We start from the raw sequence: 72,089 nt of genomic DNA on the forward strand, positions 1-72,089 counted from the left end.
ACCTTGACCTTAATGAGTTTTTCTTGATTAATTTTCCAAGTGTTTTGTACTCAATAGTTTTCTAATGATTTGCAGATAGCTGCGCTTGCTGACCAGCCCAACCTCGGCGCGCTAAAGAAGTTGCTCGATGAATGCGAGAGGGCTGGTGGCGATGATGGTGGCGCGGGGGATGTTGCCCCTGCCGGCGGCTTTGGCGCGGCGAAAGAATCTGCCCCTGACACCGTCGTGATAGAAGACCCTATTGAGGAGGAAGAACTTGACTATGGTCAGTTTGGAGATGAGGAGCGGGCCGCGCCAGATGCTGCGGGAGATGATGAGGATGATGAAGCGGCTGACGTCGACGTGGAGACTTGAGAAGCCCTTCATCTTTCTAATTTCTTTTTGTTTGTTTTTTGTTATACTTGTAATTTGTAACTCATCACACTTGTAAATTTCTTGCGCATTTCCATTCATCTCTTCATGTTTGCTTGTATAGATATAAGATATGCTTGCACGTTAAAATAAGAACAAGGTTGTGAGGAAATTATTCACTTACCATAGTCTTATTTTGTAAGTGGTTTCGCAGTATCTTGTTTATGCTGACACGCGCGATGACTTTTCACTATTCCTTTTTTTTTTTTTGCGCGTCGTTGTCGCGCATTTTTTTTTATATGGAATTATGAGTTTTAGCCATTACATGTCAGCATGTGTTACTCAGATATCCACTATGATTCCGCGCGCGACCTCGACCTGAGACCTCAACAACTATGATTTGGCATGGATTTTTATGATCAGGCTGCGCGGGATGTAAGATGGATGTTTTGTGAGTGTTTTGAGCTAAGGCTCTTTGTTTTGGGCTAAGGCCCTGACGTTTTTAGAGTTAAGACTCGTTAACGTGTTTGAGCTAAGGCTCGTAGGTTTGGGCTAAGGCCCTGACGTTTTAGAGTTAAGACTCGTTAACGTGTTTGAGCTAAGGCTCGCGCATGTATGTTTTACTTCGTTTTATTTTGTTTTGAAGTCAATATAGTGTTGTCATATTGCTCCAAATTAATAAAGGAAGTGTGAAACATGTATGCAAAAGGTAATAGAACAAATATCGAAAGATAGCGCGAATCATCATTCATGATGGCTTAAAAGCCCTGATTACATATTTGAATTTTTACATGAAGCATTTTCTAAGCTGTGCTGCATTCCATGCGCGCGGTATCTTTTTTCCATTCAAATCTTTTAAAGCATACGCGCCTTTCCCCAATTCTTCTGAGATTTGATAAGGCCCCTCCCAATTGGGGGACATTTTTCCTGGGGGTATCGCGCGGCTAGCTTCATTGTTTCGAAGGACAAAATCATTTTTCTTGAAGTAGCATTCTTTAACGCGCTGGTTGTAATATTTTTCCAGCTTTTTCTTGTACTTGGCTTCACTGATGATAGCCACTTCTCTGCGCCCTTCAAGCAAGTTGAGATCTAACCTTCTTTCGCGCTCGTTATCAGTCTTGCTCATCATGAGCACCCTATGGGATGGGCATCCAATTTCTGCTGGGATCACAGCCTCTGTCCCATAGGTTAGGCTGAACGGAGATTTGCCATTGCTAGTTTTGCTTAGTGTTCTGTGCGCCCACAGGACATTAGGTAACTCTTCGACCCAAGAATGGGATTCTCCCTCCAACCTTTTCTTCAGCCCGTTTAACAAACTTTGATTTGCGTGCTCCACCTGGCCATTCCCCTGAGGGTGGTAGACCGAAGTGAAAATTTGGTTGATGTGCAATTCTTTGAGCTAGCTAGATATCTTCCTGTCGGTGAATTGTTTGCCATTGTCGCTTACAACCTCCATAGGAAGGCCAAAACGGCAAATGATGTGGCTCCAGATAAATTGCTTCATCGCCTCAGCTGTGATTTTTGCTAGTGGCTTGGCTTCAACCCATTTTGTGAAATAGTCTACTGCCACTACCAAAAATTTCACTCGCCCTCGCGCTTGCGGCAGGGGCCCCACAATATCAATGGCCCATTTGTGGAAAGGCCATGCGGAGGTCACTGGAATCAAGTTGTTCTTTGGCCGCATGGTGTTTGGCGCGTAGCTCTGACATGCCTTGCATTTTTGGATTTCTTTTATCGCATCCAAGTACATGCCTGGCCAATAGTAGCCTGCGCCCATTGCCTTGGCAACCACCATGCGCGGGCCAGCGTGTATTCCGCAGATTCCTTCGTGAATCTCCCTAATCACATAGTTTGCTTCTTCAGCATCCAGGCATTTCATGAGCGGTCCAAGATAAGAGCGTCGATATAATGTACCATCAAGTAGTTCATAGTTCTGCGCCTTGTGTCTTATCTTCCTCGCCTGTGCGCGATCGTCCGGTAACTTCCCCTCCTTCAGGAATTCCATTATTGGAGTTATCCAGGATGAAGGGGTTGTATGAATTACAAGGACAGATTGCATTTGCACTGACGGGTTGCTCATCACTTCCACCCTGGCATCTTTGCCAAAGTGATCAAAATTAGTTGATGCCATCTTACTCAACGCGTCAGCGGACTTATTTTCGCTGCGCGAGATGTGTATGATTCTGAAGAAGTCAAACTGCTCAACGAGCTTTTTTGCCTGCTCTAGATATAGAGGCATTGTGTTCTCCTTGGCGTCATAAAGGCCGTTGACCTGTGCAGCTACCAAGTAAGAATCAACATGGGCCTCTAGCCTTTTAACTCCAAACTTGCGCGCAATGCGCAGACCAGCCAGCAGGGCTTCATACTCAGCCTCATTGTTGGTACTCTTGAAGTCCAACCTAATAGCATAAGTATATTCATGATTATCAGGGTCCACCAGTTTGAGGCCTGCGCCGGACCCTTCGCTGTTGGAGGCTCCATCAGTGAATAGCCTCAAAACATCTTCTTCATCATTTGCTCGCGGAGGGTCTACCTCGCGCTGAGCTTCTTCAATCTTTCCCTCAGGGATTTCCGCGATGAAATCCGCTAAAACTTGACCCTTTATTGCTGGACGGGGCTTATAGGTGATCGTGTGTTCACCTAATTCCAGCGCCCACTTTGTCAGCCTTCCGGAGAGCGCGGGGCGTCGCAAGACTTGCTGGATGTTGTAACCAGTCAGAACTTCAATAGGATGACCATTGAAGTATCTATGAAGCTTGCGCGACGCGTGTGTTAGTGACAAAACTAACTTTTCCATGATGGAATAGCGCGTCTCAGGGTCTGTCAGCACCCGACTCACATAGTATATTGGCGTTTGGATCCCCTTGCGATCCACCAATAATACTGCGCCGATGGCGCGGTCTCCAGCTGACAAGTACAATGTAAGGGTTTCGCCAGGAAGTGGAGCTGTGAGTGCGGGCAGCTTTATGAGACATTCTTTTATCTCACTGAAAGCTTGCTCAGCCTCAGGCGTCCACTTGAATTGGCTCTTCTTCAAGCAGTTCCTCAAAGTGTTAACGAATGGAGTAGATTTGCTGGCGTGGTTCGCTAGGAACCTGTTGATTGACACCAATCTACCATTCAGCTTCTGAACCTCTTTCATGGTGGATGGTGAAGGCATGTCAAGGATGGCTTCCACCTTTTCAGGGTTCACCTTGAAACCACCTTAGTGACCATTACACCAAGAAATTTCCCCTCTTCCGCGCCGAAAGTACATTTGCTCGGGTTGAGCTTCATGTTGACTTCTGTTAGGCGCTGAAGAGTTTCCTCGATGTCTTTGAGCATTTGTCTCTCCTCCCTGCTCTTGATCACCAAATCATCAACGTAGACTTCTAGATTTCTTCCGATTTGTTCACTGAAAACCGAATCCATAAGTCTCTGATAGGTGGCGCCCGCATTCATTAAACCAAAGGGCATTTTTGTGTAACAAAAAACACCCTTGTCGGTTCTGAAGGCAGTCTTGTCTTCGTCTTGTGGTGCCATTTGAATCTGGTGATAGCCTTTGTAGGCATCCAGGAAACATTTGAGCTTCAATGGCGCCACGGAGTCCACCTTTGCGTCGATGTTTGGGAGGGGGTAACAGTCTTTCGGACATGCTTTGTTGAGGTCCTTGAAGTCAATACACATCCTCCATGACCCGTTGCTTTTCTTTACCATCACAGGATTGGCTACCCATGTCTGGTATCGGATCGGGCGGATGATGTTTGCGCGCAACAGGTCCTCAACTTGCTCATTCATGGCCTTCGCCTTTTCATCCCCCATGATTCTCTTTTTCTGAGCAATTGGCTCCACCGACTTGAACGTGTTAAGAGAATGATGCGCCAAGTCTCGCGGGACCCCAGTCATATCGGAGTGTTGCCACGCGAAGACCGATGTGTATTTTGTGAGCAACCTTTTCATTCTCAATCTCGTTTCGTCTGAAATGGTAGCGCCAATTGTGACCGTTTGCTCTGGGAATTTTGGGTTTAAAATCCACTTCTCTGGCGCATTGTCCTCCATTGTAAGTTTCATACTCCCTTCCCGCGGCGTACTTGTCACTGCGCACAAATGATCACGGTAAACAAATGTTACGCCTGTTGGTGTAGGGAACCCCAATGCGCCGTGCGCTGGCGACGGTATAGCATTAAATTGGGCAATCGTTCCCCTACCCAGGATCATATTGTGGCATGACGTGGTGGGCAAAACCAAGAAGTTGACAACTTCGGCTCGGTTGTGGTCATCATCCCCCATAGTTAGTACAAACTGAATTTGACCTAGGGGATGGATGATTTCATTTGAAACACCACAGATTGGTGCGTTCACAATTTCGAGCCGCGCTTGGTCTGCCGGGTCTAACTTTCTGAAACATTGCTCATACATAATGTCAGATTCGCTTCCAGTGTCCACCAGGACTTTTGACACTTCGTAATGAGCAATGTGTGTGGTGATGACGAGAGGACTGCTGATTGAAGGGCCTCCCCTGATTCTTGGGAAGATGACTTGGTGCTCGCGCCAATCTCCGTGGATTTGCGCGGTTCTCTTTTTTGACGTCTGCCCTTGTCGTCCCCCCTCAGCCACACAGATTCTTTTGTATTTCTTGCTGGCAGAGGCTCCTTCCGGTTGCTCATCTTCTATTCTTGGGTTTTTCACCAAGTGAGCCAGCCTGCCTGATTTTACATCCTTCTCGATCGCATCCTTTAAATGATGGCATGCGTCGGTGTTGTGGCCCGGGGACCTGTGAAATTCACAATATTTGCCACTGTTTTGCGGTCCCTTGTAGTGTAGTTGCTTGGGAGGCTTGAATTGGACATTCTCACTACTTAACACCTGTGAAGGTGTTTTAGTGAGGGGAGTCCATATTCTTGGCAGAGGTCTGCTAGGATCTCTGCCGCCCTCCCTCTTGTCACCCTCCCCGCGATTACGAACATCTTTTTGGGGCTGGGGTGAGCTTGGTTGCGCTTGTTTTTCTGCGGAAAAAAAACTGGTTGGTTGCAACCTGGACCATACCGAGTTCTGCTTGACCCTCTTTTCTTTGCTGCGCGGCGACTCAGCTTGATGCGATCTTTCTCTTGCCCTATCCTGGGCAATTTGTTTCTCATTTCTCGCGATGCCTCCATTAACTTGGCCCACGTGGTGGGCATGCCATCTTTGCTTACGAGAGCTCGGCGGAGTTGATCACTGCGCGCGCCTTGTATAAAGGCCACGCGCAGGAGTTGCTCAGTTATACCTCCGATTGCCAAAGACTCCTGATTGAAACGAGTGATGTAATCTTCAATCGTTTCATCATTCCTGCGTACGCAGTGCATGATGTCATCAGGATCGCGCGTGTGTCTGCGCTGCTGTACGAAGTGGGCTTGGAACTTTTCTAATAGTTCCTCGAACCCATCAATTTGCCCAGTCGGCAAGCTCTCGAACCATACCCGGGCCGCGCCCGTGAGGCAACGAGCAAACATATGACACCATGTTGGCATCGTCCAGCTCTCTAGGTTTCCCGTGTTGTAGAAACCTTGCAAAAAGTCATTTGGATCTGTTGTGCCATCATATTTGCCCAGACCACTTGGCATCTTGGTCTTGTGCTGGATGGGGGCCTTAGCGATGCGCTCAGTAAATTTTGAGTGCTTCACTAAGATGGCCGGCCTGTACGGCGTGGTTACGTCCACTTGCCCCCTCACTGGCGGGCTGTACGGCATGTGCAGATCCAGATCTGCTCTGGCTCCAGGCGCCATGTTGACAGGCGCGCGGAGTTGTGAGCCTCCTGCATGAGTATCTCGCGTCTTCCTCATGCTATGCACTTCTTCATCACTGAACTCAGTGTGTGCAGTGTGAACAGAATGTCCTTCTTCCGGCGCGCGCGGCCTTTTTGTAGTCTGCTTATCAAACGCTTGCCTTTGTGTTTGGCCGGCTAGCTTTTTCTGTTTGACCATTTCATTGTACTTTTCCATTAGACGCCGCTGCTCGTTTATGAGCCATTCATTCGGATCATTTTCTTCTTCTGGACCCATTGGTCCTTTCTGTTTCGCGCCGGCAAGATTTTGTAACGTGAGATCGTCTGGAGGAGTTTCAGTCTGGCCGTGAGGGGTTGTGACGAAGGGACGGTTACTGGTGGTGCGCGTAGAATCACGCGGCACCCTCAGAAACTGCTGTCCGTCGTTAACACCCTCACGTTCAATATCCTCCAGAGCTTGATCAACGTTACGAACGCCAGAAACCATGGTGAAAGATTTTTTTTTTTTTTAACAGATCTGATGAGGTCTAGTTGCCGTTTGTAACAGTGGATGGCGTCAATGAAGAAACGTGGATCTACTCACTGGTAGCAGGTCTACTTTCCTCGGGTGTGATTATACTCTTTCACCGATGGTTCTTCTGGATCAGTGTTCTTCCACCTACAAAATGAACAACGCCGTTATCTTACCCCTCAGAAAGGGACAGAGGGGTCCTCTTTGGGGTAACCCTCCGGCGTGAGAATAAGTATATGTAGGAGAAGATAACAATGTGAGAGTAAGGGAATTTGGAGAGTATTGCTTAATAGCTGAATACTGAATGTTACTCTGTTCGATTATGTGATTGTGTTTCTGTGTGTCTTTCCTTGTGGAGATGATGCTGTATTTATAGTGCTAGGGTTTCCACTGATTGAGCTGAGACCAAATTAGGGTTTTGTTGGCCTCCTCCAATCGATTTGCGCCACGTGTCCTTGGAGACACCTGGTGCTTTTTCATTGGTTGTAATCACGTGGTAACCCATGAGTCATGCTGAGCTGTCCACCTTTCATTTATCAGCTGTCAACATCAGCATATGATTATTCCTTAAAAAGATGCCTTCTGGAAGGTTGTCTGACGTGCACAATCAAGGTTGCCCTAATCCTGATTTGGATAAGGACGAGGTTGATTATGTGCATGCGTGATATGCGCCCATCCTGAGGATGCGCGAGGTCTTCTCTTTATTCTCACGCGCAGATATTTCATGCGCAGATATGATACGCACAAGCATGTAATACGCGTCACGCGCGGATGCCCCACGCGCAGCTTCGCCATGCGCAACTGTGATATGAGTGGGCATGTATGATGCGCGAGCATGTGATATGCGTCGCGCGCGGATGCGCCACGCACGATGTGATATGCATAAGCATATATGATGCGTGAGCATGTGATACGCGCGAGCATATGTGATGCATGAGCATATATGTGATGCTTGAGCATATGTGATATGTGCAAGCATGTGATGCTTGAGCATATGCGATATGCGCTGTGCGTATAAGTTTTGGCTTTGTGCCTTGATAATATCTTTGATTTCTAATGTCTTGTATATATCTTGTGGGTTGACTCGCCCCGCTCGATATTGAGGCGGGTACATACCTCTTCAGTTCCAGTTAGAACGGGTTAATGCCAAAACAGGTTTGGGTCAAAGTGAAAACAAGCAGATTTATCATCAAACTACAAAAATCAAAACCATTACTACTTGACTACTAATGTCAAGCACATTGCAGATCAACAAACTTAAATGTGGTTATTCCATCCATTTAGAGGTGTTCAAGGTTCCGTCCTGCCATAAAACGAATCTGTCGGGTTTCCGGGGTTGGTCGCATGGCCAAACGGACTTGACTAGAGCACTTTGATTTTGGCGGTTTGTTCAGTTTTTATTAGCATGTAATCGTACCATTAGATATTCAAAAGCTCTGTAAAACGGTATAAAAAAATGGAAGCACAAAATCGGTTCAAATGAATAACTTATGTGTAGAGTCGAAAATACTTATGCGCAACCTATATTATAAGTTTTATAATGGATCATATTTTTTACATTGAAATTTAATTTTATTAAAGCTATGTAGATTGAATAAATATATATTTTAAATATTTTTGCCAGCCTGGTTTGACGACCAATTTCGGACATTATAAGCCGAACCGGTTCATTCTTGATTCAACTGAACCGGTTCGATGATTTAACTAAAGACAATGATGATAAAAATTATACAATAACTAATGTTTGACACAATCACCACCTGATCTCCTCCCCTCACAAGTCCAATCCTCCCCCACCGGAGACTACATTAACACTTGACCCAACGTCTAGCAAATTATCAGGATCACACCTCTCTGCTTCATTTTCTTCCACCGCAACGACTTCCTCCTACATGTCTTTCTCTATCGAATTTTTAGAAACCCCTCAAAGGTTCAAATTCTTAACACCTTTTTTTTAACTTCTAACACTAAATCTTTTATATGTCAAGTGAATCATATCAAATACTTTGAAAGTTGGAAAAACATCCAAGCCAAAATTGACATAACATGAACTCTTTTTCGTTGCTTGCCCACTCTCAAATCTCAAATCGTTATGAATACCTAACGATTCTTACGCTATAACAATATGAACTAGAGCGATTATTATTATTTTAGTTCAAAACTATCGTAATAATAGTTGCTCTACTTCTTCTTACACTTTTCATACTAAGTTGTGTGTACCATATCCGGTCTATATTAGAAGTGATTCTTAGTGCAAGAGTTGTGATAAGAGATAAAACCAAACATACTATTTATTTTTGTAAATACAAGGGTATATTGGTCAAATGTGATGGGTATTTTTGGTAACTAATAATGATTAATGGCTTTAAAAAATGGTGGTTACTAATTAAAGGTAAGTTACAAATTACTATTATTATTATTATTATTATTATTATTATTATCTCAAATGTTAATCATTTAAATTTATTTATTCTAAAATCATTTTAAATCTAAAACATATTAATAATTAATTTTTTCTATTTGATCTCACATGATTTTAGTCTAAAACATGACTAATAATTAATATTTTTTATTTGATCCCAAATGTGAGGTGTTTTTTACTTTTATTTAATTTGCATCAACTAATGTAGTGTACGCATATCTAACATAGTGTTGATATGGCTATGTAATGTAATGTAGACATATTTTCAAATGCAATCATAATCAATATAGTGTATGCGTATCTAATGTGATGAAGATACATAATGTAGTGTAATATGGTTACGTAATGTAAGCAAAATTAATGTTGTGTAGGCATTAGTTTGCTTATATAGCGTAGTGCTATAAAAAAATGTAGACCTATCTTAATATATCTAACTATCTATATAATTGTCAACCATGAAATCCTATGTGTCGCTCTCATGTTGTTCCCTCCATTCTCTAGAGCCACCAGATTGCTTGATTTCTAAATGGAGGATTCTCATGCATTTGACCCGAATTCATGGGTATGGGTCTTAGCAAACCCGGATAGTTTTTAAATGAGTTATAACATCTCATTTATTTGTGAAACTGTTTCATAATCAAACAATAATTTTCACGGGTCATGGGTCTCACTAAACCCAAATAACACATAAACGGGTTATAACATCTTATTTATTAGTGAAATAACCCCTTAATAATCAAAGAATAATTTCCACGAGTTATGGGTCTTACCGAACCCTAGCTAATAGCCCTCAAATGGGTTATAAGATCTCATTTATTGGTAAACACTTTCATCATCAAACCCTAATTTAATTTCTCTCCTTTACATGTTCTCCGATGTTGGTCTATTATCTCCATCGCCGGTTAACTTCCAATACTACCACCACCGTCTACTATATCAACGTCCCCTTTTTCATTAGACAAATATTTGTGTTCATGTTTGTTTATTTAAAAAAATTAACATGCTCGTGTTCGTTTATGTTTGTTCGTTAAAAATCTAAAAAATACACATCTTAATTGAAAAAACCCAAACGTTATAAAATATAATAACAAACTAATATATATGTGTTAAATTAAAACTAAATTACGTTAAAAATAAAATAAATCATCATAAAATAGCAAAAAGATTAAAAACAAAAACTTAGATAAACTCCCGTAACACGGGAGGATCAAACTAGTTATTAATATATTTATGTATCACAAAACATTTCCACGTATCAAACTACTTTAATACTTGAGATCGTTTAAGTTCACTACATCCATATGTACATCCCAACTTGAAAACAACCAGTTTAAAGTTGACCCGTGACGACCCGCCCGTTTACACCACCTCTATAGTAAGCTAATGATTATTTAGTAAAACTGTTATAATCACCTAACTAGTCAATAACACTACTTTTTTCCGTTACAATTTAATTAGGGCTAAAAAGGTTAAAAAATTAACTCACAGTGAAACCTTGCCAAGGTAGTTTTCCTTTTAGGAGAAATATTAATGTATAAGCCAACGACTCAAGGTCATCTCTTCTGCTTCCCGTTCTTCCTGAATGAGCATGCACGCTTGCGTATCGTACCGTCCCCCTATGAAAAAAATGCAACATTTATTATAAAGAATCCAACTAAAAATTGTATAAATACACCATAGATGAAGCAAAGAACAAAATAAAAATAATAATGCTAAAAAAATGCAAGCATTTAGTCATGCCAAGCCGCTCGTGAACTACTCAAGATCGGCTAGTCCAGCTGGTTAAAAGCAAGAATTGAATAGAGCTTTAACGAGCTTGAGCCTAAGCCTAAGCTTGTTTCATAAACGAGCCCAAGCCAAAGCTTCACTTATCAAGCTTGAGCTGGATCGCAAGCTTAAACGAGACTACTATTCATACAACAATTATTCGATGTAATAAATATATATTTTTATAACAAATATTATTATAAAACTATGATAAAAATAACTAAATCAATATATAGTGATATATATAAAAAGTTTAGTAAAATATACACAAAAATAAATTTAAATGTAAATAAATTATTTATTTATTATTTAATAAACACAAAACAAAGAGAGCTTGGGGTCGGCTCTTTTACAGTTTACAACCCTAGCCAAACTGAAAAAGAAATCTTGTCCAATTGGCATACCGATAAATAACAAGTTTTAAGTTTTCGCAATTAAATATTTTAAATGCTAGATAATTAGACAGAAAATAGTCATTTCCGAAAATGACTCGTCATCATTGATGCGATACTATTACATTTATTACTAATAATACTACGATCAGATACGTATGAAGATTACCTGAAAACATCAGGCTTTTGCTCATAATCAACATGATTACCCGAAGACGTATCCCTCCATTTTGAGGCTGAAATGTGCAATTAAATGGATCTTTATGACATGAATCTAATATACATCTAAAACACAAACCTTGAATGATATAACAGAAATATATATATATATATATATATATATATATATATACCTAATCCAAGATCAACCAAATACAACTTTTTCTCGTTGACCGTCCCTGGTTGACCAAGTAAGAAATTTTCTGGCTTTATATCTCCATGAACGAAACTGAAAAAAAAATAGAAGATTAAAAATATAAAACACAACCCGAATCGATCGCTTATGTAAACAGTGGGAAAATATTGTTTAGGCATACCCTCTTAAGTGAAACTGCTCTAATATTGATAAAGACTCCACTGCTATGCAAGCAACCATTTCTTCTGAAAGACTGCAAAAAAAAGTTAAAAGTACATTTTACGTAACAATAATAAACGCAGAATAAATTTTAACGAAACTAATTTAAAAATGTAAACTTTCTCATACACTTGGTTGCTAGAGTTCCAAACATCCCACAAACTCGGGCCCAGCTTGTCCATAACCTATAACAAATAACAAAAAAATTTAGAGGCGTTTAGATAATTTAGGATAAATAAAAAAATTTAAAAAAAGTAGCGAACTCACGAGGATATAATAGTCTCCGTGGCGGCCTTTGTAATGGACCATTGGAAGTCCATAACAACCATTGAGAGCACTTTATGAGGATAAAAACATCAAATAGAAATTAGGGTTTGTGGTAGTAAATAACATTCAAGAATCATAAATTAATACTAGATGAGGTATTTTTGGCCCATTTGCTTATTGCTTATCACTAACGGATCAAACATGTAAATTAAGAATATCAGACTTAAGAAAAGGTATTACATTAACATTATTGCTGAAATTATACATTTTTTTTGTATAAATCTGACACTAATTATTTCTTAAACATATAAGATGTTTTTCAGGTTAAAAATCGTCCAAAGTGCAAGCATTTAAAACATTATATTATTACTAAAATAATTTATTTTGTGCGCATATTTGACACATTAATTACTCATAAAATTTAAGACGCGTTTTCGGGCTAACCTAATACAAAATACTCGTTTTGACCTATTAGGTTAAACGTCGTCCAAAGTATATTTTTTTTATAAACAAAAAATGATCTTTTACTAAAATAACCTTTTTTTACATATTTAACACGAAAATTATTCATCAAAAACTTGAGACGTGTTTTTCAAACCATTTTGACCCATTGCTCAACCACCCGAGCCTGTTCATTTTGCCCCCTATAATAAAAACATCACTTATGGCTTAGGGACCATAAGGTCCTGGGTTCGAATCCCATAAAAGGGGGTTTTCCCAACTTTTGTTGGCTTTCCTCCTGAATTGGTGGTTAGGCATTATTGCCTAGTGGAGATGGATATGATCGCGTGGTTCTGCTGGTACTATACTCCAGTGGTCCGTGAGTGATCCTAAATTTGCCGTTCAAAAAAAAAAAAATAAGGAGGATTATAATTGCATCCCTTGCCATTCCGATGCTCCAACTTCAAAGCAACCTACATTCATGCTCCACACAAAAATATGTAAACATAATACAAAACAAAACACCAAGATAATAATAAAATAAAAAAACATAAATAACATGTACCTCAATGGCATCGGGGCCCGTAATTCCCGAGCCACCTGTCACCCTTCTACCAACATAAACTTGACCAAAACCTCCTTTACCTAACTTTCTTTCTAACTTGTATGCAGGAGAATTGCCAACTTGCACCTTAAAAAATAAAAAAATATCTATATAAATATATCATAATATTCCTACTAAATATGTTTCAACATTCATATAGAGATGAGAAAACAAGCAAGCAAGTTAGTTAATGGGACAACACAGTTAAATCTTTATCTGCGCAGGTATGAGCGACGAATACTTTTTTATATTTTGTATATAACTATTACTCATGATTACAAAACCTATATTGTTTATTAATAAGATAACATCTTTTTATTTACTTTCGGTAAACGTATGGATTTAATACACCTGGTTTCATTAATTTCTCAGATTCTTAACAGCATAAGGCCAAAAATAGCAAGCAGATGCTCTAACATTTAAAAGACTCACTTTAAACGGTAAACAACAGAAGGCCAAAAATAGCATGTCATTAAAACAAGATACGACATGAACTGTGACATCAAGAAATAGCTTTTGTAAAGTTTCATTTCAAAATACACATGTAGAAAATTTACTAAAAACGGGACCAAAATGTATTTTTATGCACACATCCCATAAAAAAATCGTCATAATCAGACAATTAGATTATGATTGTAATAATAAAGCTTTTGTTATCATATTTAACACATAATAATTAATTAATTAATTATTAAAATTTTTTGCGAGTTGACTTAATCCACCCCGTACTAACGAATTACCATTTTCTACCAAAATCAAATTTGACGAGTTACACGTTCTGGCCATTTCGCCAACTCCATTTAATGAGAGCAAATATAAATAGGGTAATTGGAACCCAAATGGTATTTATAAGTGAAAATGTGTTTATTTAAATAATTTATAATATTTGAGGTTAATATAAATATAAAATAGAAAAAGACAGCAATACCCTTTCAGGAACCGGGCTCGTGCTTCCTTCCTCCTCATCATTAGCAACCAAATTTTCACCTCTACCGACAACCAATTGATCACGCAATGCCACATCCAAATTCAGTTGGGGTGCACGTCCTCCAAAAAACCCAACGTTATTAATATTGTTGTTGTTGTTGTTATTATTAATGTTGTTATTATCTTGATTAACGATAGCTCTGCCCCGACCTCTGCCAGCTGGCCTCGGCATTGGTGCTTTTGGTGCCTGAGCTTTACCCCTGCGCCCCCCACGACGAGGAGCGGGAGCTACAACAACATTATCATCATTATTATTATTAACATTGACGGTTCTTTTAGACTGGCGAACTCCTCGTCTCAAATCAGGCATCTTTTCCCATGCACAAAGAGATACTCTCCAGCCTCAAAATTTATTTAGACAGCAAATCTACAAAACATCAAAGCATTTACTGAAATCAATGCTAAATTACCATACTGCCCCTAGATATCTAAATACACAAAATCTAAAATAGAATGAAGGTTTAGACAACAAATATAAAAAAATAGAAAAGAAAATAAGTAACTTTTTAAGCAACTTAACAACTGATTATTGAGGTTATTGTGAAATTACCAAATTATTCCAAGATATAAGCAAAAATGGTTGATAAACCTTGAAAAGCTTTATACAATATATCTACAAAACAAACAAAAAAGTGAAACAACTTAAAAGCTTTGGATAATAGTATAAAGAGTCGTATTAAAGAAAAATGATTGTTGATATAAATTGGAAATTATCAGATTATTCGTATATAAACGCAGCTGATAACCTAATTATCTCAACCTAATTTAATTACGGTAATCATGCACGTATGGTCACACCTCGGTAACACGAGGTTTAGGGCATGTTGCGTGTTTGAATTCATTTGCAAATTAAATACAATCAAAATCTTTGAAAGGAAAACGCTGTCAGGACATTTGAATTCATTTGCAAATTGCAGATAAAAGCTTACTCGTCAAGATCCGGTATTACGTGTACACCTTTTGTATTAATGTAACATTTATTAAATTTCAAAATCCATAACGTCGGTTTCAAATTTTCATTACTAGTTGGAAAATCCGACTCTACGGAATGGTAGCAAATGCCTTGTTATTTTATAATGTAAATCATAATGTATTTCTATGCTATAGCATATGATACTTACGCACGCATTTTATAAAACCCTAACATGTCGAAGGTAAAAACTGCATACATACAAACAAGAACACAGAGACACTTTTGATTCAAATAAGATTTGAAACAAGATACAAAAAACCGAAAAAAAAACAATGATGCTAAACACTTAATAACAGGATCATAACTGATGATTTTAACTTACAATCCACGATACCATATTCATAAAAAAAATACGTGGACTTCAAGAACAAAATTCAACCACAAAAACCAAATCTTCAATCTGCAAAAAGACCTCTATTTTCATAAAATCAAAACCCAACTCTAAATTCAATCAAATAAAACAAAAAGACTCAATCTTGCTTCACATAATAATATTCAAACACACCCAAAAATCATCCAACAACTTCCAAATTCAAAATCACTAACAAAACCATCTAAAAACTGTATAAAACCATCATCAGATCAAATCCCACAACAATCAACAACGATCGGACCATAAAGCCACAAACTTTGATAACAAAACATCAAAAACACCCAAATGTCAGTATTCACATAAACAGTATTTAAAAATCAAGAACACAGTATTCAAGATTACACCTTTGATCAACAAATTAATTATTGATTTGATGTGGGTATGATGAAAACAGGCTATTAAAACTTAAAAAGATTGAATTTTTATTAAAAAAATTATTTGAGTAAAATTAGCAGTAAAAGAATCAAGAACACAAAATGGGTATTTAAGATTACACCTTTGATCAACAAATTGATGATTGATTTGATGTGGGTATTGTGAAATGAGGCGATTAAACATAAAAAGACTGAATTTTTATTTAAAAAAAAGGTTTTACATAAACAAATAAACTGTAAAAAAATCAACAAACACAAAATGGGTATTCAAGATTATGGCTTTGATCAACCAAATGATGATTGATTTGATGTGGGTATTGTGAAAACAAGCGATTAAACTTTAAAAGATTGAATTTTGATGAAAAATAAAGGTTTTATGAGTGCAAATAAACTGTAAAAATAAATCAAGAACACAAACCTGGGTATTCAAGATTATACCTCTGATCAACAAATAGATGATTGATTTGATGTGTGTATTGTGAAAACAGGCTATTGAAGTTAAAAAGATTGAATTTTTATTTACAAAAAAAATAATAAAAAAAATATACAAAATGAGTATTCAAGAATCAAGATTATACCTTTGATCAAAGAATTGGATGTTGATTTGATGAAAAGATTGGATTTTGATGATGAAAGAAAGGGTTATTGTTGTTGTTGTTGGTAAATAAGATTATTATAATTTGTGAATGGATGAGTAAATAAGAGACGGTGTGTGCGGTCGAAGAGGAGGAGACATGGCGCATGGAAAGGTGTGTAATTAGGAAGGCGTATGATAGAAAATCATTGGTTATGAGTTTTGAGTGACTTTGAGTTCTAGTACCGTGTACCACGTTTTGGGGAGCTGTTGGGGCTTGTAGAATTTGAATTTTAATAGTGTGTAAGTAGTGGGCTTTGGTTTAAGCCCAAATAGTTTTGGGCCAACTCGGGGGCCTTTATGTTAAATGAAGAATGAAGTGCGGTTTTTGTCCATGTAATTTGTCAGATGAAAATTCAGTGCTTGATAAATTCTTGTTGTAATCATGTCTAGTCCACTAAGGGGGTGTTTGTTTTTTCTCAAAAGAGCTTCTTGTCCTCTTTTGACTGTGCCGCGCAGACCATGCGCAGACACTGAGGCTTGCAGACTCTTTGTTTTCTGGAAGACAATTCACTAAAAAAGGTCTGGACGCCCTCTTCTTGGCGCAGACATGGACCAGTCACTTCTCACATCTTCTAAACTCTTTCACCTTCACAATAACATCATACATTAAACCCTATCTCCCATATCCCACCCTCTTCACGTCACCCCCTCTCCCCACCTCCGGCGCCACCCTCCAGCCCTACCTCCGGCCTTCGTACTGTAACACCCAGACCGATGGCGGATTATACATCGGGGCGCCACGTATTGTTTCATTACTCGCGACACTATTGGGTGTCAATATTTAATAAATATGTTTAGTCGCGCACGCGCAACACACAACTTAAAGTAACATAAATCAATATATAACTCAAAATATTCAAATAATATAAACTTGTCTTGTTACATTTTAAACTAGGTCCAAAATAAAAGAAAGCATCCTACGTGTCCTCAAGCTTCCAAAAAGCAGCTACAGCAAACCTGAACATGTGTTAAAATAAACGTCAAACACTTGCGTGTTGGTGAGAAATCAAGTTTAATAGATAATAATAGATAATAACACTGCGCGCAACATGTGTAAATCTGGTGTTTAACAAGGGTGTAATCAGATTGTGACCAAGCCTAAGATTCATAGCTCATAGTTCAATCCGTGCTCCCAATTGAGCACAAAAACAAGAAATCATCTGTGCAAGTGTAAACAAAAGAAAACCGTAAACGATAGGTCTCCCGTGTTCATCTAATGGATCCATGAAAACTTCGGAATAGTCCGAACAAAGCGGTTAATGATTCACACATACAAATAAACAGCCAAGTAAACGTCCATATCACATGGGGTTTTGCGCAACAAAAGTTCATAAACAGGTTTAAGACTCAAGTTGTACGAACACATGAACATCCCAAAACATTAAAAATAAAAGGGGATTAAGTACGAGATTACTCACTTGATAAAGGTGCGTTGAAAGATAATGCAAGAACCAAACTTTTAAACAAGCACAAGTTAACCTATAAATAAAAGATTATTGGTTTAACGATTGGTTTTAATGTCTTGAATATATATAACCATATGAAATATGTATCGATTTACTTAAATAAATTATTATATATTTTATATTTACCGGAAAGCTGGGCAGAAAGGAAGAGAAACGGAGGCAAAGAGAGGAGGCGGCTGAAGAACTTCGGCAGGAAGCAAAGGAAGAGAGATCAGGGGAGAGTTTAAGTGTTTGTGTGTGTAGTGTTAAACTATTAAGAAAACCAGTTATTTATAGGAAAACCCTAGGGAACACAATCCCTTAAAAAGAGGAAAAGATCTTAACAAATCAAGCAAAAGATATCAAAAAGCAAAAGATCAGAAAGGTAAAAGATATGAAAAGATACGGTGGCTGCAGGGGAAACAGAGAAAGCTAACAGGTAACAGTAAAAAGCATGGAAGGTGTCAGATAAAGGTACTGGTCAAGGCATGGAAAAGCAGATTTCGAAAGATTATGACAGTCACTTTTTCTGTCAACCAATGGGGTTGGTACGTATGCTGCGCCGAAAGTGACTTTTCAGACAGGTCAGGACTGACCTACCGCACAGAAGATAAGATACCACAAAAGTAAACGGGCTGGCTAAAACAGAAGAAAAGATACAAGTCTAGCGCGAGAAAGCTGCGCGCGCGAGAAGGCTAGAGCGCGCGCGAGGGCGAAGGCAGACAGAACAATTCCTAGCGCGCCACGGGAAAAACTACAATCCTCAGCGCGCCGCGGGAATAATTACAATTCTTAGCGCGCCGCGGGGAGAACTTTAGTCCTTAGCGTGCTGCGGGAACAGTTCGCCTCGCATAGCGCGGAAACAGCAGGTCTTCACGCAGGCTTCCCTTGTAAGGAGTCTAGCGCGTGGAGCTGCGCAGACATCCTTAGGCGGGAAGAACCAAAGAACAAGAAAAGAGTTAAGAGAAAAATGGGTTTCAAGGCTTAAGGGTTAAGCAGAAGGGCGGGACGGCGACAAGAGAGAAAAGAAGAGCGGAACGGCGGAAAAAAAGAGAGAGGGACGGGACGGCGGAAAGGAAGGGAAATTATTATTAGTAAGTAAAATATATATTAAGATTATAATTAAACTTTAAACCATAAAAAAAGAATCGGATTCGAAAACGGGTACCTGGGTCGGGTCGGATTCGGGCAGTTGTCACAGTCTCCCCTACTTTAAGAAATTTTGTCCCGAAATTTATCTCGAAGTAGGTTGCGCAGAGAAAAGGTGCGGGTACTTGATCTTCATTTGATCTTCCCTTTCCCAAGTGAACTCGGCTCCGCGCTTGGACTCCCAGCGAACTTTAACAATAGGGATACGACTGCGCTTGGTTTGCTTTACCTCGCGATCCATAATCTCAACAGGCTTCTCAACGAAATGCATAGATTCATCAACTTGAACTTCATCAAGTGGTATGTGAAGGTTCTCGTCAGCTAAACATTTCTTGAGATTGGATACATGGAACGTTGGATGCACATTGCTGAGCGCGGGCGGCTGGTCCAGTTTGTAGGCAACTTTTCCCACCCTCGCAAGAATCTTGAACGGACCAACATAACGAGGAGCAAGCTTACCTTTCTTCCCAAAGCGGACAACACCCTTCCAGGGCGACACTTTGAGGAGAACAAGATCACCAACTTGAAATTCGAGAGGCTTCCGCCTGCGATCTGCGTAACTCTTCTGTCGGCTTCTGGCAGTCAGCAGATGATCACGGATCTTGGCGATTTTATCGGTTGTCTCTTGAACTAGTTCGGGTCCTGTGATTTGTACTTCACCCACTTCGTTCCAACAAATCGAAGAACGGCACTTTCGACCGTAAAGTGCTTCAAATGGGGCCATACCGATGCTGGAATGATAGCTGTTATTATAAGAGAACTCGATCAGGGGTAGGTGTGAATCCCAATTACCTCCAAAATCAAGAACACAAGATCGAAGCATATTCTCAAGGGTTTGGATGGTTCGCTCAGACTGTCCGTCAGTCTGAGGATGATATGCGGTACTCATGTCCAAACGAGTTCCTAACGCAGTTTGGAGAGATTTCCAAAAGCGGGATATAAAACGGCCATCGCGATCAGATATGATGCTCAAAGGAGTACCATGACGGCAGACAATCTCCTTGACATAAAGCTGCCCAAGTTGTTCAACACGGTAGGTCTCACGAATGGGCAGAAAGTGAGCGGACTTTGTCAATCGATCCACTATTACCCAAATGCTATCATGTTTGCTCGCTGTCAAAGGTAACTTGGTGATAAAGTCCATTGCTATACCTTCCCATTTCCACGTAGGAATTTCTGGTTGTTCGAGCAAACCGGATGGGCGTTGATGTTCAGCTTTTACCTTAGAACAAGTCAGGCATTTAGCTACGAACACAGCAATATCCTTTTTCATACCGGGCCACCAATAAGTTATGCGCAAATCCTTGTACATTTTATCAGCGCCAGGATGAATGGAATACCGAGTTTTGTGCGCTTCACTCAGTATGACAGTGCGAAGATTCTCATCATTAGGGATCCAGATGCGATTGAGATAACAGAGGATTCCATTCAGGTTAGGGACAAGATAAGCTTCCGCGCCACACGCTAACTCGGTGCGAAGGTTGCCATTGCTGATGGATGCGCGCTGCACGTCGCGAATGCGCGATTCAAGATTGCTTTGAATTGGCGCAAAGTGAAGCTGCGTGCGCGACAAAATACAGTTAAGCTGACAGGGTTTGCGGCTGAGCGCATCAGCTACCACATTAGCCTTTCCAGGGTGATATCGGATCTCACAATCGTAATCGCCGATGAGTTCGTTCCATCGGCGTTGTCTCATGTTAAGTTCCTTTTGATCAAAAATATGCCGAAGGCTTTTATGGTCGGTGTAAAGGATACACTTAGTACCATAGAGGTAGTGTCTCCAGATCTTCAAGGCAAATACAACTGCACCAAGTTCGAGATCGTGAGTCGTATAATTCTTTTCATGAATCTTGAGTTGCCTTGACGCGTAAGCGATAACCTTGCCTCGTTGCATAAGTACACAACAGAGACCTTGGTTGGAGGCATCACAATACACGACAAAATCGTCATTACCCTCTGGTAGCGCTAGAACAGGAGCTTCGCACAACAATCGCTTGAGCGTTAGAAAGGCTTCTTCTTGCTTCGAGCCCCAAATATACGGTTTGCCTTTGTGCGTTAAAGCTGTTAAAGGCAAGGCGATCTTTGAGAAGTTCGAAATGAATCGCCGGTAGTAACCAGCTAAGCCCAAAAAGGAGCGGATTTCGGTAGGAGTGGATGGCATAATCCAGTTCTTGATTGCTTCAATTTTGGATGGGTTGACATGAATACCCATCTTGTTTACAACATGACCAAGAAACTGTACTTCATCAGACCAAAATTCACACTTGGAGAGTTTGGCATAGAGTTGTTCGGTTCGAAGCTTTTGCAACACCAACTGAAGATGTTGTTCATGCTCGGCCTTGGTTTTGGAATATATCAGGACGTCATCGATAAACACGATCACGAATTTATCCAAGAAAGGCCTACACACCCGGTTCATTAAATCCATGAAAACGGCGGGTGCGTTGGTTAAACCAAAGGACATGACCAAGAATTCAAAATGACCATAGCGGGTTCGAAAAGCAGTCTTGGGAACGTCCTCTTCGCGGATACGCAACTGGTGATAGCCAGAGCGGAGATCGATCTTGGAGAAACAAGAGGCACCTTGGAGTTGATCAAAGAGGTCGTCAATACGCGGTAAGGGATACCGGTTCTTAATGGTGAGCTTGTTCAGCTCGCGGTAATCAATACACATGCGAAACGAACCGTCTTTCTTTTTAACGAACAACACCGGAGCACCCCAGGGCGAAGAGCTAGGGCGAATGAATCCTTTAGCGGTCAACTCTTGAAGTTGACTTGCCAATTCTTGCATCTCAGCGGGTGCAAGTCGATAAGGAGATTTGGCTACAGGGGATGCACCAGGGACAAGATCAATACGAAACTCGACTTCCTGAGCGGGAGGTAAACCAGAAAGATCATCGGGAAAGACTTCAGGGAAGTCACGCATGATAGGGATTTCATGAAGTTTCTTCTTTCCTTCATCGGATTTGACCACATGAGCTAAGAACGCGATACATTTCTTCCGCATAAGTCTTCGGGCTTCAGCGCATGACATTAGTTTAAGACCGTTAGATGGTTTCTCGCCGTAGATATGGAGATCTTGACCATCTTCCCGAGGAATGCGAATCAACTTCTTGGCGCAAATAACTTCGGCGCGATTTTACGAGAGCCAGTCCATACCGATAATAACATCAAAAATTCCAAGAGGCATAGGAATGAGGTCGATTAGAAAATCGTTTTCGTTAAGGTTAAGCGTGCAATCCTTGATTACGGAGTTTATTAAAATCGTTTCACCATTAGCCAATTCAACTGAAAAGTTTTCGCTTAAGTTTATGCGCGGTGGCGCAAGCTTTTGCTCAAATGCGCGAGAAATAAAACTTCTATCGGCGCCAGTATCAAAAAGTATAGATGCATATTGTCCGTTAAGTAAAAATGTACCATTAACTACGTCATTATTCGCTTGCGCTTGGTGCGCGGTTATATTAAAAGCTCGTCCGCGCGCCGCTTGGTTGGAAATTTGGTTAACCGGATTCGCTTGCGTAATTCGTACTTGCAGTCTCGGGCACGCGTTCCGGAAATGACTGGGATCACCGCAGTTAAAGCACGACCTGAGTCGTGGAGTATGGTAAGTTGGTTGAGGGTTTTGCGGGTAGGTTGGTGGTGTTGGCGCGATGACCAGCGCGGCCACATCGGTTACATTGTCGACACGGGACTTGAGGTGGGTGATGAAGTCTACAGGTTGGGCAAAAGGGTTGGTTTCCTGTGTAAGGTTTCTTGGTTGACGGGGCAGGGAGTGCGGGATTGGTTAAGGCATAGTTATGGACTACAGGGGGTGTTGGGTAGGTTGACAGTGGGTTAGGAGCGTATACTGGAGGTTGGTAGGCTGGTTGCTGGACAATGAGGGGATTGGTAAGCGCGTAAGCTTGATGATTGGTTCTGCGCCTACGTTTGAGGTTGTTATGTTTTGAGGGTTCTGGCTTGGTTTCTGTTGGTTCAGGGACAGTCTTGGTGGGTTTGGTCTTCTCAGCTCCCCGCAGGAACAGGGTTCCTGCCCTGACGTGGTTGTCGCTGAGCACAGCGGCCAACTCGATGGCGTCAGAGAGGGTTAGTGGGTTCCTGGCCCATACGGAGTCTTAAATTTCCATGGGGAGACCCCAAGAAACTTCTCGATGGCTCGGCGGGAAGGGGTAACTAGATGCGGGACAAGCAAACTTAGCTCGTGGAAGCGCGTCGCGTACTCGCGCGCTTCGCCACTGTACTGTTTCAGGTTCCAAAATTCTTCCTCAAGGCGCTTAACTTCATTGGGAGGGCAGAATTCTCGAGTCAACAGTTCTTTGAATTCCTCCCAGAGCATGCTAGAAGCAGCCTCTGCGCCACACGCATGAGCTACTCCATTCCACTAAGTAAGCGCCCTTGATTCCAGGACACTAGAGGCGTATAAGGTTCGTCGGTCTGGAGGGCATTGGGTATGGAGGAAGGTGTTCTCAATTTTCTCGAGCCATTGGAGCATTACGGTGGCTCCTTCAAGCCCTGTGAACTTCGGAGGGTTACCCGCATTAAAGGATTTAATGTTGTATCCGGAGGGGTTGGCATTGTTTTGGTTTAAGGCTTGGGCTATTGCGGCGGCCATTTCCTGGGAACGACGCTGCCTACGTTTGCGCGCGGCTTCTTTCTTCTGAAGATGGCGAGCTGATAGCGGAGGCATTCTATAAAAGTTTTAGTTTTTGTTAATATCTTGGTTTTAGTGCAAAGTATATCATTGTAAAGCTTGGTTTCGCGGAATTAAATGCTATCAAATGTTGAAGTAAAACATAGATTTAAATGCAGACTTAATACAGGTAATAAATTCGAATTGAAAATCGACAATTCATGTACCACCATGACTTTCCGAATTCTCAATTTAAAATGACGAGTAAACGAGCATTGGAGATTGACAATTCATGTATCACCATGACCTTTCAAATCTTCAATTTAAAATATACAAGAAAATGAGTATTGAAGGTTGACAATTCATGTATCACCATGACTTTTCAATTCATCAATTTCAGAACATAAAGTTAATGGAAATTGAAAGTCAACTATTCATGTATCACCATGACTTTTCGGATTTTCAATCCCCACAAACGAATATGTAAGTAAAGAAAATCAATAAAAATAGAAAGATCGTAAATAGAACATGAAATCACGTGCTGCGTATGCGCAGGCATATTTTATGAATAACGAGTAATTAACAATTAGCGCGCAAACATGAGATATTTCTCATGCGCGAGAAGGGACTCTTAGGTATTCTAGGTCGTTACGTCTAACCACCTATCCTAAAGTCAACGAGCTCTGATACCAATCTGTAACACCCCGACCGATGGCGGATTATACATCGGGAAGCCACGTATTGTTTCATTACTCGCGACACTATTGGGTGTCAATATTTAATAAATACGTTTAGTCGCGCACGCGCAACACACAACTTAAAGTAACATAAATCAATATATAACTCAAAATATTCAAATAATATAAACTTGTCTTGTTACATTTTAAACTAGGTCCAAAATAAAAGAAAGCATCATACGTGTCCTCAAGCTTCCAAAAAGCAGCTACAGCAAACCTGAACATGTGTTAAAATAAACGTCAAACACTTGCGTGTTGGTGAGAAATCAAGTTTAATAGATAATAATAGATAATAACACTACGCGCAACATGTGTAAATATGGTGTTTAACAAGGGTGTAATCAGATTGTGACCAAGCCTAAGATTCATAGCTCATAGTTCAATCCGTGCTCCCAATTGAGCACAAAAACAAGAAATCATCTGTGCAAGTGTAAACAAAAGAAAACCGTAAACGATAGGTCTCCCGTGTTCATCTAATGGATCCATGAAAACTTCGGAATAGGCCGAACAAAGCGGTTAATGATTCACACATACAAATAAACAGCCAAGTAAACGTCCATATCACATGGGGTTTTGCGCAACAAAAGTTCATAAACAGGTTTAAGACTCAAGTTGTACGAACACATGAACATCCCAAAACATTAAAAATAAAAGGGGATTAAGTACGAGATTACTCACTTGATAAAGGTGCGTTGAAAGATAATGCAAGAACCAAACTTTTAAACAAGCACAAGTTAACCTATAAATAAAAGATTATTGGTTTAACGATTGGTTTTAATGTCTTGAATATATATAACCATATGAAATATGTATCGATTTACTTAAATAAATTATTATATATTTTATATTTACCGGAAAGCTGGGCAGAAAGGAAGAGAAACGGAGGCAAAGAGAGGAGGCGGCTGAAGAACTTCGGCAGGAAGCAAAGGAAGAGAGATCAGGGGAGAGTTTAAGTGTTTGTGTGTGTAGTGTTAAACTATTAAGAAAACCAGTTATTTATAGGAAAACCCTAGGGAACACAATCCCTTAAAAAGAGGAAAAGATCTTAACAAATCAAGCAAAAGATATCAAAAAGCAAAAGATCAGAAAGGTAAAAGATATGAAAAGATACGGTGGCTGCAGGGGAAACAGAGAAAGCTAACAGGTAACAGTAAAAAGCATGGAAGGTGTCAGATAAAGGTACTGGTCAAGGCATGGAAAAGCAGATTTCGAAAGATTATGACAGTCACTTTTTCTGTCAACCAATGGGGTTGGTACGTATGCTGCGCCGAAAGTGACTTTTCAGACAGGTCAGGACTGACCTACCGCACAGAAGATAAGATACCACAAAAGTAAACGGGCTGCTAAAACAGAAGAAAAGATACAAGTCTAGCGCGAGAAAGCTGCGCGCGCGAGAAGGCTAGAGCGCGCGCGAGGGCGAAGGCAGACAGAACAATTCCTAGCGCGCCACGGGAAAAACTACAATCCTCAGCGCGCCGCGGGAAGAATTACAATTCTTAGCGCGCCGCGGGGAGAACTTTAGTCCTTAGCGTGCTGCGGGAACAGTTCGCCTCGCATAGCGCGGAAACAGCAGGTCTTCACGCAGGCTTCCCTTGTAAGGAGTCTAGCGCGTGGAGCTGCGCAGACATCCTTAGGCGGGAAGAACCAAAGAACAAGAAAAGAGTTAAGAGAAAAAGGGGTTTCAAGGCTTAAGGGTTAAGCAGAAGGGCGGGACGGCGACAAGAGAGAAAAGAAGAGCGGAACGGCGGAAAGAAAGAGAGAGGGACGGGACGGCGGAAAGGAAGGGAAATTATTATTAGTAAGTAAAATATATATATTAAGATTATAATTAAACTTTAAACCATAAAAAAGAATCGGATTCGAAAACGGGTACCTGGGTCGGGTCGGATTCGGGCAGTTGTCACACGTACTCTCCAGCCCCATCTCCACCGCCGCACTCCAGCCCCACCTCCGCCACTGTCATTCCTCCACAGCAACGGCTCTTCCTCCGGCGACCTTTCTTGTCCATTATCTATCAACAAGGTTCAATTTTTTTACATTATAACAATTGTTATTTTTTATTTGGTGAAATTTAATTTGTAAGGGTAGGCTTTTATTATTATCACTAGTTAATTTTAATTGCTAAAAATTTTTATGCACCCCAAGTGTTTGATGAAATGCTTAAACGAATTATGGACTACTTGAAAATAGAAAAAGTATTAATCAACAATGCTAGTTTACAAAGGGGTTGTGTGATTGATTAATATTGTGTTGCTAGACTACAAATGACTTTCAATCGCGGCTAACATGATTAGAAAAAGTCGTTTAAGTAATAGTTGTGGTCATCGAATGTGAAACAATGTTTTGATCTTGTTAAATTAAGATAACGAAGCTGAATTTTTAAGTTGTTGTCCAGAATTTTGTCTGTCTTTGGAATATTGTATAAAATCAATCGAGTGTCCAATTAAGGTGATTCTTTTTTGGTTGGAAACCTTATTGAGTCTAGTTTCTCCAGAATTTTAGGACAAAGAAAAATATGATCATTAGGTGGGTCAGATTAGTTGATTACAGCAGCTGCGCAGAATATAGATGCACATAAATAAAGCTTTATAAAATATTTATTAATGTCAAACGTTTCTATACCTTTGGGTTAATTTTAGGATATTGGTTTATAATGGTTTCTGGTACCTAATCAAGTGTGTTCGAGCATTATAATTATTCAGATATGACCTTATATAAGTTTTGTACAAATTGGTCAAATGTGTGGAATTGTTTTTGATATAGTACTAATGTTGGATTTCAAAGGTTGCACATAATGTATTCTAATACTTAATTTTGTACAAACGCCACTGGACTGTATTTGCCTTATAACGAGCTATGTGAAATTTTTCGATTTTTCTTGTTTTATGTTAGAGCTTGTATGCGGCGGTCATATTATGGCCTTATACACTATTAAAACTATCTTGTTGTGTTGTAATATGTTGGGTAAAGCTTTCGTTGTGACCAAATGATGTCGATCAACCACTCGGGGCGAATCACGAACATGCATCACGAAGAAATGGTTAATATTTGTAAATGGTTATAAAGGTCGAGAAGTTTACTTTGTCATAATCTAAACGTCTATGTCTTATAAATATTTTGTCGATAAAACTATTCGTTGATGTTGTTTTATAAACAAGTAATAATAAATCATAATAATTGCGCTTCCGCATCTTTTTAAATTAATATATAGTTGTTTAAGATTGTGTGTGTTACAAAAAGAATGGTAGGGTTTTATAATACTATTACTAATTCAATAATTAGAACACATTGAAGCTTCAGATTTATATGTGTTTTATTGCTTTTGATAGCATGACATGAGTAAATTTTGTGGATGTGTTATGAATGTTTATGTTTGATTTGTGTCTTATAAAATTGTTTATGTTTAGGTTTGATTTGTGCCTTGAAAGGCTTTTTTAATTAATTTTCAGCTTCTTTAAAAATTTCAGTTTACTTTAGCAGTCTGCAGATGTCAAAAAAACAAACAGTCTTCTCCTTGCATACTGCAGAGGTTTGGTCCACCCCTTCTGCTTCAGATGCCTGCATATGTGGTCCGCAGAATGCATACATTTTATATCTGAAAAAACAAACAACACCTAACACAATTTAGTTATTCTGTTAACTGTTTATAAAAATATCAAAATACCACTGAGTTGAAATGAGACATGTTTATGATAAATTGTGTGAATGGGGTTTGAATTGGGCCTTTTAATGGGCTTTGATTTAAGCCCATATATGTTTAGGCCCAACTTAGGCCCTTTTATTAAAATGAAGAGTAAATTACGTTTTTTGTCCATTTAGTTTGTCAAATGGTTTAAATCTTGCCATTTAAATGTCTGGTATTTCATTCTTGTTGTAATCAAGTTTAGTCCAATAACACCATCTAATTGTTTTGTTATTGTTTTTATAAAAGGATTAAAATTCCCCTACACTAAAATGGGACTCGCTTATGATTATCGTTGAAAACACGATGTTAAAGTTTAGTTAGATCTATTGTTTTGGTAATGACTTACTAAATGTGACTTAAAATGTTACTAGTAATCATCTTAAATCATGAACCAACAATGACCTAATGTGTTAGAAGTTACGAAATGGGTGTAAATATTATTCATAGCCCTTTAAACAAAGCAACAAGAGTGGAAAAGACTTCACCTAATGGTAAAAACACAAAACACAAAGTGATGTAGAATGAGCGCCCGTTGTCTATTTAACCGACCGTGGAAGCGATTGTCGTGTCAACACTTTGTTTGGAGATGTCTTATGCAACATTTATCTTCACCGCTTTTGCTCTAACTAATACACATACATGTGTAGATAGTATCTTTGTTACTCCCATCATATTTCAAGCATCAATTTGAAAAGATATTAAATACGAACAAAAGTAATAAGTGCCCTTATGTTCAATCTTGTAATACTGTGAAGGTGTCACTAGTGTTGTTTTGGTGATTTTTTTAGTTTGTGAAGTGTTCATTATCTTGATATAGTGTTAATTTCTATTTGAGAGTTAGAACACCATGGTGACATAGTGAATGTTGAAGAGTTGTAAAGACATACTATATTGACATATTGTGTTGAAAAATATGATCATCACCACATTGGCTTAGTGAAATGGGGTATTGGTGATCCATGTTATTTTAGGGAACGACTAGTGGAGAAAATCCCGATTGGAGAATCAAGGAGAAGACGTAGGGTGGATTAGTAAACATCCATTCGAATTGATATAAATCGGTTTTTTGTCATCTATATCCCTTAAAATGTTTACTTATCCCATATATATTACATTTGTGTTATAAGTTGTAACAAGAGTTTATCAAACAAGATTGTCAACCAAAATTTAAGAAAACCTATTTAACGTTTCTTCTCTACAATTATATATATATATATATGTGTGTGCGCGTGTGTGATTCATTTCCTATAATAACCTTAACGGATTTTAAGAACTTAAAAACCAATTGAGTGGATTATATCTATACACATCATCATTTCTTTAAAATATTGAAAAATCTTTGGTAATCAAATTATTCTCTCTTTTAAGTATATTATCTATATAGATAAAAGTTGAAATGTCGGTGCCACAAAAGTGTTTTTTCTGAATATTATTAGTTCAGTTATGAATCTAATCTAATCATTTTGATGTTAAAGCAATAAAGACGGTGTAGCCTAATTGGTATTGTGCTATATATTTGGGCTTGGTCTATGGCTCCACACGCAGGTTCGAGGCCTACATCAATCATGAAAGCAAAGCAGGGAAATTTTTTTCTTTACCTTCCTTTTTTGATATTTCTGTGATTTTTGGTGGAGAATATCCTTTTTTGTATTTGTTTTCCTTTTTCTTATATATACATTTTTATTGTATATTTTAAAAATATTTAAACTTGAGGAATTTATTATTTGGGTTTATTTTCGGAACCGTAACAAATATATCGACACATGCCGAATTCACATCGAGTCACCGTTGAAATGCCCGAACTTGAACGATCGAGTAAAATCATTTTAGATATGTTACTTGTGTCATAAGCTATATAAATGTCGGTATCGGTATCGTAACCAAGTTCATGTCATTTTGAACATAAGTTGTACGTGTGTCGATATTATTTTGGATGGTTACATATATTTTCTTTATTAGTGTCGGTTTTGTAACGAAATTAATTAACTGATACTGTAACAATTCGGGTTTCCCCGTATTTCATTTGTAATCGTTACCCGACCCATTTACGGGTCCGGGCTTTCTCATTAATAATATTCCCGCAATTATCAAGTTAAATTGAGTATTTTATTATTTATTTATAAATATAACTTTTATATTTTGACATTTTTAACCCACATTATAAACTATGAACTTCTCTTGTACCCATCTTCAAACTCCATGGTCCTTTATGTAAATAACCCATATTAGACAAACTAGATATCCATGATCCAAATCCGAATCCATATTCAATTTCTTATACCCGAATTCATAATTGTTAGCTTAGACCATAATTTTCGCTATAAACGTGTTAATTGATCTCGTAAATATAATGTTATTGTTATCATCGACCTCACCATCGTTATCAATTAGGAATTCTCCGCCAAAATCGTTAATCATTATCCGATTTAAAATTCAAACGAAGCCCTAAAATCGTTTTCCTATATAAATGATCATATAAACGAAATTAAACTTGCATGCACATTCACCTACACCTCGCCGTTCATAACCCTATAAATAATTGTATCTGTTTGGCCATTTACTTGCTCGTTGATACTCTTTATTGGCCGGCGTCTGTTTGAACCAATACACCCTCTTCCGTTCATCAACTGAGGTAATTGATTTGTGCATTATGTTCACGATGATGTGGTGATCATAAGCCCTAACATCAATTAACCCAACATCAAACGGATTAACCGATTGATGTTGTTAGGGTTTATAATCAAACTTTGTTGAATCTGTTTCCGTTTATATTTAATGGGTTCTGGTTTATGTTGCACGTCGCTGGTTAAGACACTTGGTTATGGGATGGAAGGTCGCGGGTTCGACCCCTACCACCCCGTTTTTTTAGTTAATTTTGATATTTTTCCTTTTTAAAAACATTTTATTAAGTATAATAGTAATAGTAATTATTAAAAAAATTATTTTATTAAGAACCGACTATAAAACTTGTGTTTCTCGCATCTTTCGTCCATGTATGTACGTATATGTAAACAAATATGTATATATACGTATATATAATATCACGTAAATTAATATTATCAATCTAATATATATATATAGAGAGAGAGAGAGACAAAAGGTAAATTTTATATATATTTATGTAATTTAACAAACTAATAATATTTTTAAAGATGTATTTTACTTTTATACAATAAAAAAATATAATATATTTTAAAAGGGTTTACAAACTAATAATATGATATTAATTTAATAAAATATTAATCATCGAACTGTCATATTCGATCTAGTTCATTAACTTAGCGTATCAGTATTATATCTTTCTTTATAGGTTTTATCTTCAACGCGTGATTTCCACGAATTATCATTCTTTATATTCCCTTTTCACATTTGCTCATCTATTGAGGTGAGTACCACATTTAGGGCTATTCAAAAAGCTCACGGCTCGAAGCTCGCTCGAAAAAATCTCAAAGAAAGCTCGCTCGAAATCGGCTCGATTGTAAACGAGCCGAGCCTGAGCTAGCCCCGGCTCGACTCGAGCTCGCTCGATTGGCTCAAACTATTTTATTTTAATTTATTATATATATATATATATACATGCATTTAATTATCTAGTCCAAAACCCAAATATATAACATATGGCCTATCTAGCCCAATAAAAATCCATCTAGCCCAATACAATTAAAAATCCAAAATGACCAGCCGCTCAAAACATCGATTAGCATTTACTAGTTACAATTATCTAACCCTAATCTCACTCTCACCACTATTAGCCGCTCAGAAAATCCAACAACACATGATTTAGGTTCCAGCCGTCTATCATCGCTATCACCTGAAAGAAGACATATTCTAGGGTTCGTTCTCTCAATCTCACTATTTTCTATGTAAACATGTTATGTTAATCTTGTTGAAAAGTTTGATTCTTCTCATGTTATGTTAATCTTGTATCCGTTTTTAGCTTATAAACGTTTAATTATCGTTTCATTGTGCATGTACTCCAACATCTTGTCTCTAATTGTGTTATCAGATATTCAGATTCATGTTTTACATATGAAAACTCTAATTTATATGTGTCTCTTTATTTGTATTCTAATTTATATAATAAAGTTATGAAAACTGTATGTGTCTTTATTTGTTTCAGATTCATGTTTTAAAAATGCACACCGTACGAAGCACATTCATGTGTATGTGTCTTTATTTGTATTCTAATTTATATAAATGAAAAATCTAGGCCAAGTTTAACAACAGACTAACAAAAGTCAATGTGTTTGAACATATATTTATACTTCTTTGCTTTTAGACAACATTATACTATATAAATTGGATTTTAAGCTTAGGTTTGGTAAGCATCTCTTAGTTCTAATGTTTTTACCTTTTTTCTCTTTTATGGATGATTTATTGTTTAAATTTGTAGGATGTCTTTTTTTAAAGAATCTGTTGGTGGAATTCTGGACTCAAAGTAATGAACCTGTTGATTTAAGTGATGGAGAAAGTGTGAAGTTGGTCGATGGTTTGGGAGATGAAGTTAATGAGCCAAAGTTCCTCTAAGTTTCCTATTTTAAGCAAAACGGCTCGTGATATTTTTTCCATTCCAATTACTACTGTCGCATCAGAATCTGCTTTTAGTGTCGGGGGTCGTATTTGGATGATTATCGCAGCTCTCTCAAAAAAGATACGGTGGAATCACTTGTATGTGGAGGTGATTGCATAAAGGGGGCCTCTAAAGTAACCTTGCAAACACTATACGTAAGCTTATATTCACATTTTTGTGCATTTACACCTATTTAATTTTTGTACTAACAGTGTATTATTTTTATTTGTAGCAATCTGCAAAAGATGAAGAAAATTTGGAAATAGAGATACCAACGAATGATCTTACAACCAAGTGACAAGGTATTTATTAATTAGGTAGCAATTCTAAAAATTGGTTATGTTGATCATGCAATTATACATTAGTTAGCAATTCTAAGCTTATCCCTTTCTTATTTTTAGTTTATTTTTATAACAGAAAACTAGACGTTTAATGCGGGAGTTGTGAAAGTTTGGAACTGTGAAAGTGCGAGTTGTTGCGGGCCTTGCTTTTGAACTTCGTATTTTGTTGAACTTTGAACAAGTTTAATTTATTTTGTATTTGGTTTGATTTAGAGGTGTTGAACTTATTTTGTTTTCAATGGTGTTATTAGACGTATTGAACTTACTTTGTATTTGGTTTAACACGATGGTGTTGATCTCAAAGTCTTATTTATTTATTTTAACACGATGGTTGCATAGCATTATTATTATTACAGGTAAATTCGAGCCAAATCGAGCCGGGCCGGCTCGATTTAAAACCGAGCCAAGCTTGAGCTCACAGATTAAGATTCGAGCTCAAGCTGGCCTTGGCTCGGGCTCGGCTCGTGAACAGGCCTAACCACATTCCACTGTTTTACTTGTTTTCAACGTTTTGGGGACATATGTGTCGCATTATTATTTCTTTATTTTATAATACTCAAACTACAACTATTGTCATTTGTGTTAACAATTTTGTACCATACTTGTTACGTGCTTACATGCTTACTGTGAATCGCATTCGGAGAGGTCCAGCATAATATCAGAATAGTATGATCATACGACAGTCGTAATAGCTATCGTGCTTTTGACATCTCATTTATCTTACTCATTGGTTGAATTGCTTTTCTTATTTGACTTGTTGCAATATTTATTATTCTGTTATATATACATTAAAACTGGTGTGTTGCTCACTCAACCTTGTGTTGACAAAACTACTTTATTTTTAACGCATATGCATGTCATCGTGTGGTGTGAAGTTAGTTCAAGTTTTGAAAGAAAACTTAAGAATCAAGATAGAGAAATAAACGAGACATTTGTTTTATGATTTATGTTTGTTTGGTGAACTATTTGTCTTTTTGGATATTGTATGGAATATTTTGTTTTAATTGAATTTTACTTAATAGATATTGAAATTTCCATTATTGCATGATAGTACGTACCTTGAGAGTTGTGAGCAATCAGTTCAGGCCCCGTCATTTTTGCCGTAGGTCGGGGTGTGACAGATACCAACTGAATTCGTATATTTAATCGATTAGAAAATATACGTGTTTTTGTTATAAGAACGATGTGTTTTTTATAAAAGAAAATCAAAACCACGTATTGTTAAACTTTGCTAATATAATATTACAGAAATACTATATTAATGGTATGTAATGGATACTTACATTCATAAAATAAGTTATATTTCATATGAATTACGTCTATTTTGCATTTTTTTCATGTACCAAATAAACCATTTTGTGGTATAACCATATTCGTAGTTAGGGAAATTTGACTAGTTTGTATGTGTAATTGATAATTTATGTAATATGTGTATTGTACGTAACTTGTATAATTTGTGTAGTTTAGAATATATTTAATTATGTAATTTATATATTTATGTAGTGTATCCAACTTGTATGCAATTTCTGTAATTGGGGTTAATTAAGTAATTTGTATTATTTATGTAATATGTGAATTTTGTTGTGTTTTAATTTTGGTACCTTGTGTAATATATATGTAATTGACAATTTATGTATTTTAGTGTACTTCATGGTCGTTAATGTAATTTGTGTAATTAGTGTAGATGTAATTTGGGTAATTTATGTTATCTATTTATTGTGTAGTAATATGGGTAGCTTGTGTATTTAGGGTAATTTATGTAATTTGTCTAGTTTGATAAGTTATGTATTTGTGTATATAACTACCTACATTTGAGTTGAAAAGAAAAAAAATAGATCGCCTAAAAAAGAAAGATCTCTCTCTCTCTCTCTCTCTCTATATATATATATATAAATAAGGAAAATATTAATTTATTAAAAATTACAATTTTTTAATTTTAAAAGTCATTAAAATTATCGTCATTTATCTGAAGAATTCGTCATGATATATCTCCATGCATAATATAATGAAAAATGGATAAGCAACTCTATTTATTTCTGTCCCATAGGTTTTAGGTTTGATTTTTTACCTGTTGATTTAAATGATGGGTTCGCTAGATTAGCTTTGCTACTCGGATTTTTAGTTGAAAAAGTGGATAACCTAGAAATAGGGGATAGTCCATCATTTTTTACATTTCTTTACTTTTGATTTATTTCTTTTTTCGGGAAATTTTTTCGTAGATTACGTAGATTTATGGTTTGATTTAATCATTTTTTATTATGTATATTCTTATTGTATCTACATATCCTTTTTCTATGTGGGTTGCTAACTCAACGATGAAGTATTCGGCTTTTAAGTGCGGCTTGTATTAGAATGTACTAACCGTTACAATTTTCTATAAATGTTAGATATTGTAATGAATTTTAACATATTTTATATAAAAACAGATATATTTTTATCACTTAAAAATCATAATCTACCTTTTTATTAAGAATAAAAGGAAAAAAAAAAACATGATGGAGAAATTATGTATATAATTATTGGTATTTGAAAAAGGTGAATGTATAGTATACCTAAACACTCTTTTATAATTTAACTAGTTTGATCCTTCCGTGTTACGGGAGTTTATTTAAAGCTATTTTTCTAATCGTTTTGCTATTTTATGATGATTATTTTATTTTTTAACGTAGTTTTTTTTAATATAATACATATATTAGTTTGTTATTATATTTTTTTAATGTTTGGGTTTTATAAGTTGAGATGTTTGGGTTTTTTAGATTTTTAACGAACAAACATAAACGAACACGAGCATGTTGATTTTTTTAAATGTACAAACATGAACACAAATATTTATCTAATGAAAAAAGAGGCGTTGATTTAGTTGACGATGGTGGGTAGTATTGGAAGTTAACCGACGATGAAGATGATAGACCAACGACGAAGAACATGTAAAGCAAATAAATTAAATTAGGGTTTGATAATGAAAGAGTTTATCAATAAATGAGATCTTATAACCCATTTGAGGAATATTAGAGTTTGGTAAGACATATAGCTTGTGAAAATTATTCTTTGATAATTAAGGGGTTATTTCACAAATAAATGAGATGTTATAATCCGTTTAAGGGTTATCCGGGTTTGGTGAGACCCATGACCCGTGAAAATTATTGTTTGTTTATGAAATAGTTTTACAATTAAATGAGATGTTATAACATATTTAAAGACTATCCGGGTTTGGTGAGACCCATACTCGCGAATTCGGATCAAATGCATGAGAAACCTTCATTTATAAATCAAGCAATCTGGTGGCTCTAAAGAATGGGGAGAACAACCTAAGAGCGACACCTAGAATTTTATGGTAGACAATTATATAAATAGTCAGATATTATTACTTTTATCCCCTCTCTCTTAATTTAAAATTGTTCTTTAATCACAACTACAAACAAACGAGGATTTAATTGAATGTGTGTCCATGATTTAGTTATTAAAATTCTTAAAGCTCAACTAGCTTTCAAAATATCCTTCTTCATAATATAACAATATTGTATTATCCATGTGTAATAGTTTAAAAATCATGATCGGTGTTTTTTATATATAGAATGGTAACCTTATAATAATACAAACTAGTTTTAAGAACCCGCCGCGTTGCGGCGGGGCTATTCAATCTTAATAGACATACAATTGATAAATGCAAAAGACATGAACTAATGTTTATAAAAGTTAGTCTCTCTTCAGTCCTGCAACGATACAACCATCATTACTTATGGTACAAACAAATGAAGCACCCTAAACATACCCTACACATTGCGCCAGGTTAGCAATCCGAAACGTTTAAGGCTTAGATCTCCGTTACGGCACTGTTTTACAAAACTAAATGTTGGCAGACTTGCTAGATGTGTTTGTGCAGGTTTCAGTTTCTATTTTATTGTTTTTAACTCATTTAAATATGATATCTCACTTCGACTCAAGTTTGACTTTTAAGCAATTTTATGCACCCTTGAATAACTTTGACTTCATTATCAAAATTAAAGTTTTATTCCCTTGCATAGAGTTCTGCCTGCTGCTTTTAAACAAATATGAATTGCCCCGCTAGTAGAATGTACTTTGTGACCCATTTACTCTTACAAATGCATATTGGCACGAATATGTGATATATCCCGAACTTGTCACTAACAATTTTGTTGTTAAACCGGGATACAGTTAACTCAAATTGACCTTTAAAGTCAATTTGCATTAGCAATATGTATTAAATATGTGACCAAGATGCCCTTTTACCGAAACTTGAATTATGTTGTGTCTACCCTTCGATTGAATGTACCAAATATGCAACACATTTCAACTTGAATCAATTTGACATGTTAGTAGTTAAGTGTGATCCCAAACTGTCTTTGGACTATGAAAATGTCAAATACATAATCTAAACCAAATTTTAATATGTCCTTTTTGCACCAAAAGGAATGCAATTTATATCAAATATGTAAAATTCAAACAAAATGAAAAACAATATATAACCAAGCTCTAAATCAGGAACCGATATGAAAAGTAATAACATGGTGCTTAAATACCAAAAAATAAAAATGTGAAGGAAATTACTTGAGGCTCAAATCTCCGCCATGACTGCAATATAAATTGCCACACCATTTAGCGGGGCATCATCATAGCCTATACTAAAGATTTAAGTGACAAACCGAGAACATAAAGCAGCCACCAAAACAGCTAAAATGGCACCTGCAACAGATGCCTCAACAACTGACAACAAAACACCACAACATTTACCGCTGATATGAAGTATAGGTATAGTTCTCCGTTGGCCTCCTTTTAAAGTTTCTTCAAGCATGCAGTGATTCCAGATTTAAAATCATGATTATGAGGTGGATTTTGTATCCTTACTGAATGCATTATTATCAAAACCCCTATCTTGTTGATCAGCACAGGTGGACCGCTGCCACGACACCACCTCCACCAAGGGTTTGGAACCCGACAACAATTGGTCAGTAGTGGGCACCTACACTGCCACTATGTCAAGTTCTACACACATGTGGAAGAAAAAGAAGCTTTAGACCACTGTGCAACATCCTATGCAGAAGATACAAAGTACAAACCTTTATACACAAAGTACAAAAGCATATTGCAAACTCCTCCCAAAATTGTAGTATAAACTAGCATTTTGACATGCCGCGTTGCGGCGGAGTTGTGAATATGTAGCCGAAGAAACTAATAACTAATGACGTCCAAACATTTACCATGAAATCGGTCGTTGATTAACATCCAGACTTCATATACAAAACGAAACCACCTTATTATATGCTTCAACCACCAACTACAAATCCTAACATTTGCCACCACAACACCATCTCTACTGTAGCATGCATGACCACCCAACCGTAGCCGCTACCCTCTTTTTGTCTTGTCATCTCTCATTGTCTCTATCTTCTCTCTCCCACACTACATCACCACCATATTGAACAATATTAGCTTATTCACTTCTTCTGTAAGAATAATACTCAAGACCCCATTTGACATAATCTATCATTAAAAAAAAAGATTTAGCAATTATGTAGGATCCTACTTGAAGTGGCGATTAGTTCATAAAGTAAGAGGTTAGGGAAGCCAATTATGATAAGTTACAGAAACGAAATGAAATTACCTTTGCAAATGAAGCTACATCAAGTCCTTGTATAACATGTACATATTGCTAATTATTAACAACAAACCAAGTAGCCATTTATCATTAGAATTCAGAGTATAAAGAAACTTATACCAATGTGAATCGTTTTCAAGTAAAATAATAGCAGGTACATATCATTGCAACTATTAATAGCTAGTGAAATAACTATTTAGCATTACAATCCAAAGTATAAGAGCAAAGCTTCATACCCGTCGAATTTGCGTTACATGGGAACACACATTGCATTTTACAACATGATTTAGTAATAAAACCAAAATATTAGTTAAATATTGAAGCATTAAGAAAAAAAACTTGCCAGAAAAGTAGTTCAAATAGATCATCATTAGTACCACAGGTCATTAGTACCGCAGGAAAAATTAGTTTGAGTCATAGGAAATAGAAAGTGTTGGTGATATAATCAATTCCAGCAGCAGTTGCAGGGTGATTAGATTCATGAAATCCTATTGTCTCTCGACTATTATATGGAAACATACTAATCACCTGCTCATTAGACTTGAGCCACTGTATTTCCAAATATTCCAATAGGATATTCTTTAATAAGTGCTAGCACATATACGAAACCCACATATATGAAACCATTAGTAAATAGCACAATAAATGATCGCGAATAAATATTTCTTCATCTTACACCAACTTCCGCAACATAATAAGAACTGTCGAGTCTCTAGCGTTTGCATATAATAAGCCAAAAACAACTCTCAATAACATTCATATGTAAACTGCACATTCTTATGCTGTAAAGGTAGTGGAAATTAAGGTTTTACCTTGCTATATAGACCAAATCGGATAGACCAACTTTTAGTTACTTATTGACTTGCTTATGCGCCCCTCATAACATATGTATTTTTGCCAAGCATAAGCAGAAATTGTAAAAAAAAAATGGCTATGGATGATACTCAAGCCTATAAAAATTACCTGGAACTCCGACTTCACTGAGAAAATCATCAAACAAAGTGACTGAAACCATATCTGCCGTAGCATCAATGTAAATGTTAGAATGTCAAATTAATGGGATACAAATGAATATCAAACAAATGATAAATATATGGTTGACTCGTGTTGTTCAACGTTTGATCGTCTTGATATATACAATGTTTTCCATGTCAACGTTGAATATCATACAATGCCGTCCATAATAATTAATTGTCAGCCTATGATGCGTTTGAGAGAGAGAAGTTGATTTAGCTTTCTTGGACGTACCAAATCGATTTAGTGTGTGCGATGAAATGACGGTAGGAAATGTGAAGAATGGGCTGATTGGATGATGGTGGAAATGACATTACACGTGAAAAGATTATGATGAAGTAGACACGTGTATTGATACGTGGAAAGAGTATAATGAAGTAGAGTTTGTACAAGAGTATAATGAAGTAGAGCTTGATACGTGGAAATGTTTTGTGATACATAAATATATTAATAACTAGTTTGATCCTCCCGTGTTACGGGAGTTTATCTAAGTTTTTGTTTTTAATCTTTTTGCTATTTTATGATGATTTATTTTATTTTTAACGTAATTTAGTTTTAATTTAACACATATATATTAGTTTGTTATTATATTTTATAATGTTTGGGTTTTTTCAATTAAGATGTGTATTTTTTAGATTTTTAACGAACAAACATAAACGAACACGAGCATGTTAATTTTTTTAAATAAACAAATATGAACACAAATATTTGTCTAATGAAAAAGGGGACGTTGATATAGTAGACGGTGGTGGTAGTATTGGAAGTTAACCGGCGATGGAGATAATAGACCAACATCGGAGAACATGTAAAGGAGAGAAATTAAATTAGGGTTTGATGATGAAAGTGTTTACCAATAAATGAGATCTTATAACCCATTTGAGGGCTATTAGCTAGGGTTCGGTAAGACCCATAACTCGTGGAAATTATTCTTTGATTATTAAGGGGTTATTTCACTAATAAATAAGATGTTATAACCCGTTTAAGTGTTATTTGGGTTAGTGAGACCCATGACCCGTGAAAATTATTGTTTGATTATGAAACAGTTTCACAAATAAATGAGATGTTATAACTCATTTAAAAACTATCCGGGTTTGCTGAGACCCATACCATGAATTCGGGTCAAATGCATGAGAATCCTCCATTTAGAAATCAAGCAATCTGGTGGCTCTAGAGAATGGAGGGAACAACATGAGAGCGACACATAGGATTTCATGGTTGACAATTATATAGATAGTTAGATATATTAAGATAGGTCTACATTTTTTTATAGCACTACGCTATATAAGCAAACAAATGCCTACACAACATTAATTTTGCTTACATTACGTAACCATATTACACTACATTATGTATCTTCGTCACATTAGATACGCATACACTATATTGATTATGATTGCATTTGAAAATATGTCTACATTACATTACATAGCCATATCAACACTATGTTAGATATGCGTACACTACATTAGTTGATGCAAATTAAATAAAAGTAAAAAACACCTCACATTTGGGATCAAATAAAAAATATTAATTATTAGTCATGTTTCAGACTAAAATCATGTGAGATCAAATAGAAAAAATTAATTATTAGTATGTTTTAGATTTAAAATGATTTTAGAATAAATAAATTTAAATGATTAACATTTGAGATAATAATAATAATAATAATAGTAATTTGTAAGTTTTTCGGTAAGAGCTCGGATTGAGCTAAGCTTAAACGAGTTCGAGTCGAGCTTAAACGATCTCAAGTATTAAAGTAGGCTTGTTTAATAAACGAGCCCTAGCATGAGTTATACTTTTTGGGCTCGAGCAGGCTTGCGAGCCTGAATTATTCTATTATTTTTATAGTTTTTTTAATTTTTTAATATATTAAATGTAAGTTTTTAAAAAATAATAGTTATATTTAAAATTATGATAAAATAATTAAATATATAACATATAATGTATAATTAAACAATATATAAAAGTCATAACAGATTGTCTATAAACAAATTTATAATAATTAATAAAATGAGCCGAGCTCGAGCCTAGTCGAGCTCGGGCTTGGCTCGGCTCGTTTACATCTCTAGTCATTTAAAATTAGAGTCATTTGAATAAAAAGTTTGTCTATAAAATATGAATAATATTGCATTGCTGGCATTATTTATTGACTATATATATTTTATTTTATATTGCAGGGTGACAACAAAGGGTTTCTTGTTTGTAAAAAGAAGATGGCAACGTCTCCCGATAATCTCTGTTACTTTTGTCCTTCACCTTTCAAACAATTTCTTGAAATGGTGACAAATATGAAATTTGATGAAGAACCTAACTACTCATAAGCTTTGTTTGAAAATTGCTTGGTTTCTAATGCATCTTTGCGCCCATTAAGAATAGATGGCGCCATAAAGGTTGGTTTTTGATTTCTAAATTGTTTTTTTTTGTAAAATGTTTCATCTTTTTATTAACATTTGACCATTTATCTTTTATGCAACTTTTGACCCATTCTCTTCTTTGTTAAAAATGTATCTTTTTTATTGATATTTAACATATAAACATGATTACAAACTAATGCTTATTAATAATTACATTTATTAAAGTAATTGACTAGGTGTTTTATGCAACTTTTGACCCATTTTCTTCTTTTGTTAACTTTTTATCTTTTTTATTAATAATAAATGTGTAAACATGATTACAAACTAATAATTTTAAATAATTAATTTTTTTTGTGAATTGATTTTTTATATTTTATTGTTTTATGCAAATTATAAATACAGTTTAGGAGACTTTCAATCTGTTTGGTCTTCATTTTTTCTTTTATAAGTTTCTTTTAAATGAATAACTAGTGTGTAAAATATGATTACAGGTTTTATTGTTTCAGTAATAATCTCTTTTTTTTAGTAAAATGAATGAGTTTCTTTTCATATAATATTTTATTCGTTTATATGTGTTTTAGGTTGGACAAAAGAGGGGAAGAATGCCTAGTAGCTTGGAAGACACTCAGCCTAGGAAGAAAATTAGGCTCGGAACTCCAGCCAATCAGTGGATATGTGTTTTTACGTCAAGAACACCGATGAAACAAAGGTATGAGTTTGATTGGTTTGACAATTTTATATATTCTTAGATCTATTCATTTAATTGTTAAAATTTTCGATGATATATCTGTTGTATTTTTTTATGAAATACTTTTACTTTCAATTAAAATGTTTGTAAGCTATATCCCTAGATTTTCTTAATGTAGTTAAATTACTAATTATTAGGCCTGTAAATGAACCGAACATTCAGCGAACATTTCATGGACGTTTGGCAGGAAGTTTGCTTATCTATTAAGCGAACGAACATGAACAAAATAAATTGTTCATTTAGTCAAACAAACGAACATGAACACATGACGTACGTTCATTTGTCTTCGTGGAACATTCGTTGATATAGTTAACAAACGAACATAAACAAGCACGAACATGTTCATTTATTTTACAAACAAGAAAACCCCGGTCGTTTAATTGTTCTTGCTCGGTCGTTTGTTCGAAGTTAAATGAACAGACACCAACATGCTATGTTTGTGTTTGTTCGGTTCGTTTGCAAGCCTAACTAATTTTCAATCTGCTCATGGCTTTAAAGATATATATTTGGTAATATACAAATTTAAATTAGAGAACTTTTTACATAATTGTTATTTTTATTCATCCAAGAACTCAAGAATAGTTGTATATATATATTTATATACATATATATATAAATAGATAGATAAATAGATAAATCATTCTTATCGTCTATATATATTTGAATTATAGGTATTAATACAATGTAAAGGATTCAAGATTACATCAGCATGTGGAACAAGGGAAGAACGATGGGATCTACATTAGTTCTGTAGCATCGGCTCAAAATCTTTGGGCTTTAATTATGGATGCGGGGACGGGGTTCACTGCACAAGTTCATGATATATCCCCTGTTTTTTTACGCAAGGTAATAATAGTAGTAGCAGTAATAATAATAATAATAATAATAATAACATAATAGACTAATAGTAATAGTAATAGTAATAATTTATGGTTTTGACAAAGTGGATCAACAATTGTTAAATTAGATCATGCAAGTTTTCCAAGTTGTTTAATGCATTAAGGGTAAAATTGTCATTATGCTAACTAAAATGTGTGTCAAATTTTATGCATTTTAAATTGTGTTATGCATTGGAATTTCCATGTTCAAAAATAATTACCCAGTTAAAAAAATACGGGTGGTTATTCTTTACTAAATTTTCTATTTTATTTTAATTGTCTAGTTAAATTTTGCAAGTTCTCCAAGTCGGTTGTTATTATAAATGCATATAGGGGAAAGTTTTCTTTGTTCTATCTTAAATTGTGTTATGTTTTTGGAATTACTATCCATGTTTTAATTTTGATTCGTTCCAAAATAATTGTCCAAAATAATACCCAAATGACTGTTTTGCCCCTCTATTTAAGGAATGGATCATGGAACACTGGGAGAAGAATTACTACATCACATCACTCGCGGGTGCAATGAATGGTAGCACGTTGGTTGTAATGTCAAAGGGTAAGTTCTGAATTAAAGTTTAGTCAAGTTTCAAGATTTTGAATTTCCCGATATACCCTTATACGGTTTTTTGATTTTACCTGTCATTAGGGACACCGTATACACAACAATCATACAAAGTAAGTGATGTGTTTCCGTTCAAGTGGATCAACAAGAAATGGAAGGAAGGCTTTTTGGTCACTGCAATGACCACTGCGGGAAATAAATGGGGCATTGTGATGTCTCGTGATGCAAGCTATACTAATCAGGTTTAGTTTTTTTACTTATACATTTTTTTTATTTTAAAGTTTTATCCATCTTACCCTTCCCGAACTCTATTTTAAAGGTTTACCCATGGTTTCGGTTTTACCTTTTGGGCTTGAAAGCTTTGGGCCCAAAATAATGAAGTTGGGCTTAAAATTTTAGGCCTAATGTTTTTTTGTTAATAAAGGTTTAATTTATTATTACACATCTGGATTCCTGAATTTAAACCATTTAATTAATTTCTTATAAATACTTGGTTGGTTTTACCCGTTAAGTCATTGGGGTGAGTTCAGTGGATATTAGACAGAGATTTGTGTTATATATGTAATTGATTGTTTCTAATATTAGATGTAATATATGTCCTCCTATATATATAGGGCCTCCTATTGTATACAGATTATTCAGTTAATACAATTAACAATTACCAATTATATGGTATCACAGCCACCGATCATTCAACCCTAACAGCCGCCTCTCTTTTTTTTTTCTATTCTTCCAAACCTCTTAACAATGGCCATCATCTCCTTCACCACAGTGGAGAAAACCAACCACGACTCTCACAAGTTCGGGTTTACCCTAAGTCCCACCAATTATGGATATTGGAAAACCATGATCAAACCTTTTCTCATCACCAACGGCCTGTATGTTTACATTGATGGTTCTCTTCCATGTCCATCCCAAACCATCACTGCTAATTCTTCCTCGTCTGGCAAAGATCCAGAGCCACCCACACAACAACCGAACCCTGACTACCCAACATGGGTTTCCAATGATGCCCACGTTCGCATGCTCTTGCTGTCAACGATCTCTGAAGCCTCCTTTAAGCATGTACAAGGTGATACTTCTCGTGACCTATGGCTTTCTTTGGAACGTGCTTACGCACCGCATACATCTTCTCGAGAGTACACACTGAAAACCCAACTCCTCAAGATGGAGATGCAACCTGATGAATCATCAGCTGTTTATATCACAAGAATATAATGAGGCATTAGCAAACATTGGTGAAGCTATGCAAGAAAAAGATGTTATGCTGATTATTTCAGGCCTTCGGGCAGAATACAACAACTTGAAGCCCACCCTTGTTGGCCGACACCCTCCTGTTACCTTATTGGAATTACCTGGGCTACTCGCTGATCATGAATACACGACAAAGAAGGTTGATCCCACTCTTCCTGTTGTTACCCGAGCTATCATGGCTATAACCAGCCGTGACTCAGCTTCGCAGAACAACCTTCAACTCCCTCCTGAAACAGTACAATCACTTCAACAACTGATGACACAGTTAGGTTTCAATGTGAAACCTGCACAACAGCAAAATCAGGCCTATAACAGTGCTCGTGGACAGTCCAACCGTGACCGTGGTTCATATAACAACAACCGACGTGGACGAGGCAACTATAACAACAACCGGAACACGGGAGGAAACTATAACAACAATCGGAACACGGGCTCCTCATCAGGTAACAATTCCAGATTTGCTTGGGCGTCTAATCAGAATACGTTCTATGGTTCTTGCAACAGGTGTGGCATTGCGCATGTTCCATCTATGTGCCCAAATCGTGATCCAGCAATAATTCGTCCACCACGAAACGCTCCACAAGCGAACTTTGCTGATCATCGCTCACAAGCATCATCATCATGGCTGCCTGACACTGGTGCAAACAGTCATGCAGCACCTAATCTCACTGGCTTTGACAATTTTGAGCCTTACTTTGGTAAGGATTCCCTTCTTGTTGGTAATGGCAACAGTTTACCTATTCTTCATATTGCCTCCACCGCCTTTAATTCACCAAATAAAACCCTTTCTATTAATAACATCCTACCACAAATCGTATTTACATCGCTCGACATGTACGATTTAATGAAACACATTTTCCTTTCCTTCGAGCATCTTCTCCTACACCTACCCCACCCTCTCCAGATCCTTACTTTTCATCCTATTCTTTTCCTACAACACATGAACAACCATCATCTTCTACAAACGACCAACATCATCACTCATCAACTCCCACCCAAACTGAACCAACTACCAACTCAGCTCAACCATCATCACCCTCAGCCCGAACCAATGTTGTCCAAACACCCACTACCTCGCCCCAACCAGACAACTCCCCACCAACAGCCCCACCTGTTGCCACCTATCAGCGCAGCTCTACTATGGCTACTCAACCCACAGTTCCAGCCTACCAGACTTACCAAAATTCTGCTCGAACAGCCCCATCTACTACCACATCCTTTCCATCATCAACTCAACCTTCTGTCCAAACAGAATCCACTTCAATCCCCACCACAACCGACACCCAACAACGTACACGCCCTCCAAATCTAAGACAAAATCCTAAGCAACGGACTTCCTACAATGCTTCTGCTTTTCACACTTCCACTCACTCTTCCTCAACTGAACCATCCACCTTTGCCATTGCTAACAAAAGTCCTCAATGGCGTGCTCGAACAGCCCCATCTACTACCACATCCTTTCCATCATCAACTCAACCTTCTGTCCAAACAGAATCCACTTCAATCCCCACCACAACCGACACCCAACAACGTACACGCCCTCCAAATCTAAGACAAAATCCTAAGCAACGGACTTCCTACAATGCTTCTGCTTTTCACACTTCCACTCACTCTTCCTCAACTGAACCATCCACCTTTGCCATTGCTAACAAAAGTCCTCAATGGCGTGCTGCCATGACAGAGGAATTCAAAGCCTTACTGAGAAACGGTACATGGACTTTAGTACAACCAGTTCCTAATGCTAATGTTGTTGATTGTAAGTGGGTATACATGCTGAAACATGATGAAAATGGGAATATAAAACGTTACAAAGCCCGTTTAGTGGCGAAAGGTTTTAACCAACAGCCGGGAATTGATTATCATGAGACATTTAGTCCGGTGGTAAAATCCACCACGGTTCGTGTGGTTCTGTCGCTTGCCGTTACAAGGAAATGGTCTCTTCGCCAATTAGATGTTCAAAACGCTTTTCTTCACGGTGATCTCAAGGAAACCGTATACTTACGACAACCACAAGGCTTTATCGATCCTCAAAAACCAAATCATGTGTGTCTGCTTCATAAGTCCTTGTACGGCCTCAAACAAGCTACTAGGGCCTGGTTCAATCGTCTTTCGGGAGTCTTGTTACAACTTGGGTTTCACGGGTCTAGAACAGATCCTTCACTGTTTATTTATTCCCATAATGGTCAATTATTATATATGCTTGTTTATGTGGATGACATAATTCTCACCGGCAACAATTCCCGAATCATTGACCACATCATTCAACGGTTGAGCACTACTTTTGCGATCCAAGACATGGGTCGCTTGTCATACTTTTTGGGCATTGAGGTAATCTTCAAAGGCAATGACTTGCTTCTCTCACAGAAAAAATATATTGCTGACATCATTCAAAAATCAGGTCTCTCTCAGTCAAAACCCGTTGACTCGCCTATGGTCCCTAACTCTAATTTAGCTCTCGGAGATAGCCCTCAGTTTGACAATCCAGTGAAATTTAGACAAACAGTTGGGGCTTTACAGTACCTAACTCTTACCAGACCTGACAACCTTTGCGGTCAACAAAGTTTGTCAATTTATGCACTCCCCTACTGAAAATCATTGGTCTGCGGTCAAAAGAATTCTTCGGTATCTTCAAGGAACATCTAATCTTGGTTTGTTGATTCAACAAAAGTCAGCTCCTGTTGTTCATGCTTACACTGATGCTCACAAATGGTCTCTCACAGCCTTTTCCGATGCAGATTGGGCTGGCTCTCTCGATGACCGTCGATCCACAGGGGGATATGCCATCTACCTTGGGTCCAATCTTATTTCATGGCGTGCTCGTAAACAACAAACTGTCTCTCGGTCATCTACAGAATCCGAATACAAAGCCCTAGCAGACACTGTTGCTGAGTTAACATGGCTTGAAGCACTTCTAAAGGAGCTTCACGTTTCTATGACATTGCCACCTATCTTGTGGTGTGATAATCTCGGCGCCACTTATCTATCAGCCAATCCCGTTTTTCATGCGCGCACAAAACACATGGAGATTGACTTTCATTTTGTTAGAGAAAGGGTCGCTCAAAAAAAGCTCTCAATACAGTTTATCAAGACAGATGATCAAATCGCAGACGTGTTTACAAAACCCCTATCCTTACAACGATTTCTACTTCTCAGATCCAAGCTAAAAGTTGCTCCCCGTCATTAGCTTGAGGGGGAATATTAGACAGAGATTTGTGTTATATATGTAATTGATTTTCTAATATTAGATGTAATATATGTCCTATATATACAGGGCCTCCTATTGTATACAGATTATTCAATTAATACAATTAACAATTACCAATTATAGTGGGGACCATGCCTTTTACATGTAAAAAAATAATATAAAACTCGATTTCGCATGCAAAAAATTAGTTTTAGCATAAACTTTTTTGAAGTTTTTGCTTATAGTTACATGTAGAAGACATTCTAATAAAAAATTTAAATTTTGTAAAAAATATGATTATTTATCTTTTTTTAACTGATTTTTTTAAATTATTTTTAATGAAAACGGCTTCTACATGTGTTTATATGTAAACGCTTGAAAAAAGATTATGCAAAAATGTCTTTTTTACATGTAAAAATGAATTTTTTATTTGTTTTTTACATGTAAAAGACATGGTTCCCGAGTTCCCCACTTTTTTGTGGTTCCCTTTTGAACCTGCACCTTAAGTCATTAAATAGTTAAATTTTTTTGAAACTAAAAAAAAACTAATTTAGTTATTGTGTGTTTGTACAATAATCAGTTAATAAGGTGAAAAGTTTTTAAAAAGATTTGAATTGTGCAGGTGGTGGAACTTGATTTTCTGTACCCTAGCGAAGGGATTCATAGAAGATGGGAAAATGGATACCGGATTACATCAGCAGCCGCCAATGAGGATAAAGCGGCTTTTATTCTTAGTGCATCAAAAAGGAGAGTGCAAGATGTTGCTCAAGAAACGCTTAGGACTACCTCTTTTCCGTATACTCATATTAAGGTATTATTATTTTCAGATTCTCGTTTCTTAAAATGGTATCTTGCTCATATTGTCAAGATACAGGGAGTTATAAGATAGTCCATGCGTTGTATATCGAGATCTAGTAAGGATGACATTCCATCAAAATGGTAAAAAATTTTGCATGTGTTAAAATGGTTCCCTAAACGCTTCTTGCGCATAATTATTAAAATATTCTTTTTTAATATGATTACGAAAACTATATTAATATATTGAGGTGTCAAAATGGGCTTAAATGATGAAATTTTTGGTGTGGGTTGAGTCGGGCCCCAAAACACTTTTTGTGCACAATTTTGATGTTTTTACACATAAATAATGTTTAAAAATATTACAATGATAATCTCCTAAACACTTTTTATCACAATTTTAATGCTTTTCTTTAAATACCTAGTTTAGATATAATTACAAAACTATATTTTCACAATACTAATTTAATATTTGAGGTGCAATATGAACCTACATCAAATCTTAATTGATTGATTTATTTTACATTTATATGATTCTTTGTTTATATGTTTATATCAGGAAAAATGGTCAAAGAATTTGTACATAGCATCCATGTGTTATGGAAGAACTATATCTTGAAACTTACAACTTTTTATCGGTACGTATACTTTGCTTTATATTTGCATTATGAAATTGATTGTGCCTTTATGGGGGCTGTTTGGTAGCCTCTAAATACATCTGCATCGATCAGTGTTAAGAGTGAGTTTGGTTACATCTCTTCATGGTTAAGTTTCAGTGACAGACATGCTGAATGATTTAGAGGCTACGGGGCTATTTGGTAGCTTCTTAATGGTCATTGAAGGCTACCTCTTTATCGTTTGTAGCCTCTTAATAGTTAAGAGGTACCTTAGGTCTGAATGGTTAAAGAGGTAAACCATCTTAACCATTATCGGTCAGAGGTAGAGTGTGTTCGGTTACAACTCTTAGTGGTTAAGTTTCAGAGAGAGACATGCTGAATGATTTATAATCTGTCAGACCTCTTATTCTCTTATTGATTTAGCACTGCTTTCTAATTCTATGTGGTATAAATTATTGAACATGTTGGTATATATTTTCTTTATTCTTAAATTTTCATTCTTTTGTCCGCGGGTATGTTTTTGCAGGCTGGCCGGTGACGACTGCATATAGAATTAACGTTACACCCTTTCAAGACGAGTATTCAAAATCTGCTCAAAATGATGTTGTTTCACCATTTTCTTGAAAAACGGATGGTTATAAATGTTGACGACAAAATCAACATTTCCAATCCGTTTTTCACCAAAAAAAAAGAAAAAAGAGGCGCGTAAGTTATTAAAAAAAATATATTCTTGTGGTAAGGAAAGAGTTCTATTTTATAGCATCCCTATCTTTTGGGTTTGGTGGTGTTTTGTAATGGTGTATAAGTGTTGCTTTTATGTCTAAACTTTGGTAAAATGTGGGATGTGTAATGGCTTAAACCATTAAGGTTTTGGGAAGTTGTAAGGTGTGAACTTTGGATTTTATAAAATTTAAAAAAAAAAAGGATTTAGAAAAGGTGATTATGTTGTGTTGTTTTTGTTGAGTTGATCCCTTTTTTGGGTGGATTTTAACTGTGATTTTGGTTTACGATGTGGTTATTTTAGTGTGGTTACCGTCCTGCTTATCATTCGTTGTGGTTGCGTTGTTATACATCTAGTAATGTTGCATAGGAGGGTTGTGCATTTCTATTTAATAATGTTAAAAATATATATTTAACGGTAGTGAGTGATAAGTGATGGGTATAACATAGGTTGAGTGGTAGAGGTGAGTGGCTGGGTAGATAAAGTGTCGAATAAGTGAGTTGGTATCAGCGCTGCCATCTGGTTGTACAATTCTCGTTTGGTATTGGCGCGATTAAGGGATAATATGGTCTGGACGTCGCAAATAAAAAGAATCCTGGCTGGCTCGCCCGCCACCTAGCTATCAAATCATAATGTACATGCTGAATACAACCGCCCAGACATGCGTGCATGGGGGACCATTATTATATGACTCACCAATAATCTACCCACGAAATTGACGCCCCGCTTGATAAATTCTTGTCCATAAAATAAATAGCTTAGAATGACCTTCACCGTAATCGTCTTCCAATTAAACACCATATTTGTTCTATGGCTTCCTAAGGCACCAAACATAAACGAGACTGATGGCATGTAATTCTTTGGCTTTGAGAATTTAGTAAATTTGTGAGGATTCAATAGACTCGTATACAAAAGGGCAAAAATGTAGGGAATTTCACACCACCACAATGTATGCCATACGGATTGAGCCAACTCACACGACACAAAAACATGTTCAACTGTTTCCTCCACTTCTCCACAAGCTGGACAAAGTAAAGATTCTACTCCGATGTTCCTTTTAGCCAGCAATATCAAGACGGGTATAATTTCCCAATCTGATCATCACTAGAATTTTCTCGAGGTCCAATTATCCAAACTAATTATGACTATAAATTAAATGAGAACTTTGGTGCCGCAAGACTCCCATTGGCCCATTTGATGACACCTTATTGTTTCGCCATTTCTTTTTGTTTTTTCTGGTTCAGCTATCGTAACGAACGTAATGGAGCCGACCGAACGCCAAAAATTTGTCAAGTCTTGGTACCATAATGAACATGACGGAACCAACCGACTACATGTAGACTCACCGCCTCTCCGTCCAAAAGCAACAACGCTCGAGTTTTATCGTCTAACGCCATCTCATCGGTCTACCTCATATATTTTTTGTTTGTTTTAGTTATGGTACCATAACGAACGTAACCAAACATTTTTTTAGTTAAGACATCGTAATGAACATGACGAAAACCGGAAAAATTTGCGTAGAGTCACTACATCAATGCTTGGGTTTTCATAACACCGAGTTTTATTGAACCATGGCACTCCATTGGCCCACATCAAATTTTATAATTTATATTAATTCTGGTACATAACGAACGTAACCAAACCCAATCGATTTCACGTCGAGTTAACGCCTCAACGTCTGGAAACTACAACGTTTGGGTTTTACTGACTAAATAAGTGTCGTTTTAAATATTATATTTTTCATATGTTAAATTGACGAACTTTTTTTGGGGGGTTTTAACGCTTAGGTTTTACCAACGTTGTTTATACCGTGACGAACGTGACTTACACTAACCAAATTCATGTCGACTCAATTTTGTAACGCACGGGTTTTACCAATACCTGAGTTTACAGACATAATGAATATGTTAATTTATTTTATAATACGCGTGCCACTAACTTTTTTGTTTTTTTAATTATTAAATAACTATGTTAGCATGCTGAATTTATTTTTTTAAGTTTAGTTTCGGGTTGTAACGATCATAGCTAATACTAATCGAAATCGCGTTAATTCCCGTTAATACAGAATTTGTACTTATTCTTTAACCTAAATTTCACTCATTATCATTTAATATGTAATTAGATGTTTTTTGACCTTTACGTGTCAAAATCCTACAACGTTTATCCTTTAGCCCTCCGTTAAATTTATCCGTTAAGTTAAGTCATGTGTTGTTCACGTAAGGGCAATACCGTCATTTCATCCAATTTATACCCACTCACCCCCTGATTATTTTCAATGAACAATCCTAATTTTTAATTTTACATTGGTGTATGTTATTATGTTGTGAATTGAGTAGAACTTTGAATTAAAATGATGTAATAAAGTTATAAAATATCAACTACATAAAGAACAAATGAATAAAGAACACATGAAAGTTGTGAAAAACAATTATAGTAAATGAACTCACATTTTATATGTTCAAACTAATCTAAGTTCATTGTCTTCTATATATTCTATTTTTTCAAAATGATTTACCATTTAATTTCATAAAAGGTTGATTTTGATTTATTTTTGTGTTGCAAAAAGGCCATATCGCAGAAAATAAAACAATGGAGAAAAAAAAAGATGATAAATGCATAAATCAATAATTGAACATGCAACCTTAAAGAGATAAAACGGGAGTCTTACCACCAATTTAGGATGACATTTGTTTATTTTAATACATGTACTTGGTATATATATAAACTAGATTTCTTTTTCTAAAATTGGGGGCCCAAAGCCCTAGGTTTGTTTAAATGAGTAAGATTACCAAATTGCCCTCATGTGTAAGGCACGTTATTTTACTTAACGAGAAAATTCAAATGAGTTAGGGGCTAAATGACAAACAGTACAACTTGGAATAATAACTTAGAGGTCGTGGGTTTGAAACCGATCCTAAGCGTCAATCGTCTTGCCACTGATGAGGCTGATTTACCTCTCACGTGATGGGCCTGGGACGGTCTGGCATGGACCGGTTTGCGTGTCCAGCACAACACGTTTTGGAACTATAAATAACAAATAGTGTAGCATTTAGAAACGTAAGGTAATAAACAAGTTAAATTTAAACATAAACGTTAACGAATAAAATCGGGTACAAACTAGGGCTGGCATATCGTGTATACCTGTACACGATAAGACACGAACACGAAATGTGTATACCCGTACACGACATGAAAACTTATCGTGTACCTGCAACCCAAACACGAACCTGTTACTACCTGGTATACACGATTATACACGATAATAGCTGTATATTAACACATATTTGACAACTTTTATACTGGAATGATGGCCGGAGAGGTGCTAAAGATGGCCGGAGAGGGATGATGGATGGAACTAACGGAGGAGAGAGAGAGAGTAAGATGGCCGGAGATAGATATGACCGGCGACGGGAGGATGGATGATGACTTAATGAGAGGCGACGACTGGGATATAATATGGATGATGACGGGATGGTTGTAAGAATGATTAGGGTTACAGATCATGGGATATAATATAATTATATAGATTATATATATATACATATATATTTAATTTAGTAAACATGTATTATACATGTTTAGACACGAAAATTAAGAGGTAATTTCGTGTCTACCTGTTTAGTACACGAAACATGTTAAGACCTTACCTCCTGTTATCTGTTAAAGTCTTGTAGGTACGTATCATGTATTCGTGTCTCGTGTATAAATTAAAAGCCCTGGTACAAACATAGTCATTAAATATTAATCGGTGGATGATATTTTGGGATCCGTAATTTCGTATCTCAAAAAGGCGCCAAAATTCTCCCCCCAAATTACTACATCTTCATCTTCACCAAACCAAAGCAAAGCAAAGCATCGTCTCACAATCGTAAGAATTAAACAAACAATGAAGCGTCAACAATCTATACTCTCGTTCCTCCGTAAACGTCCACAGGCACCTGACACTGACAAACCTACCGGAACCGGAGCTCCGAAACACCACACAGTAACCGGTCCTAACGAAAACGTTAACCCTAGAGCTTCATCCGGACCTAATCGGAATTATAATAATAATAATATTATTATTATTCAGTCCTCCTCCGATGAAATTAGAGGAACGGATACTCCGCCAGAGAAAGAGCAGCGGCCGTTGTTTTCGACGAAGGTGAATGCTGAAGGTGGAAATGTTGGAGGACAGTCTGTGTTTTCTAGTATTCGGCATAAGTTTATGAAACCTAATAGCGTTGAGAAGCTTCGAGATAGGTACATTTCGTTGCTTAACCTACATTTTTGGCTAATTTTGGTCCGGTTTCGTTAATTATAGGTTAATTTTTGCTCTGTTTTTACGGTTTTTGGTTAATTTAGGTTCGTACAGTTTGTGTTTCTGTGTATTACGCGTAAGTTTATGAAACCTAATAGTTCTGAGTCTTCGTAATAGGTACATACTGTACGTTTCTGTGTTTAACCTAGATTTCGGTACTTTTGGTTTAGTTTTGCTGGTTTCGGTTAATTTTTGCTCTGATTTATAGCTGAATGCACAAGCATTTGTGTATAATCTGTACTTGTTTGTGCATGTCAATCGTCTTGCCACTGAATGAGGCTGATTTACCTCTCACGTGATGGGCCTGGGACGGTCTGGCATGGACCGGTTTGCGTGTCCAGCACAACACGTTTTGGAACTATAAATAACAAATAGTGTAGCATTTAGAAACGTAAGGTAATAAACAAGTTAAATTTAAACATAAAAGTTAACGAATAAAATCGGGTACAATCGTAAGAATTAAACAAACAATGAAGCGTCAACAATCTATACTCTCGTTCCTCCGTAAACGTCCACAGGCACCTGACACTGACAAACCTACCGGAACCGGAGCTCCGAAACACCACACAGTAACCGGTCCTAACGAAAACGTTAACCCTAGAGCTTCATCCGGACCTAATCGGAATTATAATAATAATAATATTATTATTATTCAGTCCTCCTCCGATGAAATTAGAGGAACGGATACTCCGCCAGAGAAAGAGCAGCGGCCGTTGTTTTCGACGAAGGTGAATGCTGAAGGTGGAAATGATGGAGGACAGTCTGTGTTTTCTAGTATTCGGCATAAGTTTATGAAACCTAATAGCGTTGAGAAGCTTCGAGATAGGTACATTTCGTTGCTTAACCTAGATTTTTGGCTAATTTTGGTCCGGTTTCGTTAATTATAGGTTAATTTTTGCTCTGATTTATAGCTGAATGCACAAGCATTTGTGTATAATCTGTACTTGTTTGTGCATGTTAAATACAATTTTAATCGCACAGACTTTTGAGAGCATGAAATTAAAATCACTAGGATATAGATGCTTCATGTCGTGTAAAGTTTATTTGATGATTTTTTGTTCATGATTTGCAGCAATTTGTCAGATGGCAGAAATGATACTATTCAGTTGACATCTAACAAATATAGTTACTCAAGCGGAAGAGATAAAGAGAGTTCAGCTCCAGTTTTTCCAAGAAAGGAAAATGGTATTGATGTAGAAAGAAACAATATAGTTACTCAAGCGGAAGAGATAAAGAGAGTTCAGCTCCACTTTTTTATCACCCGATTCAAAGGTCAAAATGGATTGTTCGATGCGAAAAGTCTTTAAATATAAACAACATACTCTCTATAACAAGTTATTTAGAAATTAGTAAATGAAAACTAGAACCTATATCTCTTAACACAATATATTTTTAATTGAATTTTAGGGTTATATGTAAAATCGATTTTTATAAATGTTACATATTTTATTATATATTGTTTTTAATTTGTTTAAGAAAATACATTTTCTCAACCCGTGTAACACACGGGCATATAAGCTAGTATAGAATATAGATAACTTTAGAGAAAAGATCCAATACAATGATACCTTAACATACAATAGGTACGCGAATCCATTTTTTCACAAAATCGATCCATGAAATCACATACAAACATCTCGTAATCGTCAATACATATCCAATTAATCATTGGTTCACCAAAAAAAAACAGTTTTGGATGGTTAATCGATCAATTTTTCATTTTTTTCAAGAAAACCGTTTTTTAGCGTTTTAGGTTTTTGACTGAGTGTTTTAGGGTTTGGTTGAGCGTTTTGGTACTTTTGCCTTTGTTTTTTTCCTTTGAGCGTCTCGTACCTATCTTACGTTAACGTATTATTGTACAATATCTCTACCCTATACCTTTATATCATAATATTGAATTATCATCTTTGATCAAAACTACAATGCCAGAAATTATGGAAACGTAATTGTTCGTTTCGATTGATTAAATATGTATACGACATAAAAGGTAATCATTACGTAATCATTACCTAATTAGCGAATGAAGCACCGATCAAAATTTGCAGACCTCTCGATTAAAAGTGAACATATCGATCTTCGTGCTTATGATGATTCAATCCATCTCCAAAAACGAGTCATGCTGACAACGTGTTGTGAAACAACACCTATCAACCAAATCGTCATATATCGACCTTCAATAGCACGTACCTAATTGATTACAAGCTCGACAAAGAACCATGAAGAGGAAAAAAAACAATCATTTAATTTACGGAGGAAACTTTTATTGAAAAAAAAAGTACTCCCTATTATAACTTGGCTTAAAAAGCTTTAACTCAAACTTTTGGTTGAAAAAGCAATTGAAAATAAAAGTACTAACTGAAAGTAAGTCCTTGTTTATATTCTACAATTTACAAACATAATTTTTGAAAGACCCAAATTTGAATACTTCCTTTTTAATACAAATCATTCCTTAGGATACTCATGTTGTGTGACTGTCTTATTCATAGCTCTACGCAATACAAGTCTCGTAAGATTTTTTTAGAAATATAAAACCATATGACTTTAGTTGGCCCCTGGCCCCATAAATATGCAGACCCTTCAATTGATAAATATGCCTTCACGCTCTATATCTAACCTTTTCAAACATTCTAAACGCCCAAATTCTTCTGGCAATTTATCAATGAGAATACAATAGGAGAGACTTAGAAATGTTAAACACTCTAATAAGATCTACAACCCCTTAGATGTAACGCCTCTAATATGCCAAGATCATTGGGTAACTGCACAAGAAGCAAACAATAGCCAAGTTTAAGAGATTTTAGATGTTTCAACATACAAATGCTATCCGGAAGATATTTAATCTCATCCATACACAAAGTTAGCTCCTCTAGACATTCTAACCGGTATAGATTCTTGGGCACTTCTGGAATACTGCCTCGAAGTATAAGCTTTCCCAAATCTTGTAAACCGCAACTGTTTGCTGTAAAAGACTCAAGGTTTGTGCAAGCACACAGACCAAAAGAAATTATACAGTTCTTGCTTTTTCGCTAGACGGGGGGTTGTAATCTTTTGGTGCTTTGTTGATTGCGCTAATCATCTCCAAAAATTGGGGATTGCACAAGACGTTGAACGGAATGCCATTTACTCTTAATCATCTCATAATCTTCAAGTCTACTTGGTTTCTCTCCATGAAACCAAAAGATTTTTCAATCGGGTTTTTAGAAGAGGAGGACTTTTGTTTTCAGTTACCACCAACTATTGAATTTTTTAAAGATTTGGAAACACCTACCTTTTCCGCATCTTTTACTTTTTTCAATAATCTTTGATACTTTTCACGATCTTGGTATCCTTGTTCCAGCCGATTTTGGATCTCCAAAGGGGAATTTTTTAACGAATTGACTAAGTGAATTAGAGGATAACCAGTAACGAATCACCAAGAAATCCTTAGCGAAATGAGATAACGAATCAGCTACAGTTGATAGCGAATCAACTATCACGAATTAGGTTGTTACAACCTTTTGTAACAAACTCTGACACCTTATGCCACATGGCAAAGGTTGTTATGACATAAATCCCAAAGTGGACACGTATCACATGAATCTGTTTATCCAATTAGCGAATCATATGACACGAATTAACAACTAACACGAACTTGCAAACGAATCACTTGAATTAGTTAACGAATTAACTTAATGAATGAATCAAAAGAAACAAGATAGTGAATCTCCATACGGATGATAACGAATCAAGTTCATCTTTGAATCTTCAAATCTTCAACGAGAAATTCCAGAAATCTGGAAAATGATGAACACTAAACCCAGAAACTAGAAACCTTAAATCCGTTATACACTCTCGATACTTTACCAAAAATCACAAATTACCTATCAAATTACTCGTAACAAACTCGCGAATCCAACACACCAAATCTCAAAACCAATTAATCCATTTCTCGAATTCAATTGCACCAAAAACCAATCTCTATTTCGGACACAAAACAGAAACAATACCAATCCACTCAAAATCAATCCAAAACTCAATTCCAATTCCCCGAACCTTTCCTATACCTTAACCAACTCAAATCCAGTCCAAAACGTCCATAATTCAAACAATTCAACCAAAAATTGATTCAAAATCTCTCGAACAGAAAACTAACAAAAACGAAAACTAATTAAAACACCAAATCAAGTGTAATTGAGCCCCAACAGCTCTGATACCACTTGTTGTAACCCGTTCAATCGTATCAATCCAATAACAATAACAATAACAGATCTCAGATCTGTGGATAATCAATTAATACGTTTATGTAGATCTAGCTCAATAATTACCTTAGATTAAGTGTTATATATGTTTATATATTATCAGTATATGTATATCAATTGTTTGTATAATATTAGTTTGAAGATCGAGAGAGGAATCGGGCAAGGTTTTTGTTAATTAAAACTCTCAAAACTTAAATTATGCGTGAACAGTGTTCACTATATATAGAAGACACGTCTGGTTCGCTAACATCAGACGCTACTTCGTTAACATACATTTAAATTAACGAAACACCCCCTGATTCGTTAACATCCCCTAACGAATCAAGAGGGATTAAACTTAAGTCTTAGTTCGCTAACATCCCCTAGCGAACTAGACTGCACATATAACGAACTAGATAATAATTAAACTAATTATTACATTAAATATTAAACAAAAACATTAACGTTAATTACAAAGACTCAAGACGCAAAACCGTGCACTAACACTTTGTTTTTTAAACAATAATTAGACAAATAGGATCAAATTGCAGCTGAAAAATCCGTACATAACATGTTGATTTAGAAGAGGAAAATGAAGGTTACCGTCATTCAAGGAGCATATGAAATTCTCCCTTTTTATTGGTCTAACCAATTTAAACCTGCTTAACATATTAATAAAACGCACCGAACCCATCAACCTGTTAAACTCATTTAGATGTATGGGTTATACAATTGTGTTTGTGTTCATCAGTTCAACTTGTTAAAAGTTTCTACAGAAGTCTGAGTATTTGTGGCAGCTCTATATTGCAGGTTTTGCTTCATAAGTTTTTATAAATTTAGCTCCTTCTGAAAAGTTTTTCTAAATCTCACTACCATGCAAATACAAACATAACCAAAAATCTAACAAAATACATATTCTGATAATCTGATTAGATGATGAAAATTCCCACACGTGCATTTTGTCAAAGCAGGTGGTATGCATAAACTTATCACACTGTGAATATGTGGACTTTGATTCAATTCAGCCTCATAAGCATCAGTGTAAACAAACATCATCGTTCAACTCAAGCATTCTTATCAATCACGATATTTAAAACATATGTGCAAATATACTTAGAGAGTAAAGGCCCTTATTTTGACTGGTTTTTTCAATTTTGACTTTTTTGATCAAAATTTGATCTTTTGACTATGGTTGACTTTCATGTGGTCAACTGCACATGCTGGTGGTCCCTTATTGTTAGAATATATCAGCTACTAGTTTCTTGTTGGCAGCTTAAGTTCATTCTTAGTATACCCGGTACACAATCACAAAAATAAGCTATTGAAGCAATTGTCTTAATGAGAGTTATTAAAGATCAGAGGTTGAATTTTGTGAATAGTGTTGTAAGTCAATCCTTGTCTGACTTGTGTTGAACTGAAAACTCTGTTGGGATATCCAATTTTGAACTTTTAAATAGTAATTTTTTTTTTAGCAGACAAAGTTTAAGGACATGAGTATTCAGTTGGATTAGAAAGTGGATGAATTGTTACATCATGATTTTCAGGTCATGTTTGACTGTTTTCTGGTCAAACATGGCATATGGAACTTTCAAAAGATTTGGCTCGGTTTTGACAATTAATGGGGATTTGGTGGATCAGTTGTATTCTTGAATCTTATGATGCATGCAATACCGATATATGCAAGGGTAATCTAGTAAATTGGTACAATAGTCAATGTTTAAATGTGAATGGAAGTTAACCAAAGAATCTGCAAAATGGCAGGACTGAGCAACTGGTTTGGACTTACTTGACTTCTCCTGGTCGAACTTGATATCCGGTATACTGTTGACTTATCCTGGATTAATAGTTTGTTCAGTTGGCATAAAAGTAGTAAACGGATTAGATATAGATGGAGGGGTAGTTCAGGAAATATGGGATTGGTGTTGTTTGGACATAAGTCGATTATGACGGTTTCGGATCTTAAAGTATATTTGTTGCTACCATGGGGCTTTTTCCTTGATGTGGGTTCATTAGGATTTGGAGGATGTTTGAGTCCAACTGTTATATTGGGAAATCGAACATGGTCCGTTGAATAATAGAAATGAGTGGCCCAAGATAGTGATATTCAGAGAATAAATATGGCCAAATACAATATTGGCAATGAGCTTCTTTTATCAGCATTTCCAAGTTTTTTTTGCTAAAACAAATACATGCAGACTTTTTACAAATACATACCACAACCATTGGATATATATAAACATAATAATGTACACAAAAGTCAACAAGGTCGAATGTTTTGTAGAAGTCAAACACAAAAACTAACTAGTTCGTATCACTATTCGTCTCCCTCATTCGTATCATCTTCGTTGCTTTATTAGATGCTTAGATGCCTTTCTCAAATGCATAGTGCACCAGCAAAGCTCTTGACCACACAACTCCATCCTACATGTCATAAACCACATTAATATTTTCAATGAGGTTTAATTATAAAGATTACCATTTTAATACTTACCAAGTCTATTGTGAAAACCTTATGTGGCTTTTGGATTTTATTCTCTCTTTCCCACTGCTCAATCTCCCCAAATATGGAAGTAGGTCAACACCTTTACCATCCTTTTTTAACCTCAAGCTATCCATGTTTTTACAAAGTCATTTTCAAGTAAGATAAAAAAACACAACTATATTGAATTAAAGTGTAACCTTGAGAGTTGGAAGCAATTGACCATCAGCATTATCAAGGCTTGCTAGAAAAAGTGTCTGAAAGGACCAATATAGCACCTGGTATTATATAGATATAGCTGCAAGTTGAATATCAGCAAATCGAGACTTGAAGTAGAGACTTTGATTGAGCATCAGAATCCTTAAGGTTTAATAAGCACATGTAATACCATGCACAGGTAGTTCACAAGCCTCAAATCAGTATGTGTGTAGCATATTTGCACATCATGATGATATTAAATGTTTCTCACTTTATGCAACATAGTTGTAAAAGTACTAAAAGGGAGGATTTTACTTTGCAAAAGAAACAATTATATGCCATACATCTAACTAAAAGGGCGGATTTTACTTTGTTTAATCGGCCAAAACCACCTGATCTAAACTCGACTACAATAAAGAGACTTCAATTTGTACAATGTAAGCCCCAAACCATTAACCGCAAACCTTATATTACACAAATAAGAAGCAGCTTTATGAATCATACAACTTACAAACAAACAGGATAATCCTTTTTCCCAAACTGCACGAATAGAGCAATCTTGAAGCACAGAGACGATAAAGTTTAGCCAAGCTCGAGCTCTTCGTAACTCAAAAGTAAAAAACAAGCCGAGCTCACCCGTATGATGTGCCATGTATATCATCCACAACTGCCACAAATAATAAATATAATTATATAAAGCAATTACAACAAATACACAACAAGAATAGATTAAAAACCCTAAAATACGAATCATAATTGAGCTAGTAAACTGTTCAAAAGCAAACATGTCACACCCCGACTAGGGGGGCTGGACGTGACGACTGAAAAGCAACCAAAACACAGCGGAATTAAGGTAACAAATTTATATTATCAACACTAGGTCAAAGTTACAATCAAATGTCTAATACAACTACAAAGCTAGAAATTCAACTACCATTTAATTAAGTGAAAATTTTCTACTATCCATCATGGCTTCTTGGGGTTAAGCTCTACGGTTCGGCATAAGTCTTCTAAGAAGGGTCTTCTATCTCCAAACGAACTCTTGTCTAAGACTCTAAATCTCCATATCCGAATAAAAGTACCTGAACACATGCTTAAAATAATTGGGTCAACTAAAAAGTTGGTGAGTTCATGAGTTTAAGTTATGAAAACATTTAAATAAAAATGATCTAAATAGTATGGTGCACATTAAGCAAGTTCACAATCAAACCTGTGTCCACGACCTGTGAACATCTAAAATATATATACCCCTTACCTATACCCCTTATTGTTATGGGTCAAATTTACTTATGCCTGCCAACATAAGATACAAAAATGCGCAGATATATGTCACAAGATAACCATTTATCATTCAGTGGGAGGTCGTCCATGATATAGGCCCACCGTGTACGGGGTCTCCCAGATAGTACTACCCATATATTCCGTGACTCCTAATGGAGTTAACGATTATGCTACAAAGTCGGGGATTGTTTATGGCAGCAAAATTGGTCTTGATTAACAATACACCACTAGTTCAGAAACATATATTGAAGCATGTATCTACCCAAAAATTTAAGAAAAAGGGTAGTACATGAACTCACCTCGGCCTATGCGTATGCGTGAAGATAAAAACGCTAAGGAATCTTGTATGCTATGCGGGAAATGGCTCCAACTCATAGACATTCCTAAATTCATATAATGCGTCACTAAAGAAATATGTGTCATATTATGTGTGCACGTGACCTAAGTTGGTTATTGTTATGCATATTCTTTTGTTATTTGAGATTACGGTTGCATATTGTGACACGAGTTTAGAAACTTTCTTTTAGAGTGTTTTACGTTAAGTAATCTGTTACAAGTGTGAGGACTATAATTCTCAATGTTTCTTCCAAATATAATTTTTATATGTTAAATAATCTGCAAAAATATAGATTTTTAAATTTTAAACTTTTGGTTTTGGTTATACGAATATTCGATATTTAATGCATTAAAACAAATTATGACAAATAACACATAACAACTTGATTGGCCTGTATAATTATAGTTAGGTTATATACCACGAAAGAAGTTAGGTAAAAAAAAATACGGTTTATCCTTATTTTAGGCATTTAAATATTAAATAAACTAAAAAATGATTCAAGTCACAAAACACACTCGCTCAAGTCTGGACATCTTATTAACTAATTTACAAGTTATATTAAGTTATTATTATGATTTTCTATTTTTAGGTTTTTATGCATTTTAGATTCCTATGTTTAGAGCTAAAATTATTTTACACTTATATAGTAACAAAATAAACAATATGGTTAGGGCTGGTTTTGGTTTATAACGTATATGGTTTTAGTTCTATCGAGCAGTTAAGCGGAAAGCTGAACCAAGCTGATTTATTATGAGCAGGTTAGTATTGTTTTGTTTTTATAGTGTTATATAATGTCTTGTTCTGTATGTGATGTGTAAGACGCAAAATAAATAAACTTAAAGAGCGTTTACTGGTTGTTAATGTATAGAGTTAAAAATACACTTTTTGGACATGTTATAAGAATTGTATATATGCTTATAAAAAGTCATTATAGTTTGCCGGGTCTAACCCCTCGTGGGAAACATCTATTTAACCCCCAGGTTACCAGTAATCTGCCCCGGGTCACTTAGTGTTTCTTCATTGGCGCCATCCGTGCATAAAAGCTAGAACTTCATTTCTTTTCAGTTTTTTCAAACTTCTGGAAAGATGGTTAAAGAAATTCCGGTAATCACAACCCCAACTACTGGGGGTAATACCGACTACACAGTATTTACAAACACTACCCCGGTTACCCAAGCCGGGGCAAGTGAAGTAAATTTTACGAACACTACCCCAGTTACCCAAGCTGGGGCAAGTGCAGTAAATAACTCACTGGGATTCACCGATACCCAGTTAGAGAAACGAACAAGACTCCCCCGCCAAACACTCGATGAAGTGAAGGCATGGGCGGAAGCACGACAGAAGGAATTCCAAGCTGAGTTGGACGAACGCTTGCGTTCCGTCCAACAGGCTGACGAATTCGAAGAATACTTGGACGATGACTCGGAGGAATCCGACACCGACGCGAACCCTCGCCATAGGGCAAAAGGGAAGCGTAAGGAAACGGACTCCCAACCGAGAAGGCATTTTGGAGAAGCCTTCAAACCAAAAAACACAGGTGGAAGTCCACGTGACTTCTCCAAAACATTCAGACCAAACGTTGCAAATACGGGAACATCCAAATTTGCAAGGGACATTGCAGAAGCAATCGCCCCAAAAAGTGCCAAACAGATGTCCAACATCGGCACTTATGATGGTATATCTGATCCAGACGTCATTTGAACAGGTTCATAGCGGGGGCAACCGTCAGTAATTGGACGGAACCCACGTGGTGTTACATGTTCCAAATGACGCTTGTTGGGGCTGCTAGAGCGTGGTTCGATCGTCTCCCGGTCAACCACATCTACGACTGGGCAGACTTCCAACAGAAGTTTAGCCAACACTTCAGCTAACAACGAAAATATACGAGGAGCAATGGACAATCCTCAAATGCATTCGAGAAAAAGATGAATCTTTGCTAGACTTCATCACTCGCTTCAACTCAAAGAAGCTAAGTCTGGGTAATATCAGCGAAGATCTTGTTCGCGCTGCTTTCATCCAGGGCGCGAACGACCCAGAGCTCATCCGCACCTTAACGGGTAAAGATGGCATGCCATCCACATGGGATGCCATCATGACAGCAGCAAAACGCTTTGCAGAAACGGAGAAGCAACTGGGTAGAGATCTCCCACAGAGCACAAACCTCTACACCCAGAAAACAAGGGAAGACAACGTCCTTACCGCCCGATTAAACAAAAAGCGGAAGCTAGGTATTTGGCAGTCAAGGCTAAACTTTGACACCTCATCCGGCTTGCAACATCGGTTAGGCGGAAGGGATAACGTACGGTCGAACCACAACTCCAGATGGACGCCACTCACCAAAAGCGTCACCGAGATATTCGCCACTGAGGAGCTCCCATGGCCAAAGCCTCCAATAATCCGACATCGTCACGATGCTGATCGGAGCAAATACTGTGATTTCCACAGGACAAAAGGCCACAACACTGAAGAATGCATAGACGTAAAGGACATGGTCGAAGCATTTGTCAGAGATGGGACGCTCGCGCACCTCGTGGCGCAATGAACGCTGAGTAGGCTGATGCGTGTAGAACCCCAGCTGGGGAAAACACGAATAAAAATTCCAGCTTCAATGTGGAGACTACATGCTGCGTAAAGAACGAGATCCCGAACCAGGTGCGTATCGGCTCGATGGCACTCCCATCCCAACAACATGGAAGGGAGCTCATTTACACAGTTTGCATGTAAATCAATTCCAAATTTGTAAAGAAAAGGCCAAGAGCCACTTCTAATGGAAATGATTCTCCTTAGAACATCGAAGCTGATGATTTTACATTTATACGTTATAAACTTTCAACACTAATGCCGGTTTTCACCGCATAATTACGTGGAAAGTCGTTGCCTGGGGAAGGCGGCAAAACCCGCATAAACCCAATAAACGACAAAACCTTCACGCAGGTCAGTTGAAGGGGAAAAGTTCAGCCATCCCACTAAATGAAAGTGCCGGTCTATCCGCATGAATCATGATAGAGAAAACTGAACACTAACCTATCAACAACCGCGCGTCGAACGGTTAACCTATTCAACACTAATGCCGGTTTTCACCGCATTACGTGGAAAGTCGATTGCGTGGGGAAGGCGGCAAAACCCGCATAAACCCAATAAACGACAAAACCTTCACGCAGGTCAGTTGAAGGGGAAAATTTCAGCCATCCCACTAAATGAAAGTGCCGGTCTATCCGCATGAATCATAATAGAGGAAACTGAACACTAACCTATTAACAACCGCGCGTCGAACAGTTTATTCAACACTGATGACGGCATTCACCGCATTACGTGAAGTCGTTGCGTGGGAAGGCGGAAAAACCCGCACAAACCCAAAAAAGTGACAAACCTTCACGCAGGTCAGTCATTGGTAAACATTGGTCATCCCACTAAATGAAAGTGCCGGTCCTAACCACACAAATCATGAGAGGAAACCGAACCTATTGACAACCGCGCGTCGAACGGTTAATCAAAAAACTTAGCCTCTAACAAAAGGATGAGGAAAACCTCCACGCAGGCCAGGTAAAGTTTAGCCATCCTACTAAGTGCAAGTGACGGTCCTACCCGCACAATCACGAAAGGGGAAGCAAAACTTCAACCTATCATCTACCACGTTCAAAGGTTAACTTATTCTAAGCACTTGGAAAATTGCTAATTTAAACTAAAGTATGCAAGTCATATAACGTTTATATAGCAAGGAATCCAAAGAAGAAAATAGCGGTCTTACCCGCAAAAAGATTTATATTTCACAATGATTCATTACAAGAATGGCCGGGTAACTACCCGCCTACAAGAAAATAAATCTATACAAAGCTGTCTATCCTAGCAGTGGGAAGGGATCTTCAGGATCAGGCTTCAGGGCCACTTCCACTTGGACCCGCACCATCACTAGAACGTGGCGGTTCAAGGAAAGCTTTAAGGATAGCTAGCCCATCATCAGCAGCAGCAACTTGGTTCACCTTCTCCACCACTGGATGCGGGAAGGCGGCATACTGATTCACTGCTTGGTCGTAAACAGCTTCAGTATCTATATTATACAAAGGGAAGTTGGAAGGCGGGATGCCTTTCTCAACGAACCCTAGACCAAGCAGAAAGCCGGCCTTTTCCCCATCCTCGTGAGAAGCGTTGAGGGCTGCGCTCATAGCATCATCGTAAGAAGTCTCTGAGAAGACTCGATGCACAACCTACAAGAAAAAATACAAGTGTCAAAACCTTTTCTATTTACAAAGAAAAGCGTGAAGACATGAAGCTAAACATACCTGAGACAACGCTTCTCGAAGAAGCCATTCCTTGGCAACCAGAGCTTCTTGGAGGGCGGCTTGAGCTTGGGTACAGGCGCGTTCGGCTTCACTTTTATTAAGGTTGGCAAGCAACACTTCCTTTGCAGCAGCCTCTTCAACGCCCTTTAGCTTCCGCTCAGTGTGGTCAAGCACCCCCCTCTGGTCCAAGATTTCCTGGAGCTTCTTGGCGTCTTCCATCGCCAAGGCATCATGAGCCCGCTGGAGAGCCTCTAATTTGGCTTTGAGCTCCTCATTCTCCACGCGCAGAGGCTCAGCAACGGCTTCAGCCTTGGTGGCTCTCTCCGTTGCGTCCCGAGCAGTTTCCTTAGCCAGCCGAAGCTGTTCATTAACAGCTTGGGCAGCCTTGGAACGGGCCTCGAGTCGGGCCTGGACTTCAACTTCAAGGGCCTTGAACGCCTTCTCCTTCTCCGCCGCCGCGGCGGAGAGCCTCCTATTCTCCTCCCGGACAGCCCGCGCCTGAGCTACTTCTTGAAGGCGAGCTGCTTTTACCTTGTCGTTTTCACGACAAAGCAGCTCTACTCGCGGCTGCATCCGAGCCAGGAGAACCCGAAGCTCATTGGTTAGCCTACCCTCTTGGTAGCTAGCCATGGCTTCCCCCAACGCACCACTGGGAGCAGCGTGACGAGCCCAGTCCACGCACTCCACAAGTGTGCGAAGGGTTGTTCCTCGGCGAATGTTCCATCTTGGAACATACACTTCATTGGAATCCGACACTGTAAAAAACATAAAGCAGTTAGGAAAAGATGATAAAATTATATAAAATAGGCCAAAAGAACCCTACGTACCTGTAGGGTCAATAACATGCCGATAGCCGCCGAACCCATCACCTGAACCCAAAGGAAATCCATCCAAGAGGTCAGGCAGATGGGAAGGAGGTAGAGGTTGGCGATACGCCCCATGCATACCTGAAGGATCGGCCGTCGAGGCCGATGACGGAGGAGGCATGGTGTCCGCCGCGGTCGCCGCCGCGAAATCTGCAGCAAAAGTAACCGCCGGATCAGTGAAAGATGCCGTAAAAATGGCACTCACTGCCGGCGGTGACGTCATCACAGCTGGAACAGTCGGCTCAACGGAGTGAGCAACTGAACCAGCGGATGCAGGCGCAGGCGCAGCCGCCTGGGTCGTCGCCTCAGGTTGGCTGACCAAGCCTACCGTCATTGGCGGAGAGGTACTCTCTCCCGCTCCACCCTGGAATGCGTCAACATCCACGCCTGCACAAAGAAGACAAGTGTTAATGATAAATCTATGAAGTTAAAGAAAGGATGTTTGTACTTACGGGTTTTCTTGAGCCTAAATGTATGGACGGGCGGGGATGAACCCGATGGAGCCGGCCTCTCCGCCGGTCACCGTTGTCATCCTGGGCTCTCCGGAGGTAACAGTCGTAGCCTCCGGAGCAGTGGTCTTGTCACCACCGGGGTTCCCCGCCACCTCGTCGCTCTCAGCCTCGGAGTCAGACAGAGGCACCGGATCGGCAGTGGAGGCCACCTTCTCTTTCCCCTTCCCGCCGACAGCCTTCTTCTTCCGCACCAACGGAGGACCATCTGCGGATTCCTCATCAGAACATAAGATTAAAGGAATTCCAGCAGAGGTTTCAACATTGAGGGGTCGAGGGTTGAATAGCGCCTTACCTGGCCGCCTGGCGCTCAGGATCTCGTGGCCTAGCGGGTAGACCTCCACGAACCGATCCGCCGTTTGTTCTAGGATGGGCAACTCATTTCGTCTAGAGCGCGAGTACCCATCCGTGCGGGACCGTCAGCTTCCCGCGGGTACAGGAGCGACTTCAAGTCGTTCCCCCTGAAATAAACAGGAAAAAAGTTAGAAGAAATTCTAAATCAACAAAAAGAAACGGAGCATACCGTAAGGAACAGAGTTCGAACCGTATTCGAGGACGATTGGGATCTTTCGCGCATCCGCCTCCTTCCACACCCGGCTCATCCCCAGCATCACCATCCCGGACTCCGCAAACCGGTAAACCGGAGATTGGACTCGGGATATCTTCGAGAACCATTCCGCCTCCTGGTAGTTGGAGGCGTGAAGGCTCGGAAGTGCTTGCCCATTCTTGAACTTCATGGCAATGGGGATGGCGCGAGCGGATATGTAGAAGAACTCCCGCCTCCATGAGCGAAGACTACGCTCGGTGGTACAAATCTTCAAACCCTTGATCCGGGTTATCAGAGTATACCACCCCTGGATGCACCTCCAAGTGTAGAAGGTCATCAGGCGGTCAACAAAGGGCTCAATGCCCAGAATCCGGCACACCCACTCGAAGTGGCGAATCTTGGCTATCGCCATCGGGTGCACCTCGGTCAGGTGTACACCGTGCCTCTCCAGGACACGGTACACAAACTTTGTCAACGGGAACCTAAGATTCCCATAGACAAAGAATGCAGCATATACCCCGATCTTGCCTCTGGGGGCATCATACACGGTTTGATGGGGTTCAGGAAACTCAGGCTCGAGAGACTCGAGCATGAACTTCCGGACCACGTACCGGTAAAGATCGGGGGGAAGAGCACACTGGCACTCACCAGCAGTGCTCTTGTCGTCCTTATCAGAGATGGACGGCGGGTTCTCGACGTATGCCACAGCCTCCTCGGCTGTAGGCTCAAGATCGTGAGCAGAAGACATCTTGCAGAAAGGAAAGAAAACGATTTCAAGAGAATGCTCGACTGAAAATGTGAGTATTCGCCGGAAATCGTCTTGAAGATGAAGAGAAGAGTGAAAGTGTGAATTGCAAAGAACACTCTCCCCCTTTATATACTAATCGCAATTATTGAGATGAATTTAATGCGGAGGAGAGAGAAATCGAAGGTGCAATGAAACTATGACACGTGGCAAAAAGCAAGCTGGCAACAGCTGTTGAAAGGACGTGTGCCAGTAATTTCGCGGCCACGCGCCTGAAAACTCGCGCCCACGCGCCTGAAAAAGCGACTGGAATGACCATGTACTGTCACGTCACCATAACTTCCTGCACGTCCTGACACAGTCAGAAGAAACCGTCGCACGACGTTTTAGAGGTTTGGACTGTTCTTATCTGTTGGTACATGTGTGTCAGTAGTTCATAGTCTAGAATTTGTAATCGAGTCTGTAATGTATTTATGATTATGTTTATGTTTTTGTATGTGCGAAATTGTAAACAAGTTCGCCTAGGCGAACTTGTCAAACAAGCAAAGTTGTCAACAAGTTCGCTCAGGCGAACTTGTTGAACAAGCGAAGTTATGGACAACTTCGCCTGAGGCGAAGTTGTCGTGTCTATATAAACTGTTCAGCCGTAACAGTTTAGGGTTAATCAGTTTGTGCATTTCGTGAGATAGTGTGAGCGTGTTTGAGAGCTTGTTCCAGTCAGTGAACGTGTGTCTGTAAGTGTGACCTCGAGTCACGTGTTCAGAAAAAGTTACAATATTTAGGGATACGCTGAAGCCAAGAAAGGAATTATCTGCTGGTTATATGATGCGCAGCTGCGGCTCTTCGTGATCAAGAGATATGATGGCATTCAGTACTTCTGGAGAACGTTGAGATCTCTAAACACACTGCCCGAATGTGAAGTAAAAGATTTAGCCAGATTGGGGTTGATAAACCAAAGCGAAGATGACATGGCTAGAATCATTGGGAAGATCGTGTGGAAGGAGTGCGTTAAAGAGAAGAAGTTTGAGCTGCTGAAACCACAGAAGGGAAAACTTGTCGAAGACAAGGATAGAGGTCTGAGAGCGGATGGAAAACCTTGGATGGTTATGAAATATAAACCGATCCGGTGCCTTAAAGAAGTACCGATGAAACTCATGCCCAAGGACGTGCTCAAAGACCTAAAATGGTGGTTTGTGGACTGTGATACAGCTGAGGCGGTTATGGAAGATGTGGATGAACAAGAATTGCTTAGGGTTTACGACCCGATGCATCTTGTTAATCTGTCGCAGGCTGATCTGAAGATGCTCAACGAGAAGAAGATCTTCTACATTCCTGCTTGGAAGGGTCAAGCTAAGAAATATCAAGGGGTGGTGTCGGTGTGTGTTAGAGAGGGAGCTCACGCATAGAGATGGAAGATTACAAGACTCAAGCTTTGAAGATAAAGATATGAAGCTGCTGCCAAGGGGGAGTCTGTTGGTACATGTGTGTCAGTAGTTCATAGTCTAGAATTTGTAATCGAGTCTGTAATGTATTTATGATTATGTTTATGTTTTTGTATGTGCGAAATTGTAAACAAGTTCGCCTAGGCAAACTTGTCAAACAAGCGAAGTTGTCAA

At 37.8% G+C, this 72,089-nt stretch overlaps 2 protein-coding genes and 1 pseudogene across 3 annotated transcripts; 1 reads left to right on the forward strand and 2 right to left on the reverse strand.

Annotated features, from left to right (window-relative positions):
* Nucleotides 1–10,452: 10,452 nt before the first annotated feature.
* On the reverse strand, nucleotides 10,453–12,188 carry LOC143622413 (casein kinase 1-like protein HD16). The gene is made up of 6 exons (XM_077093572.1): nucleotides 12,028–12,188; nucleotides 11,890–11,945; nucleotides 11,723–11,794; nucleotides 11,540–11,634; nucleotides 11,356–11,422; nucleotides 10,453–10,643 (listed from the first exon to the last, which is right to left on the reverse strand). Exons 1-6 carry the CDS (start codon nucleotides 12,067–12,069, stop codon nucleotides 10,505–10,507), a joined length of 471 nt encoding a protein of 156 aa, XP_076949687.1. The 5' UTR covers nucleotides 12,070–12,188; the 3' UTR covers nucleotides 10,453–10,504.
* A 669-nt stretch (nucleotides 12,189–12,857) lies between these two features.
* LOC143622457 (uncharacterized) lies at nucleotides 12,858–16,551 on the reverse strand. The gene is made up of 4 exons (XM_077093598.1): nucleotides 16,358–16,551; nucleotides 14,001–14,426; nucleotides 13,034–13,159; nucleotides 12,858–12,941 (listed from the first exon to the last, which is right to left on the reverse strand). Exons 2-4 carry the CDS (start codon nucleotides 14,367–14,369, stop codon nucleotides 12,858–12,860), a joined length of 579 nt encoding a protein of 192 aa, XP_076949713.1. The 5' UTR covers nucleotides 14,370–14,426; nucleotides 16,358–16,551.
* Nucleotides 16,552–41,784: 25,233 nt separating this feature from the next.
* Nucleotides 41,785–50,018, forward strand: LOC143622415 (casein kinase 1-like protein HD16; annotated as a pseudogene). Its single transcript, XR_013151700.1, has 7 exons — nucleotides 41,785–41,991; nucleotides 42,537–42,664; nucleotides 43,375–43,549; nucleotides 44,047–44,137; nucleotides 44,228–44,385; nucleotides 49,204–49,392; nucleotides 49,936–50,018. The product of XR_013151700.1 is annotated as a casein kinase 1-like protein HD16 (transcript).
* The last annotated feature ends 22,071 nt before the right edge of the window (nucleotides 50,019–72,089 follow it).

Source organism: Bidens hawaiensis, unplaced genomic scaffold (assembly GCF_021521415.1).
Source record: "Bidens hawaiensis isolate Kalapana, Puna unplaced genomic scaffold, B.hawaiensis_p1.1 tig00003141_1, whole genome shotgun sequence".
Taxonomy (NCBI): domain Eukaryota; kingdom Viridiplantae; phylum Streptophyta; class Magnoliopsida; order Asterales; family Asteraceae; genus Bidens; species Bidens hawaiensis.

Bases quoted from the DNA above. Each gene is read 5' to 3' on its own strand.
- LOC143622413 (XM_077093572.1), bottom strand. From the start codon at position 12,069: ATGGTCCATTACAAAGGCCGCCACGGAGACTATTATATCCTC. The intron at 11,795-11,889 runs GTATGAGAAAGT...TTTTTTTTGCAG, and splicing joins TGGAACTCTAGCAACCAAGT to TCTTTCAGAAGAAATGGTTG. The intron at 10,644-11,355 runs GTAATCTTCATA...TTTTTTTCATAG, and splicing joins CAAAAGCCTGATGTTTTCAG to GGGGACGGTACGATACGCAA.
- LOC143622457 (XM_077093598.1), bottom strand. From the start codon at position 14,369: ATGCCTGATTTGAGACGAGGAGTTCGCCAGTCTAAAAGAACCGTCAAT. The intron at 13,160-14,000 runs GTATTGCTGTCT...TTATTTTTTAAG, and splicing joins CGAGCCCGGTTCCTGAAAGG to GTGCAAGTTGGCAATTCTCC. The intron at 12,942-13,033 runs GTACATGTTATT...GCATGAATGTAG, and splicing joins CGGGCCCCGATGCCATTGAG to GTTGCTTTGAAGTTGGAGCA.